Source organism: Hypanus sabinus, chromosome 2 (assembly GCF_030144855.1).
Source record: "Hypanus sabinus isolate sHypSab1 chromosome 2, sHypSab1.hap1, whole genome shotgun sequence".
NCBI classification, from domain to species: Eukaryota; Metazoa; Chordata; class Chondrichthyes; order Myliobatiformes; family Dasyatidae; genus Hypanus; species Hypanus sabinus.
This window is the reverse complement of record NC_082707.1, coordinates 168,578,330-168,650,418: the sequence shown is the minus strand read 5'-3', so window position 1 is coordinate 168,650,418 and position 72,089 is coordinate 168,578,330. Positions and strand designations below refer to the sequence as shown.

Genomic DNA, 72,089 nt, shown 5'->3' with positions numbered 1-72,089 from the left:
CAATGGTGTGGCTCTGTTGGTAAGAGATGGAATTACATCTTTAAAAGAGGTGACATAGGGTCAGAGAATGTTGAATCTTTGTGGGTAGAGTGATGCACCATCAATAACTCTCGGAGATGTGAGGCAAGAGACAGGCTTTTATTAGCTGGAAGAGAGAGCACTATCAGCAGCAAGAGACCATCACACAACATCCTGGAGACTGAGGGAGGAGCAGTGCCTCCAATCACCTTTATACAACAGAGGTCTGTGGGAAGAGCCCACAGGAGCAGTCAGCTGGGGGGGGGGGGGCGTGTCCAGACAGGTATATGTAGTTCACCACATTGAGTTAAGAAACAGCAAAGGTAAAAAATAAACCGTTGTGGGGATCATATATAGGCTTCCAAATAGTATCCAAGCTGTGGGGTTGAGATTGCAAAGCAAGCTGGAAAATGCATGTAATAAGGGTAATGTCACAATTGTAATGGGGGACTTCAATGTGCAAGGGTATAGAGGAAATCAGGTTGGTGTCAGATCACAAGAGAGGGAATTTATTGAATGGCTATGAGATGGCTTTTTAGAGCAGTTTGTGTTTGAGCCTAGAAAGGCTATCTTAGATTTGGTGTTAATAACCTAGATCTTATTAGGAACTTTAATGTAAAGGAACCCTTAGGAGGCAGTGATTGTAATATGATTGAATTCATTCTGTAATTTGAGAGGGAGAAGCACAAGTCACATGTATCTGTATCACAATGGAATAAAGTGAATTACAGAGGCATGAGAGGAGCTTGCCCAGGTGAATTGGAGGAGGATACGGGTGGGGATGATGGCAGAACAGAGTTGGCTGAAGTTTCTGGGAATAGCTCACAAGGTGCAGGATAGATATGTCCCACAGAAGAAGTTGTTCTCAAATGGCAATGGTAGGTAACCGAGGCTGACAAGTGAAGTTAAGGACTGAATAAGAGCCAAGGAAAGGGCATATAAGGTAGCCAAGGTGAGTGGGAAGTTGGATAATTTTAAAATCTGACAAAAGGCCATTAAGAAAGCTATAAGAACAGAAAAGATGAAATATAAGGGCAAATTAGCCAATAATATAAAGCAGGATACTAAAAGTTTTTTCAATTATATAAAGAGTAAAAGGGAGGTGAGAGTTGATATTGGACCACTGGAAAATGATGCTGTTGAAGGAGTAATGGGGGTCCAAGAAATGGCAGATGAGCTTAATGAGTACTTTGCATCATTCTTCACTGAGGAAGACACTAACAGTGTGCCAGAGGTCTATGAGTGTCACAGAGTGAGTGCCATTGCTATTACAAAGGAAAAAGTGCAAGGCAAATCCAAAGGTCTTAAGGTGCATAAGTGGAATAAGACCATCCCAGAGTCCTGAAAGAGGTTACTGAAGAGATAACGGATGCATTGGTCATGATCTTTCAAGAATCACTTGATTCTGGCATGGTCTGGGGGACTGGAAGATTTGAAAATGTCACTCCACTCTTTAAGAAGATATGAAGGCAAAAAAAAAGAGGAAATTATAGGCCAGTTAGCCTAACCTTGGTGGTTGGGAATGTATTGGAATCCATTATTAAGGATGAGGTTTTCGGGTACTTGGAGACTAATGGTAGAATAAGTCAAAGACAGTATGGTTTCCTGTGAAGGGAAATCTTGCCCGACAAATCTGTTAGAGCTCTTTGAAGAAGTAACAAGCAGGGTCAACAAAGGAGAGGTAGTGGATGTCATTTACTTGAATTTTCAGGAGGCATTTGATAAGGTCCCATGAGGCTGGTGAATAAGATAAAATCCTATGGTGTTACAGGAAAGATACTGGCATGGCTGAGGAATGTCTGACAGGCAGGAGACAGCATGTGGGAGTAAAAGGGCCGTTTCTGGTTGGCTGCCAATGACTAGTGGTGTTCCTCAGGGGTCTGTACTGGGATCGCTGAGTTTCACATTGTTTTTCAAGGATTTGGATAATGGAATTGATGCTTTGTGGCAATGTTTGCAGATGATACAAAGAGAGCTGGGGGGGTAGGTAGTGCTGGGGAAGTAATGTGATTGCAGCAGGACTTAGACAAATTGGAAGAATGAGCAAGAAAGTGGCAGATTGAATGCAGTGTGGGGAAATGTATGACAATGCATTTTAGTAAAAGGAACAATAGTGTGGACTATTATCTAAATAGGGAGAAAGTTGAAACATCAGAGGTGCAGAGGGACTTAGGAGTCCCCGTGCAAGACTCCCAGGAGATTAATTCACAGGTTGAGTCTGTGGTAAAGAAGGCAAATGCAATGTTGGTATTTATTTCAAGGAAAATAGAATATAAAACCAAGGAGATAGCACTGAGCCTTTATAAGATGCTAGTCAGGCTGCACTTGGAATATTGTCAACAACTTTGGGCCCCATATCTTAGAAAGTATATGTTGTCATTGGAGAGAGTCCAGAGGGGGTTCACAAGGATGCTTCTGGAAGTGAAGGGGTTAACATACGTTTGGCAGCTTTGAGCCTGTACTCACTGGAATTTAGAAGAATGCATGGGGATCTCATTGAATCCTACCAAATTGTTGAAAGGACTAGGTAAGGTAGATGAGGAGAAGATGTTTCCTGTGGTGGGGGTATCCAGAACTAAAGGGCACAGCCTCAAAATTGAGGGGTGACCCTTCAGAACAGAGGAAAGGAGGAATATTTTTAACCAGAGAGTAGTAAATCTGTGGAATACTCTGCCACAGACTGCAGTGGAGGCAAAGTCCATGGGTATATTTAAGGCGGAAGCTGATAATTTCCTGGTCAATCAGGGCATCAAAGGATATGGCGAGAAGGCAGGTGTATGGGGTTGAGTGTTATCTGGGATCGGCCACGATGGAATGACGGAGCAGACTCGATGGGCTGAATGGCCTAATTCTACTCCTATGTCTCATGGTCTTATACCTGTTCTAGAGCCTCTCCAATGTCTCCACATCCTTCCTATAAGGGGCAATCAGAACTGAATGGAGTACTCCAGACGTGACCTAACTGGAGTTTAAAATGCTGTAACACAACATCTTGACTCTTGCACTCAACTTCTCAACCAATAAAAGCAAGCATGCGATATGCCTTTACCACCCTTGTTCGGCCAGTTTCAGGGAGCTCTGGGCTTGGATCCAAAGATTCCTCTTCACGTTATTGCATTACATGTGTACTGTTCCTTTATCTTCCTGGCCACTTCACACTTGCTGAGATTCAACTCCCTCTGCAACTGATCCATATCCTGCTGTATCTTTCATGTTTGGTAATTTCAAGACTTTAATTCAAAGAAGGATTCTGAAATGTGAGTCTATTCTGGGTTTGCTGTAATCAAGGCACGCTCATATCACATGGTAACATGATGACATATGCAATCAACATATTTTACATATAACCCACAATGAATTATTTAAATGAACAAGAGTGCTTAATCAAACTACATATAATATATATAGGACTAGTCAAATAATATTGAAATATTAAATACACAACACTATACACTATAGTTTGGTAATCTTCGATGCCATACACAATACCATCAGTCAATGTGTCATCACAAACTTACTAACCCATCCATCCATATTTTCTCTGGTCTTTCATTTCCAGAACTATTCCAATTTCTCTCCTTGAACAATGGATCAACATTAGCTCCTCACTAGTCCTCTGGGACCTCACTTGTGTCTTTGTGTTTAGCTCTTTATGGGTTGTAATCTGGTGCTATATTTCCCTTAGTTGCATAAACCATATCTTTTATTAATATAATGATACCTTCTCAAATGTCTTCCTGAATTCCAGCTGCACGGAAGCTGTTCCATCCATTAGTCATTGCGGCTGTTGCTATCACAATGAATACTAGTTAATTTATCAGATAAGATTGTCTGGTTTAACCCCTTGTTGGACTGAGTCTTTTTAACTCCCCCTTCTTAAAATTGAATACTTTATTAGGCATTCTCAGGGTTCTCGCACTTGACTGCACAGAAAGTTTTTTTTTACTGGGGAGGGGGTGGTCTCTGAAATCATATTGCTATGCTCCAACAGATTCTGGGTATTAGTCTTTTTTTTCTTTTAGCCTAACTAGCTTTAAATGCTTAATAGAAGGCACTTAAGGTGAGAAAATTCAAAGGAGATGTGAGGGACAAGTTCTTTTTAGGAGGATGATTAGAGAGTGCTGCTAGGGAGCTGTTGAAGGCATGACAGAGGATGGTGCTAAATGGCAACTCCTTTGCTTGCATCTTTGGAAACAGTTCTATTTCCATCTTTAATATCTTTATTTTTCCCTTTCAGGGTTCTTTTGAAGACCCTGACCTGGAGTGACATGCTGACTTTGGTTCTTTGCGGAAATGGGACCAGCTCTCGGGGTGTCATGACTGGCTGTTATCTGACATGCCAAGGACGCAGCCTAAGAGTTCGACTCGCCTTTGGAGGCCTAGGGTCTCGGGGCTCTGGAGAGCAGCGGGTCAAAGGTCGGTGGCCCAATAGACTGGTGCGTAGTGGGAGCCGGAAGATCTCTGGCTGTGTCCGGAGACCTGAGATCTTTGGGCACAGAGCTGGAAAAAAGTGACGCAGTGGACTTTTAAAACCATAAACCAGCAAGTTGTTTGTTATGTCTCCCCTCTCACTGTGAAACGGAGACACCTATTTCTCGTGTGTGTGTGTGAGTGAGTGAGAGAGAGAGAGAGAGAGAGAGAGAGAGATAGATGTCGAATACCGGGTGAAATGCAAAGTCTTTGGGGTAACTGCAAGTTTGTGCCTTTGCTGTTGCTTTGCTCACGCTTCAGTGCTTGGTGGTGGGTGCCAATGCTTTTTTTGCTGGTGGGGAGGGGGTATTGTTCTCATTGCCACTTACGCGCACGACGGGGAGCTGGGGGGGGGGCTTTGGGGTTCTAACATTTAACTATCATTCATTCTTTGGGGCACTTATCTGTTTTTGTGGATGGTTGTGCAGAAAAAGTATTTCAGGATGTATATTTCTCCGATATTAAATGTGCCTTTGACGCCTTTGAAGGCATTTAAGGGGCTGTTAGGTAGGCACATTAATAGGTAGAGGAAGGAGGGATATGGATTAGGTGCCAGGTCTAGAGATCCTGAGTTCTCAGGAGAGATTGGCTAGGCCAGGATATTATTCCTTGGATAATAGAAAAACGGACAAACTTATAGAAATATTTAAAATCATGATAGAGATAAGGTGGATGGAGACGGTCTTTTCCCCAAGCTGGGTGGACCAAAACTAAGGGGCATAGATGTAGGGTGAGAGGAGAAAGATTTAAAAAGGACCTGGGTGGGGTAACTGATAGGCAGAAAACTTGCACATAGTAGTGGATACAGACAGGTGAATATTTGGAATGAGCTGCCAGAGGAAGTGGTTGAGGCAGGTGCAACAGCATCATTGAAGAAGAGTTTGGATAGGTAGGTACATGGAGTGGTGGAGCTTGCAGGGATATGGGTCGAATGAAGAAAATCGGGACTATTTGGGTGGGCATCGGGACTGGTCGGGCTGAATTGCTCTATGACTGTACTTCTAGCTAAACAATTGTCCAATTGTTCAAAAAACACAAAGGAAAATAAGATAAAAAAACTTGCCAGACTAAGAAATGATGCTTGTGGTGGAGAATTAAGTAATGACAACAATAAGTACATTCTCAGTTTTAACAAATGAATTAGTCATTGGGATCATAGAGCCTCATATTGTGGGTGGTTCTAAGAGAAGGTTGTCTGCAAAATTGCTATCACATTTCCCAGTTATAGTGACTACACTTCAAAACTCCTTCATTGGCCTGATAGAACTTTGGAATATCCAAGCTTACTAAAAGTGTAATTGCAAGTCAAGTCTTAAATATCTTAATCAAAAATAAATTGTTGCAAATAAATTAGCCAAATTACAGACTACTAATAGCTTACACCTGTGATCAGAGAAATACATCTGGGAAGTTTTCTAAAATGATGTGGAGAGAAAGTATCTTTTTAGAAGATTAGAAAGGGTTTACACAAGCTCTATTTCAATATATAAAAAAGAATATTTCAGGAACTTGTATCCCAGTTGGAATTCGGGTGGTCAGTAAACATCCAGCATATATGGTATAATATAGAGATGCCATTTCTAATTCCTCTAGAAATATAATTAAAATCTGGGGATATTTCCAAAGCACATTGTGATAAACAAGGTTTTTACATGTGCGTGTTATATAATTTTAAATTCTGCATTGATGGTCAGAACCTACAGGGCTTCTATTGGTTTCAGATATTTGTTTCAGCAAGTTATAGGAATAACCACCATATTTTGACAGGCTGAAGGCAATTAATCTGTGTGTGAACTTTGCTCGCTGTCAGGCAGGAATAAATTTAATATGATAATATTGATTGAATGTGGAGTCATTGATGTTGCTCTGCCAAAAGTGACCTAGTTAGCTGGTTGGAGATTATGTTAATTCCCAGACATCATAGTAATTCAAAGTACAGACAAATAAATCAAGCAAGCTCAGTCAACACCAAGTGTCTTAATTGATCTGTCTTTCCCCTATAGTAATTTTCAAAGAGACATGAAAATGCACACAGGGATACATTCAGACCACTGAATTTATGTTAAATATTTTGAAGTGCATCTCACTTCTTCATTCTCCATTGTCTGCAATGTTTTCTCCTTTGTGTATTTCTTCATTTTCTCTTTGAAGCCACCATTGTCTGTATCCACTACTAGGTGTAAATTTTTCTGCCTATCAGATTTGATTCTTTTATTAGTCACTTCAAAGCTCTGCCTTTCGCTTATCAGTCACTCAGCCATTGAAAGTAATTTAAGGAAGAGATTTATCATTGGTCAGAAGCCTTAAACATATACAAGATTATTGGCCTCACCCTCAAAAGAAACAGAGACAACCGGATACCAATACTTTTGCATGAATTTAGCACTACGAACCAAAAACAAATATCTCCAAATGACTCTTTGCTTACTTTACCTAAGCCTTTCATAATTCTAACCACCACGAGACACTAGGGTTGCATTTTTATAATGGGCAGCATAAGTGAAGGTGTTAAAGATTCATCTGGTGCTGTTCGTTGATATTGCGAGATAGATTGTGGCATCACTGCTCTTTAAAGAATAAATCAGAAAAGATTCAAAGATTCAAAGTACATTTATGATCAAAGAATGGTAAACCATTATATTTGTTTGCTATTAAGGGATTGAAGTCTGGGCATTTTTCACTGGAGCTGAGAGGCTGGAGGTGACCTCTCTGAGATCTACAACATTGTGATATTTGTCATAAGGTAAATATTGTTTCGTTACCAGCAAGGTGGTAATGAAACTATAAACCAGTTAATCCTACATTCAACAGAATGATTAAAGAATATTTTCTTATGCAGAGGTTATAGAACTGACCAACCTTAATGCAGTGTTTTCACATACACTTGCAAAAAGCTATTTTGCCGAAACAAACTAGTGAAACTTTGAATGAGCCTGGGATTAAATTTGGTAATGAACGTCAAAAACACCAATATCAATTGGAAAGAATAATGGTCTACCATTGTACAATTGTAAATGGTGGACAACTGTTTGTTTCCTAATAGATCGCTAGTCTGTCAGAAAGGAGAACTGACTGAAGTAACAGAGTTGCTGTTCTTAAAATATTGTGGCAACAAATTCATTTCAAGATAAATTAAGCACTATAATTGTTTAATTTACAAGAAAATGTTGTCAACAGGTTGGTAACGTGTGATTCTCACACTAAACTCATTCTTAGATCAGAATCAGAATCAGGTTTAATATCATTGGCGTATGTTGTGAAACAAAAATTGGACCCATAGAGTCAGACAAGTTCTGCAACAGGACCCCTGGCTCAGCATGGCCATGACAACCATCAAGTACTCATCTACATTCTGAATTACTGAGAATTACTGAGCTTTGGCATTCAAGTGCTCATCCAGATACTTAAGATTCTGCCTTCACCACCGTCTCATGGGATGTGCTCCAAATTACAAACACTCTCTGAGTGGTTTCAGATGTAATTGATTTATTATTGTCAAATGTACCAAGACACAGTGAAAGGCTTTGTTTTGCAGTTTATTTGATACAAAAGTACATTGAGGTAGAACAAAAGGAAAGACAGTAACGGAATGCTGAATATTGTGTTACAGCTACAAAGGAAGTGAAATGCAGGTCAACAAATATGGTGCAGCGGCTTGAGAGGCCGTTTGAGAGATCAAGAGTCATCTCTCAAACCAACAAGTGGTTTGTTCTCGAGCTTTATAAAGGAAGCTGTCCTTGAGCCCTGTGGAGTGTGTTCTCAGGCTTTATATCTTCCGTCTGATGGATGAGGGAGAAGAGAGAATGACCCAGGTGGTTTGGGTCCTTGAGAATGTTGGCTACTTCTCCTGGCAGTGGGAAGTGCCACTGAAGGGGAGGCCGGTTTTCACGTTGGACTGGGCTACGTTCACAACTCTCTGCAAATTCTTGCAGTCTTGGGCAGAGTATTTACCATATCAAACTGTGATCTGTCCATATAAGGTAATTCCCATGGTGCAGATATCAAATAGATGACATGCCAAATTTTCGTAGCCTTCTGAGAAAGAGGAGGCATTTGTGTGCTTTCTTGGCTATCGCAACGTGGTTGGAGCAGGACAAATGGATAGAACTTACACGCACAACTTGTTCTCAGCCACCTTCAAGTCAAGTCAAGTTACGTCACTTTTTCTTGTCATTTCAACCATAACTGCTAGTACAGTACACAGTAAAAAATAGACAACATTTTTCAGGACCATGGTGCTACATGAAACAGTACAAAAACTACACTGAACTATGTGAAAACAACACAGAAAAAAAACTACACTAGACTACAGACCTACCCAGGACTGCATAAAGTGCACAAAACAGTGCAGGCATCACAATAAATAATAAACAAGACAATAGGCACAGTAGAGGTCAGTAAGCTGGTGTCAGTCCAGACTCTGGGTATTGAGGAGTCTGATAGCTTGAGGGAAGAAACTGTTACATAGTCTGGTCGTGAGAGCCCGAATGCTCTGGTGCCTTTTCCCAGATGGCAGGAGGGAAAAGAGCTTGTATGAGGGGTGCGTGGGGTCCTTCATAATGCTGTTTGCTTTGCGAATGCAGCATGGAGTGTAAATGTCTGTAATGACGGGAAGAGAAACCCAGATGATCTTCTCAGCTGACTTCACTATCTGCTGCAGGGTCTTGCGATCTGAGGTGATGCAATTTCTGTACCAGGCAGCTGCTCAGGATGCTGTCAATACAACCCCTGTAGAATGTGATGAGGATGGGGTATGGGAGATGGACTTTCCTCAGCCTTCGCAAAAAGTAGAGACGCTGCTGGGCTTTCTTTGCTATGGAGCTGGTTGAGAGACCAGGTGAGATTCTCCATCAGGTGAACACCAAGAAATCTGGTGCTCTTTACGATCTCTACCGAGGAGCCGTCAATGTTCAGCAGGGAGTGGTCACTCCGTGCCCTCCTGAAGTCAACAACCATCTGTTTTGTTTTGTTCACATTCAGAGATAGGTTGTTGGCTCTGCATGAGTCTGTTAGCTGCTGCACCTCCTCTCTGTATGCTGAGTCATTGTTCTTGCTGATGAGACCCTCCACGGTGATGCAGAGAGGGGTACGTATTCCACCCAGCTTGCTGAAATCAATGACCAGCATTCTTGTATTGCATTACAATAGATGCAATTTATTTTCCCAATCCTGCCACTTTTACTCTGCCTGATGGATTATTCTCATGAAAACTGGGGGAAGTAAATGGCAAAAATAGTAGAAAGAGAACATAGTATTATAAAAACAAAGTTGGAACATAATGTGTCAGTGACCATATCTTAAAATATGAGAATAAAAATATTAGTAAATCAGAAAAGTTAGCCAGCATACGTTAATGGGCTTTACTAACCTTCTCCATTTATCTTCCTTGTTGAAAGGACTTACCTCTCTAGATACCAAATTAAAACACTGAAATGTACTGAATCATTAAGAAACTATAACAATAACAATAGGCATGTCCTTTAGTGCAATCCCTATTGCAGAATAAATACCAGAATATTCCCATAACTAGGTCTAAAGCCTCATTTTCATGAATGAAAGGCAGCTCAACTGGCCATTTGGCACCAATGATAGAGTTGGCACAACTATATACCCGTGCCTCCCACTGTAAAGGGAAATTACCAGAGGAACAAGACTCCAACTGGTGTACAGCACACAGCTAAGCTAAATTGCTTGCTGGGGTAGCGTCAACATATGATATTTGATGTAGGGATGTGATGCAGTTTCCTGCTCCTCTTGGCTACACATGTACTGGCCAAGGCCGGTTAATTGGAAATCGAGTCTAGCTATAATATAGATAAGTGCTGTAAAACTGTCACAATAGATTTTCTTTTCATGCTGTCTGTGTATATATGTGGAGAGTGGATTTATAGCAGCAGTAAAATGCACTCTTGCATTCTAAATCATAGAACAGTTAAATTAACTGGATCATTCTGACAGCTATTCTTTCAGGCCATCAATCAGTGTGATTTATTACTGTGAAGAAAATGGCAACTTTTATTCCATCCTCTCCTGAGCAGTAACCCTACTGATTGATATAGGATAGCCTCGCAGGATTAATGTTATTAAGTGATCTGATAGGTGGTCAAACTGTACCCTTGCTAATTTGTTCACCTTCACAATACAAGCTTCTTAAGGATTATTTTCAAATAGATCCATTGATTTGCTCTAAAGCAGATGGATCTTTATCGTGGAAATTCAATGAGATTTACCTTCCATTTACGTTAGTGCTCTGGCAATCTTCTAATGGTGAGATGAATTGTGAGTGAATGCTTGGGTTAAAGTGGTTTCAATTGTAGAATTACAAGTAGTTTAATTTACATTCTGAAAGAGAAATGTCTTGGTAATAAATTGCTTAAATAAATGCTTTGAGTATTTTCTCTTCTGCAATCTTTATTTCATAACTTTATGAGTGTCCATTGATAAGACAAAGGTATCACAGTTGAATATAAGCTTTTTATTAGACAATTTAAATTTGAATTCAGACATTACATGAACAGCACTAGCTGAGCTCGGTAAGATAAGACAGTTCAAAGAAATGCTCGAGAGTCTGAAACACACTTCCTTGTGAATCACACAGCATGAATGGAAACTGCTTTGAAATACCATTTATGTTCTGATGGGTTTTGTGGTGACAGTGAGAGTAATATAAAACAGAATGCCTAATAACTGCTCATCAAAAAGCCTGTTACTCTGCATTGCTGTTCTTTGTATAACTGATATCGTTATGTACCCAATATTTATTTTTACTTTGAGATACAGCATGGTGACAGGTCTTCCTGTCCCAACGAGTCTGTGCTGCCCAATTATTCCCATGAGACAAATTAATCTATTTATCAGTACATCTTTGGAATGTGGGAGGGAACTGGATCACCCTGAGGAAACCCACACAGTCAAGGAAAGGATGTATGAACTCCTTACAGACAGCATTAGAATTGTTGCTGGTGCCCTGATAGTGTTATGCTAGCCACTATGCTACTGTGCTGCCCCGATATGTTATATTTTCAGAAAGCAAAATAAAAGACATGAAGATAAGATTAAGCTGTGAAAAAAATCTCTACAAATACTGTCCAAATGAATGCAAATAAAAAAAATTCTATCTATATTTTACTAACAACACATTAGCTATAGTTTCACAGATTGAAATAGCAATTTGCGGACACCATTTTCTAAAAGTAAAGATTCAATAATTTTATAAATAGGCCAAAAAACAGTCTGTCATTTTCTACCAAATTAATGAGTTAGAATTCCTTATGTTCTTTAATAACCTGATAGTTTTTCACCCCATCTTCATGTCTATGACCTGCCAATGTTCAAAGTAAATTTATTGTCAATGTACATTTATGTCACTGTGTACAACCCTGAGATTCATTTTCTTGCAGACAATCACGATAAATACAAGAAACACAATGGAATCAAAGAAGGACAACATCCAACTGGACGGACAACAGCCAATGTTCAAAAAAGAAACACCAAACTGTGCAAATACAAAACGAAAAAGACAAAAGAAGAAATAATAATGAATCAGCAATAAACATTGAGGACATGAGATGAAGTGTCCTTGAAGGTGAGCCCACTTCAGTTCAGTGGGAACAGATGTAGAAGATTAGGATTCAGTTTGGAATTCATTGACCTTGGATCTCATGCACTTAATTCCAATATTACCACTGACTGAGCGTGATGTTTTGGATCCCTAGTAAAACTGGCATGAATGGGCATCAAAGTGGAAACACTCAAATAACTGGAGTTGTTACTCACATAAACTAAGGAGGGTGCAGAAACCATTCACAAGTATGTTGTCTGAACTGGAGTGCTGAAGTTATAAGATGAGAGTGGATAGGCTGAGACTGTTTACTCTGGAGAAAAGGAGGTTGAGGAGAGATAGAAGTTTATAAAATTATGAGGGCACAGATAGGCTAGGTAGTCAGCCAGGCAGTTTAAAAATAACGGGCATATTTATGGTGAGAGTGGTAAGAATTAAAGGGGATCTGAGGGGCATATTTATTCCCACATACAGAGGTTAATTGGGATATGGAACAAGCTGCCAGGGAAAGTGTGAGAGGTGGGTAAAACTACAATGTTTAAAAGAGATTTTGATAAATACCTGAATAGGAAAGGTTTAAAGCAGGGGTTCCCAGCCTGGGGTCCACAGACCCCTTGTTTAATGGTCCATGGTCTTATAAAGATTGGGAATCCCTGGTTTAGAGGGATAGTGTCCAAATGCAGGCTAATGGGAGTGGTTGAGACTGATACCTTGGTCCACGTGGGTCAGTTGGGCCAAAGAGCTTGTTCCCATGTTGTTTAATTCCATGAATCTAAGGAATCTGAAGATAGTTGTGGTTGTGAGATCAGGCAACCTCACTCCAGAAACATCACTACAGGAATCCAACTATTTTGAGCTGCTTCATCAAAGACCTTCCTTCCACCAGAAGTTGAGAAGCAGTGATGTTTGTTGACAACATACAGTGCTGTTCATAACTCTTGAGAAACTCAGTTTCTCATTTCGTTGAAGTTAAACGGAACTATCATTTATTTGTTGTGCATAGATAATTCATTAATTTTACATCTGCTTCATAAAGAACTATAAATGAAACTTGGAAGCTGTAGTATATTATGAATGTGCATAGTATTGGTGAATCAATGGGTGGTAAATATTTATGGTAAGAATCTAGATTGGAGATGAAGGTCAGTTAACACTCACCACATCGCTGGAAATATAGGTCATATAATGCTGAATGCAAGTACTTAACCACTTGACAACTCTAATATTATTCTTTACTAACATTATATTATTTGCAAATTTTACAAATAAATTTGATTCTAATTAGTTCCTTAAGGTTGTTATAGCAGAGGGTAGTAATGGGGACAAACTCGCACTACCTTTACCCCACCTCTGGCGTTAATACACAACAGAATGCATGTAGAACTCACTGGCAGTAGCCTTCCTGTCAAAAAAAAGCCCACTCTCTCCTTACTACCAAGCCAATTTTGCATCCAATTTGCCATTCTCCCTTGGATCACATGACTAATGCTTTTTTTTGTCCAGTTTGCTGTATGGAACTTTGTCAAAAGCTCTGCTGAAATCAAGGTAAACCACATCAAAATCTTCCCGTCCTCAATTCACAAGATCTCCAGCTTCAAATGGCTTGTTTTCACATCCAACTAAATTGCCATGTCTGTTTCAATCTTTTGAGACTGCGAAACTTGGAAGCATTTTATTATCAAAGGAGGCAATTCCTGAACTGATTCGTTTTCTCATGCCCCACTATGAACCTACAGAAATACAATTAGCTCATTCTCGTGGACCCAACTTTACCGAACATGCCCAGGTCATCCTTACATTCCATGCACAACCAGGAGTTAAAATTCCATCTCCTGTATCTTACCTGCAGATTTCTTGGCAGTTTATATTTTAATTATTCCATAATCAGTTCATCTGCCAAACTCTCATAAAAGGCAGGCAAAGACCTCGTAAGCACTTGTGTCCCAGCCTGATGAAATCATCAGCATCATAAAGTAAAATTACATAGTGTTAGAGGACTGATGTGTTCTCAGGACTGGCTACAGATGTAGGAAGGGGGACTGCCCCTAACTAAGGATTGGCTTCTTTCAGCTGTTCAAAGGCATCTCTCAGCCTTTCCCTTTCTCTTCCTGACACCCATCCTGCTGGAAGTCCCTCAACTCTCCAATCACCTGTAAAACTGTCTCTACAGGTCCACTGGTAATATTAACTGGTCAATAAATACTTACTCCTAACCACTAAATTACTCTTCTTGCCTACTGACCTGGCAATTAATCTGGAGGAACTCAAGCAGGTCGGGCAGCATCTATGGAAAAGGGTAAACAGTTGACATTTTGGGCCAAGATCTTTCGTCAGGATGTGAAGATGGGGTTCGGCTGGAAATGTTGACTGTTTATTCGTCTTCATTGATCCTGCCTGATCTGCTGACTTCCTTTAGGATTTTGTGTGTGTTACCGTGGATTTCCAGCAGGTGCAGAATCTCTAGTGTTTGGGATTTAATTTGATTGAGATAGTTAAATGAGGATTTTCTTGGTTTGCTCTGCATTTCCTAGCTCTCGCGGTAATATTGGGGCCTGTGACTCTAATACATCTTGCTCTTGTTTCTTCTTTTCATTCTTTGGCCTAAAAGATTGATATTGAAGTCAAGCAACATTTCATGATGTATCATGTAAACATATCAAAAGGTTTGCACTTTGACATCTGCAATATGTCAAGTAAGGTGTCTCAAAGTCAGTACTGGAATAAGAATCAGATTTAATATCACAGGCATACGTCATGAAATATGTTAAGTGGCAGCAGTACATTGCAATATAAAATAATAAAAAACTCTAAATTATAAAAAGAAATATAAATATAAATTGAATAAATAATGCGAAGAAATCAAAACAAAATATATGCAAGGTAGTGCTTATTGGTTCATTGTCCATTCATAAATCTGACGGAGGAGGGCAAGAATGTTCCTGAGGCATTGAGTGTGGATCTTCAGGCTCCTGTATCTCCTCCTTGATGGTAGCAATGAGAAGTGGGCATGCCCTGGGTGATGGGGTCCTTAATGATGGATGCTGCCTTTCTGAAGCATTGTCTTTTGAGGGTGTCCTCAATGCTGAGAAGCTCAGTGCCCATGATGGAGCTGGCTGAGTTTACCACTTTCTGCAGTTTTTTCCCCGATCCTGTGCAGTGGCCCCTCCATACCAGACAGTGATGCAACCAGTTAGAATGCTCTCCACAGTACATCTGTAGAAATTTGTGAGAGTCTTTGGTGACATGTCGAGTCTCCCCAGACTCCCAATGAAATATAGCTGCTGTCATGCTGTCTTTTTTTAACATTCGTGAAGCATCACTGACGCCATGGTTACCCATCAGTCAGACCTGAATCCTGGGGTTCCTCTACATCTAGTTGACTAATCTTTCTGACTCCAGTCAACTAACTGCTGGTCAAGAGTTTAATTTGGTATAAGGCAATATTACAACAAAGAAAAGACTGCACCTACCTTGTATCAGAGCAGACAGCTTTTTCGGTTCAATGATTGCTTTCCTCTGATATCGGTGAAACCACTAGGTTACAAATATGACAAAATGCTGCTATGTGGAATAAGCCACATGCTCACCAATGATAACAGATAAAAGGGAAACACAATTATGAACCTGTTTTTAAAAAGCCATGGAAATCTGTGCTATTTGTGATAAGAAATTAGTGGAATACACTCTTGTATTTATGTTCTCGATCATGATTACTAATTCTGATTTTCATCTATATTTACTTAGTTAACAGTATGTAAATTTTTCAGTTCCATAGTGCAATGAGAATTCCCATGTCTCATTCAGTAGTAGGGTTCTTTGGAATACTAATATAATCATCAGAACTCTAACTTTTAAATTTAATTTTCTGCTTGTGAGAAATATATTCCTTACTATTTTCAAAAGCAATATAGCTTACAGCTCTTCAGTGACATTCTATATTGACTTTCATTCCAGAAGTCAAGTTGGCATTTTAAAAATAGAAAGGCAGAATTTACAGAGAGTGTGGATTCAATGGGATCAAAAAAGTCATCTTGACATTAGCCCACACAAAATCACAAGACACCAGCACATCTTATAACCATTAAGGTCCAATATTAGGTGATAAACAATCATGTCAGCCTCTCTCCAGGCCCAGAATTGAGATCAGACCATTAGTACATAGGGGAGACCATGAGACATACAACATAGGAACAGAATTAGGCCATTCAGCCCATCGAGACTGCTGCACAGACTGGAAGGAAATTGGAAAGACAGCTAATTATCATAAAATAGTTGCCAGTATTAGTTCTTTTGATTGGAAATTTGGCTACTCTTGAAAACCTGCTACAAAACTAGACAATTCTGGAAATACTCAGTGGGATGGACTGCATCTGTGTGAAGAGAAACAGGGTCAACATTTTTAGGTGGAAGATCCTCTGTCAGAACTGAAAGGGAGACAACAGAAGCTGGCGAAGCTGCTGGGAGGATGGGGATGGCAGATGCTTCTGAAAGAGGAACGTGGTGACGAGGCGGTAAACAAGGTCAATGAGTGAATGAGTGTTAATATTATTTTCTGACCGTATGTGTTCGATCATAATTATATGTGCAGTGAGTGACTATATACTGTGTGTGACTGTATGGGCTGTGTGTGACAGTACGTACTGTGTGTGTCCGTGTATGGTGTGTAACTGCACGGACTGTGTGTGACTGTGTTTTGCACCGTGTCCCCGAGATACAATGTTTTATTTAGTTGTATACTTGTGTATGGTTGCTTTGCAATAAAGTTGAACTTGAGGACAGATGGTACAAAAGAACCCAGAAATAAAGAACTGTGAGGATGTTCTTAGCCGAAAACCTGATGTTACTTATAAGCAGACTGCATCCTGTTTCAGCTTCAAGCAGGCAACATGGAATATAGCAGGAAAAGCCCTTTCAAGGCTATGGTTGAGATTAAAAACCTAGAAGTAGATAGCTACCCTGCTCACTGGTGTGAGACAGCAACATCATCAGGAACAAACAGCAAATCCAGCTGATTCAGGATAGAAACATCTAAAAATCAGCTAAAAATACCCTCCAGCTCTGCATTTCACAATTCCCACTTTATTTATTTCTGGGTTCTTTTGTCTATGTTCTCACTCACCGTCTATACTCAAGTTCAACTTTATTGATAATCAACCATACGCAAGTATACAAATAAGTAAAACACTGTATCTCGGGGGCACGATGCAAATCACAGCCCATATCTATCGCTTCCCTCACATCACTTCATGATTAACCCTGCACTGCCTGAAGTCACAGCACTAATCACACTTTCCTATGCTGAATACCATTTAACTCCTGCTACTGATTCCACAATCTCTATTGTCTGCACTCCTCACTTCAGTTCTGCGCACCAACGAGTCTGTCTGACCTCACGTGCTCTTCATTCAGCAACAAGCCTTCTGCTCAGCAGTTCAAGCAGCATCTGTGGGGAGAAAGGAAATGATGTTTCAGGTTAACTGTATTCCAGCATCTGCAACCTCTTGTAATTCCACTTTACACTTGTCATAAGACAATAAAACATAGGAGCAGAAGTAATCCGTTTGCCCCATTGAGTCTGCTCCACCATTCTTCATGGCTGGTCCATTTCCCTCTTAGCTCCAATCTCCTGCCTTTTTCCCATATTCCTTCATGCCCTGACTAATCAAGAATCTGTCAACCTCTGACTTAAATATACCCAATGACTTGACCTCCACAGCTGCCTATGGCAATGAATTCTATAGATTCACCACCCCCTGGTGAAAGAAATTCCTCCTCATTTTTGTTCTAAAAGGCCATCCCTCTATTTTGAGTCTTTGTCCTCTGGTCTTAGACTCCCCCACCCAGGAAACATTTTCTCCACATCCACTCTATCGAAGCCTTCAACACTTGATAGGTTTCAATGAGACCTCCCCCCCTCAATTCTTTTGAATTCCAGTGAGTACAGGCCCAGGGCTTACAAACGCTCCTCATATGATAAGCCTTTCAATTTCAGAATCATTTTTGTGAACGTCCTTTTGAACCCTCTCCAATGTCAGTAGATCCTTTCTTAGATAAGGGGTCCAAAACTGCTCACAATACTCCAGTGAGGCCTCACCAGTGCCCTATAAAGCCTCAACATGACATCCTTGCTTTTATATTCTAGTCCTCTCAAAATGAATGCTAACATTGCATTTGACTTCCTCACCACTGGCTCAACCTGCAAATCTACCTTTATGGAATCCTGCATGAGGACTCCCAAGTCCCCTTGCACTCCAATTTCTGAATTTTCTCTCCACTTAGAAAATAGTCTGCACTTTTATTTCTTATACTAAAGTGCATAATCATACACTTTCAGACACGATATTCCATCTGCCACTTCTTTGTCTATTCTCCTAATCTGTATAAGTACTTCTGTAGCTTCTCTGTTTCCTCAATGCCACCTGCTCCTCCACCTATCTTCGTATTGTTTACAAACTTGGCCAAATAGAACATCAATTCCCTCATCCAATTCATTGATAGACAACATAAAAGGAAGCAGTTGCAACACAGACCCATGAGGAACACCACTAGTCACTGGCAGCCAGCCAGAAAAGTCTCCCTTTATTCCCACTCTTTGCCTCCTGCCTATCAGCCAATGCTCTATCCACATTGGCATCTCTCTTTTAATACCATGGGTTCTTAACTAGTTAATCAGCCTCATGTGTGGCACCTTGTCAAAGGCTTTCTGAAAATCCAAGTACACAACATCCACTAATTCTCCTCTGTCTATCCTGCTTGTTATTTCTTCAAGGAATTCCAACAGATTTGTCAGGCAAGATTTTCCTTTGAGGAAACCATGCTGACTACGACCTCTTTTATCATATGCCTCCAAAACCTCATCCTTAACAATAGGCTCCAACATCATCCCAACCATCAGGGGTGCAGTGCTAATTTTTTAGGTGCCACAGCTGACAAAACGCTTGCCATTTCCTATATCCTCTCTATAGATATGTCACACTCAATTTGTGTACCTGCTCATTTCATGTACTGGGCAACTTCCTTGCCCCATTCATGTAATGAGCAGGTACACAAATTGGGTGTGACATATATACATATACATACATATATGTATGAATAGGGCTTCTTATGATGTCAAGCACTAAACCAAGATGAAAGAAATATATGAATTCCAGAGCTCCACAGAAATATAGTGATAGTTAAGACATTAACAAGATTATAGCCTATCACTACGTTTCAGTGTATAAATGGTACAATAAAACATATAATACCTGTATTTAATAATATGACAATGTATTGCACAGTAGCACTCACTAATTATCATAAAATATAATTATCAAGTAAGTAAAGAAAAAGACGGTAATCATGTATTGTACCAATTTAAAAGTAATTACCTATTTATCAAATGCCACCAATGAGAAGTTTCATAATAATTTCCACAAAGGGTCAGGTGTAATATGTGTTCAGGGGTCTAAAACAACCCTTGTCCTGGTGTCATCTGCTTATCTGTGGTACTGCAGCCATGATGTGACAGACGGCTCAGGATTCCACTGAACTCGAGGAGGTCCGTGTAGTTTAACAAACATAAGTGATGATACATGATTTATGAGAATTCCTGAGCATGTTGTTGTTGTTATCAAGTTCATGTGACTGAATCCTCTCTCACACTCAGCAGTACTAATAGGAATAACTTATGAACAGCTCAGTAATGGGTAAAAATCTTGGGAGATGCAGCGTCCACGAACCTCCACATAATCTCTGAAGGCATTTATTACAGAGGAAGAAGAAAGCTTGAACCTCTTACAGAGAGATGATATTGCAGCTTCTCCATAATTAGGCGATATTTCAGCAGGCCAGTTATCTTTATGAAGCAGGGATTCATTTAGCAGGGATTTACACATACTTTGAGGTTTGAGAACCTTTCAAGGATGTTGCCTTGAACATACGGTGCTGCAAATTGTTTATGACTAATAAGAAACTGTAGATAATTAATGGAGACAATTTTGTTGTTGCTTGTTAAGGTAATTTTTCCAAACTTCCCCTTTTCAATGCTCTTGACCTTCTAGTTTTTGTATCAGGTTGCTCTTTCAGTCCATGCAGTGATCTTATGCTCCGTTGGATCAGTTTGTCTGCATAAGCAATCGTAGCAGTGCATTTCTGTCAACACTCTGACAGTAAACCAAGTTCATGCAACATGTCATACAGTAGAGCTAAGTCCAATAGAAACTGTTCTGAAGAGAGTCTTTTCAACAGGTTTCTCTGTCTCTCCCAGATCTTGTTTCACCCTTCATTGCTTTTTCAAAATGAAAACACAGTGCTTCATAATTTTGCCACACTGCTGAAACTGTTCGAAACGAGCTAACTACCCACCTGGTGCCCAGAGCATGGCCTATTCTGCAAATTTGTTGTTCTAGTTGAGAGGCATATTCAGACAGTTCCTTTTGATTTAGAGGTGATCTACTGCAAACAGAGTACAATTTGTCCATAAGTGATTGAAAATGATTTATTCCATGAATTTCTCTCACTGAATCACCTACTGCAAGTTCTAAACTGTGATTAAGACAGTACCAAGTTATCACATCAGGGTAATGTTCCTTGAGAATTGTAGCAACACCAGATTTGACACCAAGCATTACGCTCGCCCCATCACTAGCAAATGCTACAAGGTTCTGTTTCAAGTGACAGTCATCAAACCCATGGTTATTGAGACAGTTCAATAGATGCTCAGCAATCGTTGCAGCTTTCTCATCAGGCAGTTCCATTAGATCTAAAAACATAAAATGCGGCTCACCTTCCTTATCACTTTCACATTTCAGATAAACTATTAGGGTGGTCTTAATGCTCAGGCTTGTTGATCCATCAATGAGAACAGAAAATCTACCATTTATCTGCTTGATATGCTGGCAAATTTTCTTTTTCATATTAATGGCTATGTGATTAATTATCTCTGTAGCACTAATGCGGGAATGCAGTCCAATTCCAACGTCAATGCCTTTTTTTTGAAATTCCAATAAGCCGAAGAGATCAGAGTATGGTCTGTCATTCTGAGCTAAATAATATGCAGAACGAAAAATTGAACAAGTTGCCTTCAGATGCGAAGCATTCATGGTGTCACATAATTTTCCAAGAGCATCTTCACCAGCTATATTTTCAACACTTACAGCAGCAGTGTGAGCTTTTGATAGTTCGTGATCAACAGCTTTTTTTCTGAGAGACTTCAAGCGTGTACTTCGATCGACTCTGTAACAGGATACTTGGTACATCTGCCATGCCGATTCTCCCGTGATCTTTAAGTTCTTGAGGCTGTAGCACTTTACATAGCTAGCCAGCCATCCCTTACTAGCCTTAAGCTCCTTCCTTTCACTCTCATCAAACCCTCACAGTACTGCTCATAGAGGCTAAGTGCTTTTCACGCATAATTTTGCCATCAACAGGGATATGTTTCTGTGACATGTCCTCTAGCCACACACTTACTGTAATGCTTTCTCATTCTTTGCAAGCACTTTATCACGAACCAGAGAGACCATTTTTGCTGTTGTAGGGTTAGCACTAACACTTCCACGAATTTCAGCTTCTTTCTGCTTTACTGTGCAAATGCTCGATTTGTTCCTACCGACCTTACGGCCCACTTTGGCAAGCGAAATGCCACTTTTCAGAAGATCTAAGATTTTTATTTTCTCGGCGAACAATGCTCAAACAACGAGTGCTGGAGAGAGACTGAAGATCTGTGAAATGGTGGGAGACTACAGCAGGGTATGCTGGGACAATGGGTCGAGCGAGGAGGAATTTCACAAATACCTAAATATAAAACTGTCACAGCTCCAGGATTTCACCAAAAACTATCAAATATCATAAGACCATAAGACAAAGGAGCAGAAGTCAGCCATTTGGCCCATTGACTCTGCTCCCCATTTTATCATGAGCTGATCCATTCTCCCATTTAGTCCCACTCCCTCGCCTTCTCACCATAACCTTTGAAGCCCTGGCTACTCAGATACCTATCAATCTCTGCCTTAAATACACCCATTGACCTGACCTCCACTGCCGCCCGTGGCAACAAATTTCTTCGCATCTCTGTTCTGAATGGGTGCCCTTCAATCCTTAAGTCATGTCCTCTGGTACTACACTCCCCCACCATGGGAAACAACTTTGCCACATCCACTCTTTCCACGCCTTTCAACATTCAAATATCCTAATGTTATTAGTGGTATTTTCTCCACCAGCCACCAACCCCCTCACCCCAACCCCCGCTTCCGTAAAAGTCCCTCTATTTAATATGCGGCAGCTGTTAAATTCCCTGGATGTTTATTTTGAGTTCTTTTTACAGAGGTGCTGGGGCAGTGCTCCGGTGAGCTCCAGCAGCACTGCACCCCTGCCAACCACTGAGGTAAGACTGACTGGCCTTTAAAAGTAACTCAAAAGCTGAAAGCAAACACTTGCCGTCTTTACTGCAGCTGAACTAGTGAACTGTAAGGATGGACAAACAATGATTCAGACTCTCCCTCTCTCTCTCTCTTCAAGTACGAAGTTGCTGGACTATTCTGGAATCTTTTCACAGGGATACTCCTAAATACCCAATATGAATTATTTAGGAATCATTACCCCTTCAAAAATAAGTACAATTTTCCCTTGATTAAATTTTATACATTTAATTTATTTTCACTTCATCACCTTTCCCATAAAGTTCTCTGAGAATTGTGAAATATTTCTTTAACTATTGTCATTTCTTCCCTACCATCATACCTTTAACTAAATTTCCCAATCTCCATTGGTCCAACTCATCCTTTAGTTCTTCTTAATTGCCATTCTCTTAGTTTGAAACTCCAGTTTCAAAGCCAAGTCTGTGACTTTCTAATCAAATATGACATTCTATCACATTATGATCTCTATTCCACAGTGATTACCTACTAAATTACTGATTAATCAATGTACAGACAATATCTAAAATAGCTTGTTTCCAGCATTTACTTGATAATGTTAACTTTGTTGATGTTAGGAACAATAACTTCTGCATTATCATATTTCCCTATTATTTGAAATCATCCTTTCTTTCCCCACCAGCCCCATCCCATAAGAACATAAGACATAAGAGCAGAATTAGGCCATTCAGCCCATCGAGTCAGCTCTATCATTCCAACATGGCTGATTCTGGATCCCACTTAATTCCATACGGAAACTCCCACAGACAGCATTCCTCATGTTGCTAATTTAGGAGCAGAAAAACAGCTTTCTAAAGCATGAAAAAATTGATTTTTACCACAATTAACGTTTCCACATCTGCAGAACAAAATCAGTTTTAAATGCAGGCGACGGCTCATCTCCTTGCTCTTCCCACCAAGCAGGCTCACCATTACTTTGATTTGCATGAAATTATTATCACATTTTATTATTCTTTGGCTATACCACACAGCTGGAAATTTTTATAATTCATGAAGCTGGGTGCTCTGGTGAGAATTTAGGTTTTATTTATTCTTGATGCGGTGGAGCCAGATTTAATCCTGTGAATATAATTGATGTTAACATGTAAATTTCCTGCTACAATAATCTCTGCAATATGAGGAACAACTTGCCCACTTCTTGTTTAACTTAATATCACACTTTTTTTTCGAACACACACAAATTGTCTCACTATCCTGTCCAGCAATGAATTTGATTGAATGACAGTGCTGGATAATTGAATGAGACCCATATGCATTCCCATGTACCTCACATATAAAATAAATGACCCAGAACATTGCTTGGCACAATTAATTTGTTTTTGTATAACAATAAAGCAGTTGACATCAGCATGTACAGGAAAGATCAGAATATTCATGCCTCAATGCCCACATTAGACACTGCAATGGAATCATCAGCTTATTACATAACACCAGCCTTCAAAATATATTGAATTTTACATTTCAAAGAAACTCTGTGCAATAAAATGCATCACATGAATTATTGCTGAACAGTGACTGCCTTCACTAATAGCTGCTTTCCGTTTAATGTCAAGCAAATTGTCAAGTTCAGACTTTATATCAGGAACAGATTTCTTGACATTGTGAACTGATTTTTCATAGACTTTTGGTTTTATCTTTCATGAGAATGCTATGACCTGAAATTCCATTTCCACATCTTTGTAGCTCATACTGGAAGTTAAAAGCATTAGAAAAGATAATTCAGATTGGCCATACCTCAGTGCTCAAAAGTCTACTTCTCCATTATATCTTGTAGACTAACTATTAGTTCCTGTCATACTCTCTCTCACTGACACTTAAACTCTGTCTCGTTGAAAACACCAGTCCAGAGATTCATAATCCTCTGCGTAATAGTTTATAGTTTTTACCGTCCATTTCTAAGCTTCATCCCAGGCCCACTCACGATTATCTCAAATACATTGATGAACACCCTGGGCTTTATATGTAGGGGTGCTTAAGGATTTTCATGGCACACAACACATTTTATTAATCTTCTCTTGCCTACATGAATGTTCCATAATATACTATAGTAGTACAAAGACACAGGAGATGGCAGATGCCGGGGTGAGTCCAAATGCAAATTAAAGGAACAGCATCTTATATTATAGTCTACAATCCAATGGCATGACCATTGACTTATCATTGACTTTACCAACTTAGAGGAGTACACAGCATCAGTGACCAGCTACATCAGCAAGTGCATTGATGATGTTACTCTGTCCAAGACCATCACTATACGTGCCAACCAGAAGCCATGGATGACCGCAGAGGTGCGTGCGCTGCTGAGGTCCCGCGACTCCGCCTTCAGGGCAGGCGACAAGGCAGCTCTAACAACAGCAAGGGCCAAACTGTCCCGGGCCATCAGAGGGGCAAAGCGTGCACATGCCCAGCTAATCCACAGTCACTTCCAGGACAGCGGTGACACGTGGCGCATGTGGAAGGGCATCCAGGACATCACCAATTACAGGACAACATCATCTGACTGTGCAGGTGATGCCTCCCTCCCAGATGCGCTGAATAACTTCTACGCCCGGTTTGAGGTGGAAAATGACATGGCGGTGAGGAAGTCCACCCCTACAAATGGCCAGGTTCTGTGTCTCTCTGTGGTTGACGTGAGAAGAACCCTGTGCAGGGTCAGACCACGGAAGGCTGCTGGACCGGACAACATCCCTGGTAGAGTGCTCAGAGGATGTACAGACCAGCTAGCAGATGTTCTCACTGACATCTTCAACATCTCCCTGAGCAGCGCCACTGTTCCAACGTGCTTCAAGGCCGCCACCATCGTCCCCATGCTGAAGAAGTCTTCAGTGTCCTGCCTAAATGACTACCGTCCCATTGCACTTACATCCATCATCATGAAGTGTTTCGAGAGGCTTGTCATGAGGGACATCAAGACCCTGATGCCCCCTTCACTGGACCCCCTGCAGTTTGCGTACCGTCCCAACCACTTAACAGATGACACCATCGACATCACCCTCCACCTGGCCCTAACCCACCTGGACAAAAAAGACACATATGTTCAGATGCTGTTGATAGACTTCAGTTCAGCATTCAACACAATCATCCCTCAGAAACTGACTGGAAAGCTGAGCCTACTGGGCCTGAACACCTCCCTCTGCAACTGGATCCTAGACTTCCTGACTGGGAGACCTCAGTCAGTCCGGATCGGGAGCAGCATCTCCAACAGCATCACACTGAACAGGGCTGCGTGCTCAGTCCACTGCTGTTCACTCTGCTGACCCACGACTGTGCTGCAATACACAGCTCGAACCACATCATCAAGTTCGCCGATGACATGACCGTGGTGGGTCTCATCAGCAAGAACGACGAGTCAGCTTTCAGAAAGGAGGTGCAGTGACTAACAGACTGGTGCAGAGCCAACAACCTGTCTCTTAATGTGAACAAAACAAAAGAGATGATTGTTGACTTCAGGAGGGCACGGAGTGACCACTCCCCACTGAACATTGACGGCTCCTCGGTAGAGATCATTAAGAGCACCAAATTTCTTGGTGCTCACCTGGTGGAGAATCTCACCTGGTCTCTCAACACCAGCTCCATAGCAAAGAAAGCCCAGCAATGTCTCTACTTTCTGCGAAGACTGAGGAAAGTCAATCTCCCACCCCACAACCTCATCACATTCTACAGGGGTTGTATTGAGAGCATCCTGAGCAGCTGCATCACTGCCTGGTTTGGAAATTGCACCATCTCAGATCGCAAGGCCCTGCAGCAGATAGTGAGGTCAGCTGAGAAGATCATCGGGGTCTCTCTTCCTGCCATCACGGACATTTACACTACACGCTGCATCCGCAAAGGAAACAGCATTATGAAGGACCCCATGCACCTCTCATACAATCTCTTCTCCCTCCTGCCGTCTGGGAAAAAGGCTCCGAAGCATTCGGGCTCTCATGACCAGACTATGTAACAGTTTCTTCCCTCAAGCTGTCAGACTCCTCAATACCCAGAGCCTGGACTGACACCTTGCCCTACTGTCCTGTTTATTATTTATTGTAATGCCTGCACTGTTTTTGTGCACTTTATGCAGTCCTGTGTAGCTTTCTCTGTGTTGTTTTTTTCTTATTATGTAGTTCAGTCTAGTTTTTTGTACTGTGTCATGTAACACCATGGTCCTGAAAAACGTTGTCTCATTTTTGCTATGCACTGTACCAGCAGTTATAGACGAAAAGACAATAAAAGTTGACTTGACTTGAAATTTCAGGAAACCCACACCGTGTCTGTTTCTTTCTCTGCTCGATCTAATCTGGTCTTCTTGCACATCCCCTTCTTTCCAAAACCACTCCGCTACAGCCCTCCGTTTTTCCGTTTCTTTCCCCTCCACCTGGTCTGTCAAAAACGCACACCACCCACTTAGCCTTATCCCCTCCCTTGCCCTTACTGCTCCCCTTTACCCAGCATCCCTTGGTTAACAGGTTCCATTCACCATCTGCCTTTCTCATCAGATTCTATTATCTGAAGCTCTGCGTTGTCTCCATCAATCACCTCCCAGCTTCCTTCATCATCTCAACCCCTCCTTCCCCCCATCTGACTTCATCTGCACATCAACCTCTCCTTACCCAGATCTAGCTATCACTTACACAAAATGCTGGTGGAACACAGCAGGCCCGTCCTGACAAAGGGTCTCGGCCCGAAACGTCAACAGTACTTCTTCCTATAGATACTGCCTGGCCTGCTGCGTTCCACCAGCATTTTGTGTGTGTTGCTTGAATTTCCAGCATCTGCAGATTTCCTCGTGTTTGCTCTAGCTATCACTTGCCAGCTGCTGCCTCACTCCAGGCCCCCATTTCTTCATACTGGCTGTTGGCCTTTACAATCTGAGTCCTGATGCAGAACTGTCAATCGGAAATGTCGATTATCCCTTTGCCTCTACAGATATTGCCTGACTCAGCAAGTTCCTCTACCAGTTTGCTTTTTATATTTATTTATTAAGATACAGCACCGTGTAGGCCCTTCCGGCCCATCGAGACGTGCCATGCAGCAATCCCCAATTTAATCTGAGCCTAATCATGGGAGAATTTACAATGGCCAGGTAACCTATGTGATGGGATCTGAAGTTTCATTTGTTATGGACTATGCCTTTAAGGAGAGAGAGAGTGAGGGGAAGGGGGAGAGAGAGAGTGAGGGGAAGGGGGGGGGAGAGAGAGAGTGAGGGGAAGGGGGAGGGAGAGAGAGAGAGAGAGGCTGAATACAGTGTTATGAAAAGCGGCTGTCTTCCGCTGCTGACTGAGTCGCTATAGAAAGAGAGGAGGAGTTACATGATTGTCAGCTGGTGGTCAGCGTGTGTGGATTTAAATAAGGTCAGCTGTCTTTTTTACAGACACAACAGAGGAGACGCACAGAGGCCGGTGATGAAAGAGTCACTGAATGAACTCTCTGAGTGCCCACGGGTGGGTTGAGGATCGATCAAGAGGGATCAATCAGTGGCTGTCACAGTGCGTGTAAGGGTGACCCTGTGGGAACTACTGGTGTGTCTAACCCTCTCCTGGGTTAGTAGTTTTACCACTTGAAGATGGTACTCTTAGTGGAGTCACATTTGGCTAACGTGAAGGATTCGGAGGACAACGGGGGAGATCGACGACACCTGTTTATTCAGATTACAAATACCTCTCTCTCATCTCAATTCTGTGGATTGAACTGAACTTTCTTACATACCATCGTAAGACTGTGAGTCTCGCCACCTGAGCTTGAATGAGTTTGGGAACTTTATCTACACGCCTATATATACATAACACGGCTAACTTTTGATTTCAATATTTGGTAGTTACTAACAAAATAGTGATTTGTTAACAGCAAAACTAGACTCCAGGTGTGTTCTATTGCTGCCGGTACCTTTACAGGGTCGCGTGTACGTAACACCTACCAACCAGCCTTTGGACTGTGGGAGGAAAATGGAGCAGCTGGAAGAAGGCTACACCGTCACAAAGAGAACAGACAAACCCCTAACAGACAGCGGCAGGGATTGAACCCAGCTCACTGGTATTGTAAAGCATTCAGCTAACCTCTACAACACTGTGCTGCCCCAATTGCAGTACCTGGGTTAAAACTCCAGACCAGCAGCCTAAAGAACAACACAGCAAGGACCAAAATGTAATGCAATAAATTTGGGACCACAATGGAGAAGTGGGGATCCATGTTGCAAGCTGTACACTTTAACGCCTAGGAAATATAGTTCTGGTTTTGCCCTCAGATTTAGATGATCTGCAGGGTGCAGGAGTCCTGGGCAATCAAAGGCAGAAAATATAACACAAGCTTTAACTTATAATAACCATCCCCCATCACTCAGAATTTTTTTATATAGTGATCTGGACATGCTGGTGGTTGCTTCCACCAGTAAATTCTGGTCTCAGATCTCTGAAGCACAGCTGAAGGCTCGAAGGTGTCAGCAATTATATTTTCTACCATGCTGTCAGCAATTACTCTCCTGTGATGCCTATGAATGTATTAGTAACCATAGCAGAATATCCTAGCACTACTGAGCCTGAGCAGTGACAGTGTGACAGGTGTACTACTCCACTGTGACACTTGGGCAGAGAAAGCCAGAAGAAATACTTCAAATTTATAGCATAACTTGCATGTAAGTTATCAGGTAATCCCTGTAAAATGCACCGCTCCTTGAGGGTGTCTTGGGTACTATGGAGGCCAGTACCCAAGATGGAGCTGACTAATTTTACAACTTTCTGTAGCTTCCTTCGGTCCTGAGCAGTAACCCCCCACCTCCAGACCAGACAGTGATGCAGCCTGCCAGAATGCTCTTCATGGTACATCCATAGAAGATTTCAAGTATTCTAGGTGACAAACCAAATCTCCTCAAACTTCTAATAAAATATAAGTTCTGTATATTTCATTAGCCTTCTTTATAGCTGCATCTATATGTTCTGGACATTTTGGATGCTGAATTCAGTATTTGCTCACAAACTTGTGATAATTAATGCCATATCGATGACACCATTCAGCTGCAAATATCGTTTGGCCAACATTCAACAGACCAGCGCATTTTACTGGTCATGATACCTTCATTCTGCAGCAATCAGCTGTGGATTCAGGATTGTTTGATGCAATTTCCAGTACACAAGTGGACAGCGAATGAAATGATTGTTACTCTGGATCCAATGCAGCATAATAAAAAAACAATAAGCATACAAAACATAATAAATATAAAAGCAATCCAATTAAACACGATGCACAAGTAACTGCTGAGTGTGGCCATATATGCTGTACATAGGATTAGAGACTGATGGTAGGTACATTAAGTGGTGCAGGATGCTGGGGTGGGTTAATCGGTGAGGTGCTGATCAGCCTGACGGCTTGGGGGAGGAAATAGTTGGTTTTGAGTCTAGTGGTTCTGGCATGGATGCTGCTGGACTCTTCCCTGATGGAAGTGGGACAAACAGTCCATGAGCACCTTCATGATATTGCTGACCTTTATCCAGCACCTTTCTGTATATATGAGCTTGTTTTTCGTGCAGGTGGCTCTGCACCTGAGCTACCCATACAGCCAAAATATAGACTACTAGGTGACCAGGGTGTAAGCAAAGAGTTAAAAGTGATTCTTCCTTGGTACATGCCAAAATAAATCCTGGAATATGCATCCTGGAATGTGGTAGTGACCTGTTTTCACCCTTATTGAGCAATGATTTGTCTCTATTTTGAATGCACATCTGCACATCGTTAAGATTAAGTACAGTGGAAGAATGTTTTCTCACCTTACACACTTGCCATCTCTATTTTTGAGTTGTTGTGTCTAGGCAAGGGTTGCGAGAGATAAAAAGAGAGATCTTAAAGGGTATAAAAGGGACAATTCCTTTCAGCAAGGGGGGCAATCGTCTCTTAGGCTAGCTCACAAGTACTAGTCCGAGGAATTGGAAATAGGGTCTCTTATGTTTTATAACACCAAAACATAAAAAATAATTGCTGGAAAAAGATGGAGCCAGGAAATAACTCCTGACCATTTGTTTTAACTTTAAGTGAGGCGCGTGCATATCACATAGTGACGTAATGACGTTTACCATTTATGTACTTCTACATTTGACCAACAATGCATTATGTAAACAACAAAGAGCGCTTAATCAAACAGTACGTTTACAATTATTACTCAAATATTAAATACACAACACTACTCCCAACTCAATATAAAATGCACTTGAACTATATACACTGTATACGATATAATACAACTACTATATACATATACTTTACTTTATTGTCACCAAACAATTGATACTAGAGTGTACAATGATCACAACGATATTTGATTCTGTGCTTCATGCTCCCTGAAGTACAAATCAAAGTAAATATAATAAAAATTTAAATTATAAATCATAACTAGAAAATAGAAAAATGGAAGTAAGGTAGTGCAAGTCAGATCTGGATATTTGGAAGGTACGTCCCAGATCCGGGTCAGGATCTGTTCAGCAGTCTTATCACAGTTGGAAAGAAGCTGTTCCCAAATCTGGCCGTACAAATCTTCATGCTCCTGAACCTTCTCCCAGAGGGAAGAGGGACAAAAAGTCTGTTGGCTGGGTGGGTCGTGTCCTTGATTATCCTGGCAGCACTGCTCCGACAGCGTGCGGTGTAAAGTGAGTACAAGGATGGAAGATTGGTTTGTGTGATGTGCTGGGCTATGTTCCTGATCTTCTGCTGAATAAATACATATCTACAGCATTGTAAATTTTAAATTGTTCCGTTCAGGCCTAAAGATTTAAATGCTGTGGAGGATTTCTTACTTTTGTGGGATAACCTCTTTCCTGACAAGGGTGATCTCTCTGCCTGTCAGGTGAGAATTGTGGGAGTTGTGGCTGTGAAACAATCTCAGGATCTGCAGCCTCCACTGTGATGGTTGTAGGAGTTGACTCTGGGACTGCAGGAACTGGTTCTGACAGCTCTGGCCAGGTTTCTTCCAGACATGTTGGTAACCTGAACAGTGTATGGCAAGGTGGTAGACCTGCTGATCTATCTCAGGCAAAGCTTCAAGCCAACACTTTAATTTTGACCATGCCTAGATGCATGTAACTCCTCCAACACTTTAACTCTCAGCTTGGATCGTACAACAGCACTCAATCCCCACTTTAGGGAACCTCTATCAAAGACGAGTTCATCCTGGTGCTGATAAAACTGGGGGAACTGCTGCACATTCCAGCCATTTTTGGTGGTCATGTAGACCTGAGACAGTGTGGGGTCTTTTTTGCTTTCCCTTTCGATCATCTCAACCGTAATAAAGAGAATTTGATTTATGTTAGGGAGAACATATCCTGAAGAATGTCCTCCTTTGTAAATTTTTCAGCTGTTTGTTTTCCCAAGGGTAGACGGGACAATCTATCAGCATTTCAATGATTAGCCGTACGCTTGAATTCAATCTTGTAATTGTGTCCTCCAAGAAAGAGCCCATCTCTGCATTCATGCTGTTGCTGTCAGTGAAACACCCTTCAGTGATTCAAAATTGACACAAGAGATTGATGATCAGTAATGAGGGTAAACTCTCTCCCATACAAGTACTGGTTAAACGCCTACTTGAGGCCTCTCTGTGGATAATTTTTCTCTGCAGCGGTAAGGGAATGTGATGCAAAATGGTGTTCACTTCCATCACTCATAACGTGTGACATGACTACACCTGTAACATCAGGCGAGGTGTCACAGGCAAGCTTCACTGGATGATGTGGATCATAATGTGTGAGCGTAGTGTCTGACATCACCATTGCATTTACTATTTTAAAAGCCACCTCACACTGCTTTGTCTATTGCCATTTGTTCCTGATCTCTAGTAATGAGTTCAAAGAGTGGAGTACAGTAGTGTGAGAGGAACCTGTTACAGTAATTGACCGCAACTGTGATACATCCTTGGGCCTTGGGCATCCACACCTGCTTGGATTTTCTCAGCACACTTGTGTAATTCTTGTGCATTAATGGTGTGACCACAATAAATGGTTTAAAGAATTCACACTCATTGCATCATGCTCTGAGCCCATAATCTTCTAATATTTTAACACTGTCATGAGATTTTGGAGATGTTCCTTGTCAACCTTACTGGTAACAATGATGTCATCCAGGTAACACTGAGTGCCTAGAGAGCCCTACAGTACCTGCTCTATAGCTTTTTGCCAGAGTGCAGGTGCAGATGCTACTCCAAAAATAAGCCCATTATAGTGCTAAAGCACTTTGTGTGTGTTAATGGTGAGAAACGTTTTGGACTTCTTCCACCTCCACCTGATAAGTCTCAGCTAAGTCCACTTTGCTGAAGTGTTTTCCTCCAGAAAGGTTTGCAAAAATATCCTTTATCCTGAACAGAGGGGTATTGGTTGACTTTCAGTACTGCGTTGATGGTGACCTTAAAATCATGATGGATCCTGACAGACCCATTCTTGCCTACTGTGACTACTGATGTTGCCCATGGGTTCCACTCTACCTTGAAAAGAATTTCTTCAGCCTCCATGCGATATGGTTCATTGGCTACTTTATCACAGATGATTTAAGGAACTGGACAGGCTTTTGAAAACTTGGTCATACCAGTTTCATATAATGCTATTATATCCTTGATCTGTTTGAGTTTTCAATGCCGTCCTTGAATACTGCAGTGCCTTTCATAATTCACTTTCAGTCAGCTCTTTTACAGGGGAAGTGGCATGCAAATGGTGGATGAATCTCTAATCAAGTTGTAGTTCTCTCAGCCAATCCCAGCCCCACAACGCTGGACAGCTCAGTGTGGCTTGATGGCTTGACATTTCACTGTTATGAATGTCATTCTCACAGGAGTTATCATTCCTCCAGTTTAAGTTCTTAGTTGGATATCTGCAGGCTTCAGTTCAGCATCTTTGAAATGCTGTTCAAACACTTTTTGTGGAATGAATGAAACAGCAGAGCCTGTTTCCATTTCTTCTGGTTTGTTAGGAGCAGTTAAACAGTGAAAGCAAACTGCTTGCCTTTAAACCCAAGACACTCAGCAAAACTGGAAGTAGCCTCCCATTCATTAACTATTTTATTTGCTTCAAAATACTGCTCAATTCATTCCATATACAGCGTTAGTTATCTTTTGTGTAATTGAATGCATCTATCTACCTATGAAGCCAGACATTTCTGCTTTTTTAAAAATTTACAATAATTATCACCTAGTGCTCACTGTTTATGAATGTGTGAACTTATCCATTTCCTGGCTTTTGCAAAGAAAGCATACTGTGCTTTATTTTTAAACTCAACCGTTTCTTGCTACAATTTCACAACTTTATTTTAACTCAAATGTCTCACTGCAATTCAACAGGTAGGTAGTTATCTCGGGTTTGTTTAAAACTTCACCATCTCCACTGTTATGTTTTGTGACTCAAAAACATTAAAACTAATTGCAAGAAAAAGATGGAGCCAAGAAGTAATTCTGGTACGTTTGTTTTTACTTTAAGCGAGGTATGCACATATCATGTGGTGGGTAATGACGTATGCCATTTATATACTTTTACATATAACTCACAACGCATTATGTAAACAACAACGAATGCCTAATCAAACAATACTGTATATTTAAAATAAAAACAAGGAATTCAGCACCCGCTGGAAATTCAAAGCAGCATATACAAAACGGAAGAACTGAGCACGTCTGGGAGCATCTACGGAAATGAATAAACAGTCAACGTTTCCGATGAAGGATTTTCTTCAGGACTGGAAAAGAAGGGAGGAGATATCAGAATTAAAAGATGGAAGAGGGGATGGAGGATAGCTAGAAGTTGATAGGTGAAGCAAGGTGGGCAGGAAAGGTAGAAGGCTGGAGAGGAAGGAATCTGATAAGAGAGGAGAGTGGACCATGGAAGAAAAAGAAGGAGTTGAGGTAATAGTGGCAGGTGAGACGAGGTAAGAGGCCAGAGTGGGGGATAGAAGAAGAGAGGGGGATGGAAATTTTTTTATGCTGGAAGGAAAAATCAACATTCATGCCATCAGGTTGGAGACTGCCCAGATGGAATATAAGGTATTGCTCCTCTACCCTGAAAGTGGCCTCATCATGACAGAAGAGGTAGCCGTGGACCAACAATTTGGAATGGAAATGGTAATCAGAATTAAAACGTTGGGCTACTGGGAAGTTCTGCTTTTGGTCAATGGAGCCGAGGTGCTTGGCGGTGCCCAATTTACGACGGGTCTCACCAATGTGGAGGAGGCTGCATCAGGAGCACTGGATACAATAGATGACTCCAGCCAATCTGCAGGTGAAGAGTTCCCTCATCTGGAAGCACTGTTAGAGCCCTGAATGGAGGTGAAAGGGCTGGTGTAGTACTTTGGCTGCTTTCAGGGATAACACTGGGAGGGAGGTTAGTGGGGACGGATGTGTGGACAAATAAAATATATTTACAATTGTACTCAAATATTAAATACACAACAAGGTCAAGGACATCAAGAGAGAAGGAGGGGGAGAGAGGGGCAGGGGGTAGAAGGGGAAGAGAGGGTGAGAGGGAGGAAGGAAAGGGGAGAGAGGGAAAGAAAGGGGAGGGGGAAGAGATAGATACATCAATAGATAAATGGATAGATAGATAGATAGATAGATAGATAGATAGATAGATAGATAGATAGATAGATAGATAGATAGACGGGTATGAGTTTGTTGGATCTGTGGTTCTCTCCGGCATTGTTCAGATCAGCTCATTAAGTGGATGATAAGTATTATTTTGCTTTCTGTACTACTACTTGAGTTATTATTTGTTTTTCTTTTTGTTTTGCACTTATGCTAATTCTAATAAGTAGTTTCATGTGGCCTTCATCACATGAACAGTGCCTCGCTTTGTTTGGGAATACATACGCAAATGCACTTAGCTGAATTGGAAAAGAACACAGAATGAATTTTAGAGTAATTTTCTTTACTCAGGGCTATCTGTGCATCGATTCTGGACCACAACCCATGCACGCAAGATCAATTTGTGAAACTAAGTTTTGTTTTTATAAAAATATGATCATAACTATCACAGCTGTGCTGAAGCACTATCACCACCTTGGTCTAGCCTATCGGGCCCCTATGGCACTTGGTACAGCAAACATTAAGATTTCACAATTTCACCCTCAGGAAAATTTAAAAGATACCTATTATATAAATAGTGCAGAACTCTGAGATGAATAGGAATTTGAGTGATTTGGTGCATTATTTGAAAAAATCTAGTTTTCAGATACAGCAAGTAACGATCCAACAAAATGCAGATTGCTAGGGACATTTATTACAGAAGAATGGAGGGTTTTAAAGGTGAAGGAGGTGGATTAATTCATCGTGGTGCACAAATGTGGCACTTCTGTCTCAGTCCTGCTCACCTGACCTAAGACACCTAGTGGTCAAATGACGCTCAGTTTATCTTCTGAGAGTTTGCTGCCACCATCCTGGAAGGAACTGAGCAACATAATCAGCAGGCATGAAACAACGCACCCGATGCCTTCCGATCACTGAGGGAGATTTCAAACAGGCCAGCTTGAAGAAGTCTCTGAACAACTTCCACCAACATATACCTGTGGAACCAGAGGAACCAACATACTTGATGACTGTTATACCACCATCAAGAACATGCCATCCCATGCCACGCTTTGGAACATCCAATCATCTGGCTGTGCTTCTACTCCCAGCAGAGACTAAGGACTACAGCATCAGTGGTGAGACCAAGAAGGTAGGGCTAAGGGAGGGGAAGATCACTCACAGGACTGCTTTGAGCTGATAGACTGGACACTATTCAGGGATTCATCTTTGAGCCTGAATGAATGTGCCAGAGTTGTCACTGACTTCATCAAGACCTGTGTGGATGAGTGCCTAGAGAACATACCAGGCGTACCCAAACCAAAAGCCATGGATGAACCAGGACACTCATAATCTGCTGAGGGCTAAATCTGTGGCACCGAGACCAGTGATCCTGAAATATACAAGAGTTCCAGGTAAGGCCTACAGAAGGCTATTTTAAAGCAGAAAAAAATTCCGATTGAAGTTAGAGACAGAATCGGACGCACATCAGCTCTGGCAGGGTTTGCAGGCCATTACAGCCTTCAAACTGAAACCTAACATCATGAATCACTGTGATATTTCATTCCCAGATCAGCTCATGCTTTGAAAGGGAGAATAAAACTACACCTGTGCAAATCCCTGCAGCATCTGGTGACCCTGTGATCTCTGTTTCAAAGGCTGGCATCAGAACATCTTTCAAGAGAATGAATCTGCGCAAAGCATCGGGCCCTGATGGTTTACCTGTGCCAGCCAACTGATGGGAGTGTTCAAGGACATCTCCAATCTCTCACACTGCTACAATCGGCGGTTCCCACCTGCTTCAGAAGGATGACAATCATACCAGGTGAGCTGCTTCAATGACTATCGCCCAGTGACACTCATATCTACTGTGATGAAGTGCTTTGAGAGGTTGGTAATGGTTAGAATCAACTCCTGCCTCAGAAAGGACTTGGACAGGATGCAATTTTCCTGTCACTACAATAGGTCTATAGTGGGTGCAGTCTCACTCTCCACTCAGCCTTGGATCACCCAGACAATAATAATACCTACATCAAGCTGCCCTTTATTGATTACCACTCAGCGTTCAACACAATCATACCCTCTCTTCTAATCAACAAGCTCCTAAACCTGGGCCTCTGTACATTTTTGTCCAGGTCATTTATATGTCTCGCAAACAGCAAAGGTCCCAGTACAGATCCCTCTGGAAAACTACTAGTTACAAGTCTCCAGTCAGAATAAGTCTCATCTTGACCCAGATGAGTATCCTCTGTACCCAGTGAAATGCGATGGTCTCTCCCACGTTGGAAGCAACCCCTGGCGCCAGGCTCTACACCGGTCAAGCATTATGACTTATAGCCAGTAACTGCTGCTTCCCGTGTTTGTCCGGTGCTATAAAGCGAAGCTGGAGTGGCCTCTCCAGGGCGCAAGCCAGGGCAGAGTTGATGTGGAGATCCATCTGTTGCCCATGCAGTGGGACCCCCCTCTCCATGCTGATGACAGGTCCAAAGGAACGACGGAAGTCAGTACAGTTTGGTGGCAGCAGCATCGCAGGAGTTGCCGTGCCAGTGCTGGGTACAGCGGTCAGCCGCCTTCCGGACTCCGACTCCGGATTTTTCCTTGGGGTTTACACCCAAAGCCTTTCCTGTGAGTGGGTATAGCCGCAAGGCAGTGGAGGTTTGTAATCAGAGTTTCACTCTCCTAGATGAGCTACCATCCATGGTTAACAAGCCCCATCTGCCCGGACCAACTGGTTTTAAGGCGCCAGTGGCCCGCCTTTGCCCTTTCTCCTGTCAGTGAGAACAGCTCCGCCGGGCATAAGAACTATGCCACACATGAAGGCCAGGAGTTGGACTTGGTTGTCAGAGGCTGTTTGAGATGCACGCCATGAAGAGCATTTGTTTAGCAGTGGGAGCTCGTCCCCACTACCACCCTTTGGCTATGACTACCTTAGGAACATTATGATTATGTGCCATATCGTATGTCATGGGCAATCCTAATCTTTTGACCATGACTATTTTTGGCAAATTGTTCTACAGAGGTGGTTTGCCATTGTCTTCTTCTGGGCAGTGTCTTCACAAGACGGCCGACCCTAGCCACTATCAATACTCTTCAGAGATTGTCTGCCTGGCGTCAGGGTCTCATAACCAGGACGTGATATGCACCAGCTGCTCATACGACCATCCACCACCCACTCTCATGGCTTCATGTGACCCTGACTGGGGCACTAAGCAGCTGCTACACCTTGCCCAAAGGTGATTGTAGGCTAGTGAAGGGAAGAAGTGCATTATGCTTCCTTTGTAGAGATATATCTTCACCCCACCACGTGGAGCTATTGGGTAGCTTGTAGTATTGTCCCACCAGAGTGATTACACCTTTCTTATTTTTGAATTCTTTCCATATAGACTCGGTAGATGACCCTTCATTATGTCCTCTCTCAGTGCAGCTGTGATATTGACCCTGATTAATAGTGCAACTTCCCCCACCCCTCCTTCCTTTTTTTTAAACATTTAAATCCTGGAACGTTAAGCATCGATTCCTGTCCCTCTCTCTGTTATGATCACAACATCATAGTTCCATGCACTATCCTGTTCATCATCCTTACCCATAATACTCCTAGCATGAAAATACACAAACTTCAACACATCCAGCCCATTGTGTCTATTATTTTGCTCCTGCCTGTTCTTATTGGTCATGACATCTACTCTCCTCTCATCCCCTTTGCAACCAAGTGCTCTGGTTCCCATCTGACTAACAGAGGTGGTTAGAAGATGAGTAATTAGGTTGTGCTGCGTATCATGTGGAAGATGGATCTTTACTGTGTAAAAGATAATTGAATGTTTTACAATGGTATATCAAAGCCTTTTACAACTCTATTCCTAGCTGTGACCAATAAAGTTACTTCCTTCCTCTGTTTTTCATAAGGTGTGTTTGGCAGATCACCTGTTTCTCTGAAGATAGACTGCATCTTGCCACTCTGACATGAGGGATTCTTTGATAGCAGATTTTGTTGTATGATGACCTCCACCATTCATTGCAGCCAAATGCATTTCACTTTTCAGAGACGTAGGCATGCTTCAGGTAGCACAGGACAGTTTTAAGAGCTTCCAGCCACTCATAATATTGACAAGTTGCTGACGTCTACAGACTTGTCCAACTGCCATTGGCCTCACAGAAGAATTGTACAATGAGCTCACTTTTCCATGTGTGGTCTGAACAATCTTCACCAAACCTCTGTATCACCTTGGGGGCTTTTGAACTTAACTGCAGCAGCTTCTATAAAATTATATTTCAATAAACAAGTGTGTCTTGAAAGTACATTTCATATTGCACTGATTTTGTGAATAGTTAAAATTACTAGATCTTGGTTTAAAAAGAACTGAAGGCAGACAATGCTGAGATAGATTGGTATACCCACTCCAATCAGAGTTAATTAAATAATTTTCTCCTATATTGGACAGTGAACCATGTGTTTGGTCTCCTACATCTCACAGCAAGCAGAATAATCTAATGTATTACAGAATACTAAAGGATGCTGACTTTGTAACCTTGTCTCGCGGTTAAATGCAATTATATGTGGGGAAGCAATGGGGTTTGAAATGGATAGGCATTCATTGTAACCACAGGGATACAAATTATCTTTGTACAAAATTCTCATGGGTTGAATAAATATTCATGATTTCCCAAGGCAATGATTAAAAATGATTTTAACGCAACTGTCTTTGAGGAATGTTGAGTGGAAGTAATTTGTAGAAAACTTGTAGAATAATTACTCTTTGGCCATCAAATAACATGCTAAAAATTCATGTAAATAAAAAGTTTTTTCATTTATTATATAAAAGCAGATTCATTGTTTCCTCTGAGTAAAATGATAAAAATATAGAATTTTAAACTAAACCACAATTGTAATCAAACTAGCATTTTCTGTTTTTGTTTTATGATTTGATGTATTCTTTGTGAAACAACATAATTATCTTCTCCCTGACATCTCTCTAAAGCTAAGTGCCAATTTGTATTGAAAAGAGGTCTTGAGGGTCACAACTTCCCAAGTGTTCGGTTAGCAGGATTGAAAAGAATTCATCTGGAACCCGATCCCAGATTTCCTCCACACTTCGTACTCCCCAACTTCATGAAGTCATTAGTCCTGTGTGTTGGGCTGTTCCAGAAGCCCCTGTGGTTCTAAGCATGTACTGTACCTGATTATCGTTCGAGCCACAGTTTTTTGGGAGTTCACAATTAGTAACAGAAAGAACTGACAGTGAGATTTCAGAACTGATTGCTCATTTCATTTGTACTCTCAGGATATTTTGTTGAATGAGATTTAGTCTCTTGTTCTGCAAAGGAAGGCTAATGGCTTTTAGATAGCTTTTTAATTAAACTGTGAAGAGTTCAGATCAACCCCACAGATTTCCTGTCACAAGCGATGAGAATACACAAAGTAGACCATGAAGATCTATAATTCCAAATTTAAACAGTGACAAATATCTTATTCTTTCAGGTTCAACATTAGCTCTACCAGAATATCATGACCTTTTAAAATCAATTTCATGTGAAATATCTGCATCGATTTCCCAGTGTCCTCAAAAATTGGTGAGATTTTTTAATGCATCAGCCATATGTGCTAATTGTGTTAAGTAATTTGCTTTTCATATTGATGTTTCTTTTAGATTTTTGTTTTTGGCCTGAGTGGAATTGCATCAAATTTAGGCCACAGATTAAAATAACATATTTTAAATCTTTTATTGCACCCCCTAGAATACCAAGTCAATGCAGCGCATGGACATCAAATTATTCAGCTACTAAACTTCAATATGTGATTATACAAAAGCTGAATTGATTCTGGTAGTATGCCTTAAAACAAGAATCGATTCCAGTGATGACCAATCAGATGTTATTGTCTTAAAATGCTCAGTAACTGGAGCAGTCTCATAAGGGCAGAATTACCCTGCACTTGTTCAGACAAACCAAAGACAACAGAGTGGAAGCAGTCGGCTATTGATTGTGTTGTTTCCTGCTAGTCTCTGTTCTCGGACAGAGGCAGAAACAGTTATCGCTGCAAATTTGTGCTCCCTCGCAGTAAGAGGCTAATACTCAAAACATGACGTTCATGTGCTGTTGACGCTGCCTGATTGGATTGATTAAAATGCTTCTATTTTTAATTAAGTGCAGTTTACAGAAGGAAAAAGCTAAGGACAGAAGAAGGTAGAAATGCTCAAGACCAACGATTTAGCCTAATCAGATTTGAGTGTCATCAGTCAGTGTTCTTGTTAGAGCAGTGGACAGCTGATATTCTCCTCACTTCCTGACCAACGCACAGTCTGAGTTTAGGGTCTTAAAAACCCTAAAATATTTTGAGTTCTAAAACCCAAAGGTACAGAACTGCTTTCAGCCAGTATATTTTCAATTAAGTGCCGCAGATTCAAAAAATCCCTAGTCAAATGTACCACGTGGGAAAAGCCCCGCTAGATACAGACATAGACAGCACTAAGAGTGAAGGCACTGAAGAAAGGATCGGCACAGATGACGCAGTTCAACAGGACAACCACCCTTATGTGAACAAGGAAAATTCTAGAAGAACTAGGCCACTGATTCCCATGCCAGTGATGTCAACTCCAAGTAAAAGTTTATTGAAATGCAGATCGCCATCTATATCCAGAAATATTAACATGGTAAGTTTAAAATCTCAGTTATAATTTACATTTCAGTATTTTGCATTGCTCTAAGTATTACTGTGCTGGTAATGTCTTGAAACAGATCCAATGAGCCTGCCAGTTTTAATACCTAACAGTTACTTCTATAGGCACTAATACTCATTTCAAGGTAATATGCCAATTTTAGTATCCAAATTCAAGTTCTTTGGCACCCATAGCACCACAACTGCAACTTTATTGAAGAACCTGATGGGATTGTAACCATAATTGCAACTTCCCTTACTCCATCCCTTAGGAACAAGCAACATGCTGGGTCTGATTAATGAGGCCTGACCAGCATGCAGTACCAGAGCTAAAACTGACCAAAGGCTCAAAATGGACATTGATACGATGGCAAACAGGCACAGAGCAAATCTGTACTTATTACCCAATCCTTCCCACTTAGCTTACTACTGCCTAGATATTGGATGAATTCCAATTAAAGTAAGTATGTTAGTTTGAAATTATCATTAAATATATTGTATTTAGAAACAGAGTATTTTACCATGCTGAAGGGTTCAGCCCGAAGTGTTGTCTGTACCTTTTTCCATAGATGCTGCCTGGCCTGCTGAGTTCATCCAGCATTTTGTGTGTTGCTCGGATTTCCAGCACCTGCAGATCTTCTTTTGTTTTTGGAATTTTACCACATCCCAGTTGCATCCGATGATAGTTCAATTTTCCTGCTTTTCCTCCAATTTAAAATAAAGTTTTCAATTTTATTTGCACCCAGCTGTATTTGAAAGTATAAATTTCTAATGACACATGATCAATGGCTCTAGCCTTACTTTGCAAATTAATGTTGCTTTATTTGATTCTGTTGCTGCTGTAGAATCGGTAAATAAACTGTGTTGCTGTAAACTTTTCAACTTGTGTGCATATATAAAGCTGTTAACTGGAATTGGTTTGTTATTGCCACATGTAGCAATCAGTTTGTCTTGCATACTATTCATTCAGACCAAATCATTATACAGTGCATTGAATCAGAACAGAGTAAAACTATAACCAAATGCAGAATAAAGTGTTATAGTTACAGACAAAGGGCAATGCAGGTAAATATTAAGTGCAAGATGATAGTGAGATAGATTGTGAAGTTAAGACTCCTTATTGTACTAGGGAACCATTCAATAGTCTTATATCAGTAGTTCTTGAACTACTTGTGCTTTGGGCTTCTGTATCTTTTGCCTTCTGGAAGAGGGGAGAAGATAGAATGTCTGAGATGGGTGGGGTCATTTCTGAGGCAGCAAGAAGACCACAAGGGGAGACTGGTCCCCATGATGTGCTCAACTGTGTTCACAAGTCTTGCCAGTTTCTTGCGGTCACATGCAGAGCAGCTGTCTTGTCAAGCCATTATGTATCCAGACAGAAGGCTTTCTGTGGTGCATCGATTCAAATAGGTAAGATTCAAAGAGGACATGTTGAATTTCTTTAGCCTCCTGAGGAAGCAGAGGCACCATGAGCTTTTCTGGCTGTGACATCAACGTGGTTGGAGCAGGACAGGCTATTGGTGACATTCAACTCAAGGAACTTAAAGCTGTTGATGTAGAAATAAGCATGTCCACAACCCTTCTCTCCCCTTCCCATTTTTGTTGACATTGAGGGAAAAGTTGTTGTCATGACACTTTCTGTCTCCTTCCTGAACCCTGGCTCATTGTCATTTGAGATGCGACTCACCACGGTGGGATCACCTACAAACTAGCAGATGGAGCTGGAGCAGAATCTGGTCTTATAGTCAGTGAGTAGAGTAGGGGGTTGAGGACACAACCTCGTGGAGTGCTAGTGTACTGTGGATGGATTTATTAAGATTTTGGAAATACATATTTTAAACTACCTTTACAAATAGTGTAAAAATATTAAGAATTTTTTTAACATTTATTAAATTAATTTCCATTCAGGTCACAGCCGACAAAATGGAAAAAATAAGGTATGTTATATTATTTACATCAAAGCAGAGAAAATCAATTTTGATATGAGATGTCAATTTATTTCAAGTGTAGTTTTAGTATTTAAGGTATATGATGTAAACAAGTAAAATTTAATGTTTAGGGTTTCTTTCATGGCTATCTACAGAATGTAGTCACATACTTTCATTTTCCAGCTACAAATGAAATTACAAATTTAGGATACCATAAGTACCCATGGCCACATGATACTGCATAAGTTACTTAATTCCAGGTTTAAAAATATTTCTAAAAATACCTAACATGAAGAATATTCCTTCTGTGATAATATCAATAGGAATTGGTATTAAACAATTCTTTAGAGAAGAGGAGCACAGTGCTCCCAAATTTTAAAAAAAGCAATGGATAAATTATATCAGCAATTTCTTAAACATGGTATGAAGACTTCATAATTGAACTTAATATGAGTATGCCTAATGGATGATGTAGAGGAAGTAAATAATTTATTTAGAAACATGAGTGAATTTGCAGATGCTGGAAATAAACACAAAACACAAAATGCTGGCAGAAATCAGCAGGCCAAATAGCATCTATGGGAGGAGGTAGTGACGACATTTTGGGCTGAAACCCTTCATCAGGAGTGTCGTCACTACCTCCTCCCATAGATGCTATTTGGCCTGCTGAGTTCTGCCAGCATTTTGTGTTTTGAATTTATTTAGAAATATTATTTAAGTTCAACTAAATTGTAGCACCAAATCTATTCAATCCAAATTTTCAAATGATATAATTGCTCTAGCAATTATAGATCAATGTTATCTGTTAGTTATGCATTTCACCCAGTTTTTATGTTTTAAGATCCCTATAATACAAATGCACCGAGGCTCAGAAGATAATTAAAATACTAGAAGCTTCTTGAAAAACTGTCTTTCTTCACAATTTGTTATTATCTGTACATTACAAAATTTGTGCAATCCCTATTTTGGGATTCTGCATTTTGGGAAGAACATAAAACAGTACAGCACAGGAACAAAATGTTGACTATTCCTCAATGGAACTAGGTTAGAAAATTCACTTCACAACTTGTAACTAATGGAAACTCACACGTTATTGTCTCTGCATAAACAACGATGTTACTATGTTGAGCCCAGGAGATCAACTTAACCATGAATTCTACTGTTTCCGCTGTACCAATACTCACTTGGACAACTTGTCCAATTTACATCACCAGAATAGCGGATCTCCATTGGCCAGACAATTCACTCTTCCTTCTCCCAACCCTTGGCGTGCAGGTTCTTCCTTGCGATGGTGATTCTCTGGAGTTATTGCTGATAGTGCAATCAAAGTCTCCACTTTTATATTCATTTCTTATCAATTCAAATATAGCATTCCAGTGTCATTGGCTGTAGGTCATGCGACTGACTTTTATCACCTTTTTATTGGCTCTACTTCAAGCCAGCATCAATTTATTGCCCTGCTCCCCAGCAAGTGGCTCTTTGTTCTCAATCAGCAATGAGCTCTCAACCAGTAATCACTCCAGGTAGACACCAACCCCAACGTTCACAAACCTGCATGTTATCTACAACCAAAGAGCATCTCTCAAATTACTTCTTATTTGGAAATGATCTCTAGTCCCACAGATTACCTTAAGAATCATTGTGTCTCAATTTCTCACACAAAATGGAGGGCATAAAATAGTTCCAGAAAATGCAGCCTCCATCTCCAAGCACATGGCAGGAACAAAGATAATCAATCTGTTTGCTTCCACTGCCCTTGAATTCAGCGTTTTCTTCCATATTTCAAATCCACTGTGGCCAACAAAATGCTGTTGTAGGAAAGCAGCATCCATCACCAGAGATGCCCTCCACCCAGGCCATGCTCTCTTCTTGCTGCTGCCATCAGGGAGGAGATACAAGGTCTTCAGGACCCACACCACTAGGTTCAAGAACAGCTACTACCCCACAAACATCAGGGGATAACTAAACTCACTTGCCCCATCATTGAGATGTTTCCCACAACCAATGATTTCACTTTAAGGACTCTTTATCTCTATTTCATGTTCTTGTTATTTATTGCTATTTATTTTTAATTGCATTTGCACAGTTTATTGTCTTCTGCACTCGATTCTGTTATAGATACTATTCTATAGATTTGCTGAGAATGCCCACAGGAAAATAAATCTCAAATTTGTATATGGTAACATATATGTACATTGATAATAAAATTTACTTTGAACTTTAAACTAATCCCTTCGGCCTGTTCAATGTCCATCTATTCATGTATCTAATTGCATAGGCCTCCGTTAGTCTCGATAGACCATGGCACCTCTGTTAGTCTTGACAGAAAGTTTCCAGGGCACAAGCCTGGGCAAGGTTTTCTTTAATGGAAGACCGGCAGTTGCCCAAGCTGCAAGTCTCCCCTCTCCACGCCACCGACGTTGTCCAAGGGAAGGGCATTAGGACCCACACAGCTTGGCACTGGTGTCATCGCAGAGCAATGCATGGTTAATTGCCTTACTCAAGGACACACACACAGCCTCAGTCAAGGCTCGAACTAGCAACCTTCAGATCACTAGACAAATGCCTTAACCACTTGGCCATGCACCAACGCACCTAATTAAATTCCTTTTAAATGCCACTATCATAATTGCCTCTGCTACACCTCTGGGAGCACATTCCAGACATCATCCACTCTCTGTGATTAAACAAAACTTTTTTGCATATCTCCTTTGAACTTAACCTCTCTCACCTTAAATGCATATTCTCTAGTATTAGATATTTCTCTCCTGGGAAAATTATACCAGCTATCTACTCTAACTATGCTCTCATAATCATATAAACTTCTATTAGAGCTCACCTTAGCCTCTGCCACTCAAGAGAAAATTCAAGTCTGGCCAACCTCTGCTTATTGCATGTGCCCTGTTATCGAGTCATTATTTTGGCAAACCTCTTCTACAGTAATACAACATTCTATCTTATTATAAAATATTTATACGTTCCTGGTCTTCTGCTGCTGCAGCCCACCACTTCAAGGTTTGACGTGTTGTGTGTTCAGAGACGCTCTTCTGCACACCACTGTTGTAACATGTGGTTATTTGAGTTACTGTAACCTTCCTGTCAGCTTGAGCCAATCTGGCCATTCTCCTCTGACCTCTCTCATTAACAAGGTGCTTTCACGCACAGAATTGCCACCTACTGAATGTTTTTTGTTTCCTCGCACTACTCTCTAAAACTGTAGAGACTGTTATATGTGAAAATATCAGGAACTGCAGTTTCTGAGATACTCAAACCACCCTGTCTGGCACAAACAATCATTTGATTGTGAAAGTCAGTTCCACCCCATTTTGATGTTTGGTCTGAACAACAACTGAACCTCTTGACCATGGCTGCATGCTTTTAGGCACTGAGTTGCTGCCACATGATTAGCTGATTAACTATTTGCATTAACACACTCAGTGGCTGCTTTATTAGTACACCTGTACACCTGTTTGTTAATAAAAATATTCAATAATTGTCCTGTGGTTGAACTAGGTGGGTTGCTGGGCAACACGGCAGAATGGCCTGGTCTGTGCTGTATCTCTAAATAAAATTAAAGAAAAACATTTGTACATTGCTTTCAATAATATTAATTCAGACTTCATTAATGAACCATCAGTTGTTTATTATTTTTAATGCACATGAAGACACTTATTATAGGGCAACCTAATGGAAATAATTACTTAAGAATTTCTTAAAAATTCATCTTAATTCACACCAAACTCTTTGAAGACTGCTGTCATGTACAATTTTATGGAACTGTTTTTTCTCAATATTTTCCCTCAAGCTGAACTCCTTCCTGACTATCCAGAAAAGCAGTCTTGTATTTTGTGATACCAATAGGATTTAACTCTCTTGGTGGTAATAGGGAGAGAGAGTGGGGAGAGGATTGTTGAAAGATTAGTGGGATAAATCCTGTGAATCTGTAACAGGAGTGACGAGGAAATATCTGTGCCAAAACTGACAATGAAAATATTTATGTCATCACAGCATTTAAAGATAAAGATCTAAAAATACTGGATTAAAATTTCCAGATATGTTTGGGAATGGTGAGAATATTAATTGCAGCACTGATTTCTGGGTTGGGCATTGTAACTGCATTGCAGGCAGAGTTGATGAGATGCAATGCCATTTTCAATATCAGTACAACTAGATTTGTATGCATTTGTGAAATTACTGCATATTTCCAACTATAGGTCTGACGTCAAAGGCTTCAGGCAGAAACTTTAAGAGCAAAGCTAAATTTTTGCTCCATTGAATTGGGTACTATATAATTTTTAGAGAATGAAGAAACAATTTTGAGGAAATGGTGAGAAATGATGAGAGTTGGCCATTGCAAATCAGGAGGATTACAAACAGCAGGCTCTTAAGCTTTTTCTCCCAATTCAATGAAATATTGAAATACATAGATAGTTTGGAAAATTGGCCAATGATATGGGCTGGTGACATTCAATGAAAAATGATTTAAGCCAATGTCTAGGAGACAGTCATCGGCTGCTCTGGGGCATTCCTAGTTCTATTCATCATGCACCCAGATTGCTTCTGCTGCTGCTGGAATTTAAAAACAACCTTAACCTGCACTTACTCCTGATCTACATCTGACCCTTCAAGTTGGGCCAACAGACTGCTAGTCTCTGCAACAATCTGACCCTCAGCTAGCCCTAACAGAGCCAAAAAGATGCCTCTGCACCATGAGGGTCCCCATTCCATCAATCAGGCGCACATTTCAAGGGAAAAGGGGACAGCCCCTGGGCCGTTAAAGGTATTGTTAGTATCAATGGCAGGCTGCGTTGCCATATCACGGATCATCTGGGGGAGTGGGGTGGGAGGGAGGCTTCCAGGGATGAGGAGATGCATCTCAATCCAAAGGAGCAAGGTAGCAAGCATGGACAGCTTGTACTGTATGACCACTGCCCACAGGGCACGTTCAGCTCCAAACGCAATTCAGCCAGGACCGATGGGTCTGTTGCTAATCACCCTAGCTGAATCAATTTGTGCACGTTTAACAAAAACAGTTGGGAGGGTCCTAAATCCCATAGACAGGGGTGAGGTAGCTGGGCGAAGATTCCCTGGATGCTGACACACACTAGGCTAAATGCTGTAATTTGGTGGTGGTGTAGTTAACGATGGTGGTCTCAGTGGTAATAGGGCAGGTGCCGCCACTTGATTTTGTTCATCAGCATTTCTGCGTTCCTCTCTAACTTGTACATGTCTCAATTATGTACATTACCATCATCCCCATCTGAATCATGATCATACCAGATATCCCCTCTCTCCTCTCTTTTTCTCTTTATATATCTGAAAAAGTTTTGGTATACATTTTTAATATTATTTGCTAGCTTACCTTCCTATTTCATCTTTTCTCTCCTTTTGGCTTTTTTTAGTTGCCTTCAGTTAGTTTTTAAAAGCTTCGCAATCCTCTGACTTTGCACTAGTTTTTGCTATAATATATGCCTTCTTTTTAACTTTTATGTTGTCTTTTACTTCCCTTGCCAACCATCATTGCATCATCCTCCCTTTAGAATATTTCTTCAACTTTGGCATGCATCTATCCTGCAGCTTCCAAATTGTTCCAGAAATTTCAACGATTGGTATTCTGCAATCATCCCTGCTAGTGTCCCCTTCCAAACACCTTTGCCCAGCTTTTCTCTCATGCCTCTGTAATTCCCTTTACTCCACTGTTAATCTAGCACTTCTGACTTTAGTTTCTCTCTCTCAATCTACAGGATTAATTCTGTCATATTATGATCACTGGCTCCTAAGGGTTCCCTTACCTTAAGCTCCCTAATCAAATCTGCTTCATTGCACAATACCCAGTCTAGAATTTCCTTTCCAATAGTAGGCTCAGCCACAAGCTGCTCTAAAAAGCCAACTTCAGAGACATTCTATAAATTCCATCTCTTGGGATCCAGTGCCAACCTGAACTTCCCAATCTGTTTGCATATTGAAATCCCTCTTAACTTTTGTAACATTGTCTTTTTTGCATGCTTTTTTTTATCACTCTTAACATTTATAGCCCACATCCTGGCGACTGTTCAGAGGTCTGTATGTATCTCCCATCAGGGTCTTTTTAACTTGCAATTTTTTAACTCTACCCACAAGGATTCTGTATCGTCCTATCCTATGTCAACTCTAAGGATTTGATTTCTTTTTTTTTACCAGCAGAGACACCTCATCCCCCCTGTTTACCTTCCTGCCCTTTCAACACAATGTATACAGTATCTTTGAATGTTAAGCTCCCAACTATGAACTTCTTGCAGTCGTGTCAGTGATGCCCACAACATCATACCTGTGCTACAAGATCATCTACCTTATCCTGTATACAACCTACATTCAAATATAACACATTCAGTCCTGAATTCATCATCCTTTTCAATTTTGCCCCCATGTTATACTCCAGCTCATCCCACTATCATCTGCTTGTCCTTCCTCACAGTCTCACTATGCACTGTGTTGACTTGTATACCAACTGCACCATTCGCTGCCCTATCGCTCTATTTCCATTCCCCTGTCAAATTAGTTTAAACCCTCCCCAGCGTGGGTATTGGTCCCACTCGGGTTCAGGTGTAACACATCCTATTTGTACAGGTCATATCTTCCCCAGAAGAGATCCCAATGATGAATATTTGGCAAAAACAGCTATTAAAATATATTAGAAAAGAAGTGGGAGGTCCAGAAATGGCACAATAGATGAGATTTATATTTTATTGTATATTAAAATTGTTCTGAAATCATACATCAAGCCATTTCTAAATACTGAATCCAAACTATACTATGAATGTCAGGTTCACATGCCAATGTCTGGAGTGGACTGGAATGATCACTTAACTTGATTTATTAAGGATAAAATATAATTAGCAATGGGGCTGCCTACAGCAAAAAAGAAGTTTGTGAACTAAATCTAAATGAATATCTTGACTGGGTCACATTGCATATTGTAGCTAGGAATTGTGAACAGTGAAAGAGTATTTCTGAGAGTATTCTAATCAGTTCTTTTATAAAGCAGTACTCGTTCCAACTAACACATATTCAGAGCCTTCTCGGTTGCAAGATTTCCTTATGCCAAGATTCCCAAGTGTAATTTACCCTATCAATAACTCAGCTGCCAATCCCAAGTGTACTGTATCTGGATTTCAGCAAGGCATTTGATAAGGTACTCCATGCAAGGCTTATTGAGAAAGTAAGGAGGCATGGGATCCAAGGGGACATTGCTTTGTGGATCCAGAATTGGCTTGCCCACAGAAGGCAAAGAGTAGTTGTAGACAGGTCATATTCTGCATGGAGGTCGGTCGCCAGTGGAGTGCCACAGGGATCTGTTCTGGGATCCTTACTGTTCATGATTTTTATAAATGACCTGGATGAGGAAGTGGAGGGATGGGTTAGTAAGTCTGCTGATGACACAAAGGTTGGAGGTGTTGTGGATAGTGTGGAGGGCTGTCAGAGCTTACAGCGGGACATAAATAGGATGCAAAACTGGGCTGAGAAGTGGCAGATGGAGTTCAACCCAGATAAGTGTGAAATGGTTCATTTTGGTAGGTCAAATATGATGGCAGAACATACTATTAATGGTAAGACTCTTGGCAGTGTGGAGGATCAGAGGGATCTTGGGATCCGAGTCCATAGGACACTCAAAGCAGCTGCGCAGGTTGACTCTGTGGTTAAGAAGGCGTATGATGTATTGGCCCTTATCATCGCGGAATTGAATTTAGGAGCTGAGAGGTAATGTTGTAGCTATATAAGACCCTGGTCAGACCCCACTTGGAGTACTGTGCTCAGTTCTGGTCACCTTACTACAGGAAGGATGTGGAAGGCATAGAAAGGGTTCAGAGGAGATTTACAAGGATGTTGTCTGGATTGGGGAGCATGCCTTATGAGAACAGGTTGAGTGAACTCAGTCTTTTCTCCTTGGACTGAAGGAGGATGAGAGGTGACCTGATAGAGTTGTATAAGATGATGAGAGGTATTGATCATGTGGATAGTCAGAGGCTTTTTCCCAGGGCTGAAATGGTTGCCACAAGAAGACACAGGTTTAAGGTGCTGGGGAGTATACGTAGGGTTAAGTTTTTTACTCAGAGAGTGGTGAGTGTGTGGAATGGGCTGCTGGCAATGGTGGTGGAGGTGAATACGATAGGGTCTTTTAAGAGACTTTTGGATAGGTACATGGAGCTTAGAAAAATAGAGGGCTACAGCTAAGCCAAGTAATTTCTAAGGTAGGGACATGTTTGGCACAATTTTGTGGGCTGAAGGGCTTGTATTGTGCTGTAGGTTTTCTATGTTTCTATTTAGCATCATATTAATGAAAAGATTATGACCTACCAGCTTCTGTTAGGAAGTTAAAGAAGCCCTTAAATGTTTCTGATATTCACTGTTGCTGCAATCATATAATAGCAGTAACCTCTCTGGAGATTACTTTCATATCTCTGATGTTGAAAGATGAGAGTAATTTCTCAAGAGAGCACAACCTACTCAAAACAGTGCATGTTGCATTCAAACAACAATTAGGGGATGTAAGAAATTTCACTACAAGACAGAAGCACAAATGCACCTAACTGCTGAAAGAATTTATAAAAAAAAATAGTTCAGTTCCTTTTGTGTAACTGGTAGGTGACTAAAAATTGTTTTTGAGATAGGCAAAAATCTGTGCTAAAATGCGTAGGAAAATGTCCCTATTCAGGAGATAGAGAGTTTACAATTTAACTAAAACATTGCTTTAATTTGCAAATATTTCTGTATTATTACAAACTGTAAATATTAGTGATCCAGAATCCATGCAAATCTTGTGCACTAATGGGAAATTTCCAAGAAAACATACTGTACGTGCCAGGTGCAGATTTTGTGCCGAGTCTCCCACGTGCCTCAGAAAGGCACTGTTGCTGCAACCATGTAATGTCAGTAATCTCTCACAGACCTTTTATTTGTCTTGTACCTTCTGTAGCCTCAGAGCACCATAAAGTGTTTTCTCTGCAGCAAACCGTTTCGGAAGGGAATCAAGCCACAGCACGACCTGACTGCTGATGTGAATATGCACCATTTTACTTGGTATGACGCAAAATCTCACTTCCAAATGAGAAACAATCCCTAAACCATGCTGTCAAAGTTTAGAATAAGAGACACTACTGAAATTTGATGTTGAGGATCAGCACCACACTAGTATTAGTAGCAAGCACAATTCCACCTAAACAAGACACCAATCTCTCAATATAGAATTAAATTCCTCAAGATATTCTTGAACTGGGAACATTCTGTATGTATGAGAGGAACTTCACAAGATTTTAATTGATATTACATGTGAAATAACATTGCTTGCACTATGTTACCATTTGATAATGCAAAAGAATGCAAGTGCCTGCTACTGCACTGACAACTAATAATTATTACAAGAAAAACTTGCATGAAAAGGTAAACTGGTATATGACATGCTAACAGCAGATTCTTTCAAGTGGTAGACAATTGTACCTAATTTTCAAAGCTAACCTATTCCTTGATTTGAAAGAAATTTCTAAATGTTTAAGATTTAAAATTTCTTTGAAGGTCATTCTGATTGTAGGTTGACATCTGATTCAGCAGATAACAGAATTAGAATGTTCTAACATATAGTACTTACCGCTGCAGATCAGGATGTGCATCAGCAGATTCAAAAGTACAGGAATTGTGGAAGGATTCAGCAGATCATGCACCACTTGTGGAAAGATTTCAGCCTAATGAACTTTCATCAGATCTACACCCTAAGTACACATTATATTGGAGCAAATAAATCTTCAATATCCTCCTTGATCCTGATGCAAATCACATGTGTTCCACTACCTCCTAAGCTTCAAAATATAGTTCACTGTGTAAATATTAATAGAGATTGAAATCTGATGTTAATAATACAGTAGAAAACGATAATATGTTCTCATTCTCGGATTTAATTTTGTGGGGTAGTTTATTCCTATGTGCTAATAAATGTCTAACTCTGATATGGAAGAGAAATGTGAAACACAATAATAAAATAAATTGTCATTTCAGTTCTTCACAAAAACAAAACGACCAGCTTCAGGAACATCGACTGGAGCAGCAGGAGTCCAATTCTGACACAACTTGCACATACCTGGAGAAAGAATTGCAGTGTGCACAGGAGGAGCTGAAAAAGCTGGCAGGAAAATTACGCAGGTTTATCTTCAGAGATCAAAATTATCTATTTATGTAAAACTCATTTGATTTGTCATTGTTATGTATATGTGTATATATAAATTATATATATATAAAAATATGTGTGTAGATATATGTATGTATATACGAGGGGTGATCGATAAGCTCATGGCCTAGGGCAGAAGGAGATGAGTTATACAGCTTTCGTTACATGCACATGCAGGTCAGCTCTTCAAGTGATTATGCAGGAAGTTTCAAGTTAATAACTGATCTGTTAATAACTCATCAGGGGTGATTGATAAGTCTGTGGCCTAAGGTGGAAGGAGTTGAGTTATTAACTTCAAACTTTCTGCATAATCACTCAAAGAGTTGTCCTGTATGTGCATGTAACGAGAGCTGTATAACTCATCTCCTTTTACCTTAGGCCACAAACTTATCAGTGTGTATATATATATAAATATATATATATACATACACACACACAAACGTGGTGGGATAGATGCGTAAGTTAGCAGATGACATGAAGATCAGTGGCATTATGGTTTGCATAAAAGATTAGAAGATTGCCAAAGGATACAGCAGGTTACGGATCAGTGTCAGACAGAGGTGAAGCTGAGGTAGACAGGGTTTAAGGTAAAAGGTGCTGCGCTTTGGGAGATCCAACATATAGACAGAGTAGGCAACTAGTGGCAGGACCTTTACATATGGATGAACAAAGGGATCTTAATTTCTAGGTTTTGGGCTCCCGAAAAGCGGCTGTACACATTGATAGGGTGGTAAAGACAGCATATGACATGCTTGCTTTGATTAGTTGAGTCACTGACTTCAGGGGCAAGGAAATATATAAGTTAAGATTTATAAAACTCTGGTTAGGCCACATTTAGAGTACAGTAAATCCAGTTAATTGGTCCATTGCTTAAGAGCAACAGCTGCTTATTTGGGACAACTTGTAAAGAACAAAAACTAATTGAGAAAATAGCCAGGATTGCCTTTGTTTATTTGGGATACTATGCCGCTTAGTTGGGACAGGACACTTTTGCTGAACAGTGTCAGTCACTTGAACTTGTGTGGCCATTAGAACACTACACCGTGCTTAGAGCAGACAGTTATTAAATAGTGTCAGTAGCGTGTGTTTGTGTTCAAAGAGCAGTGATTTTTGTCACTGATAGTTGGTGAGAAATATGCAGTAAGAATATTGAGAACTATGTTGCCAACTGCTGTTTCAAGCATTCAGGCTTGGAGATGTCAGAAACAGCAAGAGGTGAAAATGAGACAACTTCATTACTTCAACAAGTTAGGAACTATGAAAACTTTGAAGATATCAACAATCATCTTGAATGTTACGATGAAAATGAAGATTTGGAGGATGCAATCGTCCAAATCATTCTTCGATGGAAGTCCATTATCTGCATTATCTGCTTGTCCTAATTTTGTTCACTTATAGTCAATCAAAGGAACATGGCAGTATCGACAATGAATAACCTGTGTGGGAGAATTTTTAAAAAGGAAAAGCTGTTGCACGAGGACAGTTCCATTCCTTTAATCTTGGAAATCCAGGTGCAGTGGTACAAGCAGTCTTCAGAAACCGGACTGCTGCTTGGTCGCAGTGGATGACCATCACTTCTGTGCCTTATCATGTCTTTTGCTCTCCATGAAGCATTTCAGAACCACCTTCTTGGCCATTGGATCTCACTGCTGATCCCATCCGCCCAGTATGTTGCAGACTACTTCATTGGGATATGAGGCCCGACAGCTACCTTCACCCAGTTTAGCTTGCCTGCTGAAGTAGTTTACCAGGGTGTGACTGCTGTTGCAGTAAACAGCTAGTTCCAGCCACAGGTGAGAGCTGACTGCCCAGTGGAGACCAGAGGTGAGTGAGCTGCCCCAGAATGGAGACAACAAGCTCCTTCATCAGAGCTGCTACTCTGCCCCGGACACAGCAATGCACACTGGATGAATTGCTCCATTGTTAACAATTAAAACTATTAGGAACTAATACACAGTTTTATAATACTTTAATAGCATTGGTAGTATTCTAACTTGTTCTGCATTTCAGTTAAATATATAATCTGTTACTCAGTTAAATGGTAGTTGTTTTTTTATATACCTTTTTGACTATTTCTGTGTAACTTCAGTTAATTGAGGCAGCCAGTTAATTGGGTCAAAATGTATTGATTCCAATGTGTCCCAATTAACCAGAATTCACTGTATTGCATTCAAATCTTCGGAAGTCTGAAGAAGATGGCGCCAGTGAACAACGGCGACGTCCTTCAGACAGTTCACAAAACTACTTCTTTTTTCAAATATATTTATACTACTGAGCTAAGTGCGATTGGAACCTGTGATTTACATTTTGATGGGGTGTTTTCGGATCGATTGAACAAGTGGCACTTTGCTGTCTCTGCGGGTTCCCGGAGGCTTGGAGCAAAGTGTGCAGCCTGTAGGCCAAGAAACCTGGTGCAAGCCCATGATCAACTCGATTTCTCTCCAATCTCACCGATTAAAGCGTCGAGCAAGATTGAAATCAACGAGGATGAAAGCGGAAGGTGAGTGGGTGTTCAGCGCTGACTGCCAGCATGTGACTGATCTATCTGTCTCCCCCCTCCCTCCACAGCAGGAAGGTGCCTGCATTTGATCAGTCTCTCTTTCTCTCTCCCTCTCCCTTTCACTCGCTGCTGCCAGAGGCAGGTGTCAGAGTCTTGGACCTTGGGCAAAGTTAAATTGACATGGTTTGTGGTGCACTCTGCAGTTCATGTTTGTATTTCTGATTTCTGGTTACTCTTTTTATTACTATTTTGTGTGATTTTCATCAGGGCAGACTGGCTCTGCAGCCTGCTGCCAATGAATGAACAGCTAAATTTAACTGAACTGAACTAAACTGAGCATTTCTAGACTGCTTCAATGACTCTACAGTTTGGTGTTTTATATTCTGTGCGTTTCTCACATTTTTTCCCAATTTGCACAATTTGTTCTTTTTTTGCGTGTTGGGTGTTTGATGTTTTCCTTGAACGGGTTCCATTGTGTTTCTTTGTTTCGTGGCTGTCTGTGCGAAGAATCTCAGGGTTGTATATTACATAAATACTTCAATAAAAAATGTATTTTCAGCTTTGAATTCTGATCACCTCACAATAAAAGTATGTGGAAGTTTTGGAAAGGGTTGGAGACGTTCTAGTAGATGATTTGCAAGATTTGTGATGAGGGGAGCCTGGACAAGCTGGGGCTGTTTTCTCTGGAGCAGTGGAGGCTAAAGGGAGGTTTCTTTTAGAAATCTACAAAAATATGTGAGGCACAGATAGAAAGCTAGTATCTATTTTTCCAGGAGTGAAATGCCTCGTATCAGAGAGCACGTACTTAAAGTGTGAGTGGAAAGTACAAAGGAGATTGTGAAGCAAGACTTTTTTTAAAAACAGAGTGGTGGGGGCCTGGAACACATGGCCAGGAGTGACGGTAGAGGAAGAGACATTTAAGAGACTCTTAGATAGGCACATTAATATTCAGAAAAGGGTAAATAACATCAATGTGTGGGGAACAGGAATTAGACTTAATAGGAGTCATTGATTTAATTTGGCACTGTAGCAAAAATGGCTAATCTATTCAAATGAACTTGATGGCCATTATGAATTTCAAGTCAGTCATATGCATATACTATACAGTCCTCTCTCTTCTCAGTTATAGTTGAGTGCAGATATGCCCCTTCTCAAGCATATTCACACTCCACACCAACTCCAAATCAGGAATAAAAATTGCCTTCCAAGCACTACTGACTCCAAAGTGAAATACAATACGAACATTTCCAATGGCTGGTTGACCTCAGTATGATTTTCCCCTCCGCTCTCCATCTCTTGTTCAGTAGTGAGGAGAATGTTCATTTGGCAGGTCTTCTAATTCAGACTTGGATCTGATGTGGCCTTCAGACTACTGTAACACAGTAACTGATACAAAGCAACATCATTTCCACTAAATTTAAAGTAGGAATATAAATCTATTCTCATTTGACATATGGCCCTGGGAAAGATCATTATATTTTAAAGTATTCAAAAGGGAAAGAATAATGTTAACCATTCCATGAAAATTGTTCGATGGTCTAATGTTTGTTTATTTTAGGACACAAAACCATCAGACAGCACTGCAAAAAGTTAACCAGGACCTTGAGAATAAACTGCACAGGATGGTAAGTGAAAACACAGCTAGTTATAATAACATTCAATTCTGGGACATTTGTTAACATTGGGTACAATTATCTCTGTCAAGGCTAGTGAAAAATTCTTTGGGCAAGAATACTAACAATTTCCTCTGTCTGCCTCAATCTTCACGGTTGTCACTTTATCATTATGCTTAATACAATAAAGAAGAGGCTGTTTGACCAATTGTGTCCAAAGAGGCTCAGTCCCATATGTTCCAAACCTTTCTCCTTATTTCCCTGTACCCTTGCAAGTTATTCTTAATGACATATGCCTATCAAACCTTTCTTCATTCTTTTTGCCAATGGCAGATGTTAAAACCGCCAATTAATCTGGAACTAGGTACTGATTTTGAATGGTCATCCGTGATCACATTAAATGGCAGAGTGTCTCACTTCGTGGAAATTCTGCTTTCACCATAAAATGTAATTACATTTAATTATTAAGAGTTTTAATGTTATATAAGATTTGCTATAAATCATATAGTAAATGTATATGTATATATACATACACACACATATACACACACACACACACATATGTTAGATCTGGTATAAATGTGTGAGAGAAGTACATGTTTCATTCAGACAGGATCCTTTCATCTGTGGGATCTGTGACTAAGTTCATTGAACCCTTGAGAAAGGGTTTGATGAAGAACCAGAGAATCTGATGAACTATATTGAAGAATGGCATTGGAAAGGTATGCAATGTTATTGTTACTACTGCACTGAGGTTGATAAGTCCTTGATTAGTAAGAGTGTCAAAGGTTACGGGAAGAAGGTAAGATAATTGGATTGAGAAGGATAATAATTTAGCCATGATGTGGCTGAACATTATAATGAAGTGACAATAAATTATATTTTTTCCTTCAAGTGAGGCAAGCATCACATGTCTCATAAATGCAAGAAGGTAAATTGTAAGTTAGGGGGAAAGCTTGCCACAGGTTTAAATTGCATCTTGCTCAACCTCCTAAGGACGTTCATCACTTTGGAGTATTAGTTAACAAAGAACGGTTATAGGGTTTTGTTAACTTCATTTACAGACTGCTCATAGGGAAGAGCCAAGGAGAGAAACAGGCAAGAGTTAAAAGCTGCCTCTGGTGCAGCAGGAGTGCATTGCTTTTGATGGCCAAGGGCAAATTAATATTTTTGTCTTCAAGAGGAAAGAAGCTTAACATTTTCTCAAAAAAATGGATAAACTGAGATATTATTTTACTGTCACAATACAGAAAGCAAAATATTACTTTAAGAATTTCTTGCTTGCTTTGTTTAAACTGGTACATATGTCAACAGAATATAATTCAATTTGCTGCACTGTTATATTAAATTCAATTTTTATATAATAAATGGAACCTATTCTGGATAATACTTAGATAAATTGATTTGAAAGTTAATGTCTTGACAAGTCTTGAGATTTCATCATAATGAAAGCAATGAATAATACACAATATATCGATTAATTTGATATTATAAAAATTCTGTGTACAAAATAGCAAACTAATTTCCTTTCATGCAGCAATTGATTGTGCCCATTTTATATACACAGGTACAACTGCACGAAAAGGAAAAGAGGAATCTGAAACATGAAGTAAAGATTTTAAGCAGCCACCTTATGGAAGCCAAGATAACCATAGAACAATTAACAGGGAGGAATGTAAGTCCAGATAAACAAACACTTCATTGAGATTTCACTTTTACTAAAGTAATGCAACATTGATTTTAATTATCATCTGAAATGCATATTTTATCCAGGAATATCACGTCTTGAGGCCTCAATTTTTTAAATCTATTTACTTCTTTCTATCAATACTGCATATCAAACACTTTCAGGTCAATTCTCACCTTTTAATTTAGAACATTGTTTAGAACTTTATTGATGTTAGAATCACAAAATAACTGAGCACCAGCTATTTGAATTACAACCTTTGAATTACAAGCTTATAAGGTTACAAGTCTGGTGCTGGTAAATGACTTAGTATAGATGGGGTGGCATGGGCAGAGTGGGCTGAAGGGCCTGTTTCTGGGCCTTATGACTCTGTCCTTAGTTTCATAAGAACTCCAGGCCTCTTGTCCACTGTTACATCTTCACCAATCACTCCCCTTTTAACAGCAAGTTTCTTTGCAGGTGTGACTTTTATCTGTTTACCTTTTCCCTTCACCATTCAGGGAACAATTTTTTTTAAATTAAAATTTATTCAAAAATAAAATTATATACAATAAACCATTCAATGACTTTCAATCCTTTACAACTGTTTCCATTACTGTCTTCACATTTTCATACTCTTCGCCACCCACGTGGCACTCTGTTACAGGGAACAAATTAAGTCTTCCTAACTACTGTATTTCCTGCCTACAATATGATCGTAAAGTCAAAGTGGAGTGTATTGTCATATGCACTAGCTCACAGATGTATTATATGATATCACAATCTCATCATGTCACACGTATGAAAAACCGGTTGGATCAAGCTTCATCGGCACATATCATCAGATATACAACATTCACAAAAATTAACTCTGGAAAGGTAAATTGCATATAAACAAAATGTTAATTAACTCACCTACACGTGAGAAATGCAATACAGATTGGCTGACCACTTTGCAGTCTGTAAGGGCAATACTGAGCTTTCAGGCTGTCTGTCACCCCTCAAATCCCACCCCCTTCCTTTTCATCACAAATGGTGTCTGTACCTTTCTGCTTCAATATGTTTTGATATAATTTTGGTTTGATTGCTTAACTGTAATGTAATTACAGTATGAGCATCTTTGGATATTTCCTGAGCTCTCTTCATTCCTGCCCTCTCTGCAACAACTTCTCACGTCTTCTCACGTTTGTCTGAAGTGTAGATTTTGCCTTTCACTGCACTGATGCTGTCTAAGCCAGCATCCTCGTGATTTTGCTGAGGCAGAGAAGAAGATTCTATGGTCCCCAACTCCCTCCAGGTCTGTAAGCTGTACTTTATTACAGAAGATGAGGCAACCTCTCAATTATTTTGGCAAGTTGGCACGGAACTGTGGTCTCTGTTGAGGCTGTGGCTGACTTCCTTTTTTAAATCCATAGGGATGGTTTTGGAGACAAAAAGGGGAGCTAGAGGTCAGGTTAGAGTTTAGGGAAACTCTAGTTGTGGAGAATTTAGAGGTCAAATTAGGGTTTAGGGAACAGGGATATGGATAGTTAGAACTCAGGCCTCCACTCCGCATTCAAGGTCCAATGACATGGGCGAGTGACAGAGTATCCGTAGTCCAGACCTCCAGTCCATGCTCGAAAGCCAAGGCTGGCCAGTCGGCATGGTAGGAGTTCAAGCCTGGAGTTCGTCTGGCATTCCAAGTCCTATCATCATGGATGGTATAAGGAACCCCACAGGCTTTGTAAATCTTGGGTGTGGCATTTTCATTTAGAACTATTTTACCCCTAATAAGTTTGAGTTTTCCAATGCCATCCTCAATTCCACTGTTACGTTCCATAACTCCCAAATGTTAAACTAAATGAAAGGAAAACAAGGGAGCCCGGAGATAACTGCATATGTTGAGCTTTACTGTAGGCAAGGTGTGCATGTATCACGTGTCAGCATCATGCAATTCACGTATCTTTACATATAACTTGTAATGAACTACTTAAATGAACTAGAATGCTTAATCAAACAATATATTTATATTACTCTAATATTATTGAAATATTAAATACACAGCCTCCATAGTGTCTGTGTCAAAGAGTTCAACAGATTCACCACTGCCTGGCTAAAGAAGTTCAACCTCATCTCTGTTCTAAAGGGACTTTCTGATATTCTGTGGCTGTTCCCTCTGGTTCTAGACTCCCTCACTATAGGAAACATCTTCTGTACATCCACTCTATCGAGTAGATTTCCACTCCCACCCTCCAACTCATTCATCCAAAATCCATTGAGTATAGGTCCAGAGCCATCAAATGCTCCTCATACATTAACCCTTTCATTCCCAGGATCATTATCATGAGCATCCTCTCTACCCTGCTTTCTTGGATAAATGGCCCAAAACTGCTCAATACTCGGTGTGGTCTGACAAAAGCCTTATAGAGTCTCAGCATCACATCCTTGCTCGTATATTCTATTCCTCTCAAAATAAGTGCTAACATCGTGCTTGCCTTCCTTAATATCTTCTCAACCTGCAAGTTAACCTTTAGGTAATCCTGCACTAGTACCCCCAAGTCCCCTTGCACCTCTGTTTTCTGAAATTGCTCCCCATTTAGAAAATAGCCTACATCTTTATTCCTTCTACCAAAGTGCATGACTATATGCTTCTCCTACACTGTATCCCAACTGCCACTTCACTCGTTCTTCTAATGTGTCCAGGTTCTTCTGCAAACTTGGTCACAAAACCATCAATTCCTTCAGTTAGGCATTAAAATGTCATGCAAAAAGTAGAGGAATCAACATTGACCCATTTGTCAGCAACAGACAACTCGAAAAGGCCCCATTTATTCCCACATTCCAGGCCGTGCTCTCTTCTCACTGCTGCCATCAGGAAGGAGGTACAAGAGACTCAAGTCCCATACCATCAGGCTCAGGAACAATTATTACCAAATAACTATAGGGCTCTTGAACAAGAGGGGATAACTTCACTCATCTCAAAACTGAACTGATTCTATAATCCATGGCCTCACTCTTAAGGACCCTACTACTTGTCTTCTCGATATTTATTGCCTATTTATTTCTTTTTCCTTTTTTGTATTTGCAGTTTGTTGTCTTTTAGAGCATAAAATATAGGAGCAGAATTAGGCCATGGGCCCAACAAGAGGGGATAACTTCACTCATCTCAAAACTGAACTGATTCTATAATCCATGGCCTCACTCTTAAGGACCCTACAACTTGTCTAATCGATATTTATTGCCTATTTATTTCTTTTTCCTTTTTTGTATTTGCAGTTTGTTGTCTTTTAGAGCATAAAATACAGGAGCAGAATTAGGCCATGGGCCCAACAAGAGGGGATAACTTCACTCATCTCAAAACTGAACTGATTCTATAATCCATGGCCTCACTCTTAAGGACCCTACAACTTGTCTTCTCGATATTTATTGCCTATTTATTTCTTTTTCCTTTTTTGTATTTGCAGTTTGTTGTCTTTTAGAGCATAAAATACAGGAGCAGAATTAGGCCATGGGCCCATCAAGTCCGCTCTGCCATTTCATCATGGCTGGACCATTTCCTTCTCAGACCCAATCTTCACCTTCTCCCCATAACCCTTCATGCTCTGACCAATCAAGAATCTCTCAACCTTTGCCTTAAACATACTCAGTGACTTGGCCTTCATAGCACCCTCCTGCAACGAATTCCACAGTTTCACCGCTCTGGCTAAAGAAATTCCTCCTCATCTCCATTCTAAATGGACGTCCCTCTATTCTGAGGTTGTGCTCTCTGGGCCTAAACTCCCCCATCATAGGAAATATCCTCTCCACATCCACTCTTTCAACATTCAATAGGTTTCAATGAGATCCCACTACCCCTCCCCCACCATTTTAAAAAATAACAGCAACTACAGGCCCAGAGCCATCAAACACTCTTTGTACAACAACCTTTTCATTGCCAGAATCATTCTCATGAACCTCCTCTGAACCCTCTCCAATGTCAGCAGATCCTTTCTTAGATAAGGGGCCCAAAACTGCTCACAATACTCCAAGTGTGACCATACCAGTGCCCTATAATGCCTTAAAATTGCATCCTTGTCTTTATATTCTAGTCCTCTGGAAATGAATGCCAACATTGCATTTGCCTTCCTCACCACTGACTCAGCCTGCAAATTAACCTTTAGGGAATCCTGTAGGAGGATTCACTCAAACTTGCAACTCAAATTTTTGAATTTTCTCTCCATTTAGAAAATTTGTTTTAATTTCTTCTACCAAAATACATGAGAATAAACTTGGCCACAAAGCCACCAATTCGATCACTGACATTGTTGGCATATAACCAATGAAGAATATTGAATTGTGTAAGGTAAGGAAAAAAAGTAGGGAAGTTATGGAAACTATGACGATTAAAGAGGAGGAAGCACTGGCGCTTTTAAGGAATGCAAAAGTGGATATATCTCCAGGTCCTAACAGGATATTCCCTCGGACCTTGAGGGAAGTTAGTGTAGAAATATCAGGGGTTCTGACAGAAATATTTCAAATTTCTTTAGAAATGGGGATGGTGCCAGAGGATTGGCATATTGCTCATGTGGTTCCATTGTTTAAAAAGGATTCTAAGAGTAAACCTAGCAATTATGCCTGTCAGTTTGATGTCAGTGGTGGGTAAATTAATGGAAAGTATTCTTAGAGATGGTATATATAATTATCTGGATAGACAGGGTCTGATTAGGAACAATCAACATGGATTTGTGTGTGGAAGGTCATGTTTGACAAAACTTATTGAATTTTTTGAAGAGGTTACGAGGAAAGTTGACGAGGGTAAAGCAGTGGATGTTGTCTATATGGACTTCAGTAAGGCCTTTGACAAGGTTCCACACGAAAGGTTAGTTAGGAAGGTTCAATCGTTAGGTATTAATATTGAAGTAGTAAAATGGATTCAACAGTGGCTGGATGGGAGATGCCAGAGAGTAGTGGTGGATAACTATTTGTCAGGTTGGAGGCCGGTAGCTAGTGGTGTGCCTCAGGGATCTGTACTGGGTCCAATGTTGTTTGTCATGTACATTAATGATCTGGATGATGGGGTGGTAAATTGGTTTGGTAAGTATGCAGATGATACTAAGGTAGGTGGTGGTGTGGATAATGAAATAGGTTTTCAAAGCTTGCAGAGAGATTTAGGCCAGTTAGAAGAGTGGGCTGAATGATGGCAGATGGAGTTTAATGCTGATAAGTGTGAAGTGCTACATTTTGGTTGGAATAATCCAAATAGGACATACATAGTAAATGGTAGGGCATTGAAGAATGCAACAGAACAGAGTGATCTAGGAATAATGGTGCATAGTTCCCTGAAGGTGGAATCTCATGTGGATAGGGTGGTGAAGAAAGCTTTTGGTATGCTGGCCTTTATAAATCAGAGCATTGAGTATAGGAGTTGGGATGTAATGTTAAAATTGTACAAGACATTGGTGAGGCCAAATTTGGAGTATTGTGTACAGTTCTGGTCACCGAAATATAGGAAAGATATCAACAAAATAGAGAGAGTAAAGAGAAGATTTACTAGAATGTTACCTGGGTTTCAGCACCTAAGTTACAGGGAAAGGTTGAACAAGTTAGGTCTTTATTCTTTGGAGCGTAGAAGGTTGAGGGGGGACTTGATAGAGGTATTTAAAATTATGAGGGGGATAGATCGAGTTGACGTGGATAGGCTTTTTCCATTGAGAATAGGGGAGATTCAAACTAGAGGACATGAGTTGAGAGTTAGGGGACAAAAGTTTAAGGGTAAAACGAGGGGGAATTTCTTTACTCAGAGAGCGGTAGCTGTGGGGGACGAGCTTCCAGTAGAAGTGGTACAGACAGGTACGGTATTGTCATTTAAAGTAAAATTGGATAGGTGTATGGACAGGAAAGGAATGGAGGGTTATGGGCTGAGTGTGGGTCAGTGGGACTAGGTGAGAGTAAGTGTTCGGCACGGGCTAAAAGGGCCGAGATGGCCTGTTTCCGTACTGCAATTGTTATATGGTAATAACGTAAATAAGTGATCCTAACCGTCCACTAGTCACCAGCAACCACTCTGCCTCCTGCCAATCAGCCAATGCTCTATCATTGCTAGCATCTTTCTTGTAATGCCATGGGCTCTTAATTTGTTAAGCACTCTCATGTGTGGTAACTTGTCAAAGGCCTTCTGAAAATCTAAGTACACAACATACACTTAATTTCCTTTGTCTATCCTGCTTGCTATTTCTTCAAAGAATTTCTACAGCTTTGTCAGGCAAGATATTCTATTAAGGAGACCATGCTGATTACACATTATTATATCATGTGCCTCCAGTAAGCCCAATCCACATCCTCAACAATCAACTCCAGCATTTTCCCAACCATTGAGGTCAGACTATCTAGTCTATAATTTTCTTTCTCCCTTCTTGAAGAGTGAAGTGACATTTGCAATTTTCCTGTTTTCCAGAACCATGCCAGCATCTATTGATTCTTGAAAGCTCATTACTAATGCCTCCTCAATTTCTACAGCTACCTCTTTCAGAATCCTAGGGTGTAAACAAACTGGTCCAGATGATTTATCTACCTTCAGTCCTTTTAATTTTCAAAGCTCCTTCTTTCTAGTATTGGCAACTTCACTCACTTCTGCACCCAGCACACTTGAACATCTGGCATGCTGCTAGTGTCTTTCACAGTGAAGACTGATGCAAAATACTTACTCAATTCATCCACCATTTCCTTGTCCCCCAATATTACCTCTCCAGCATCATTTTCACCAGTCTCATATCTACCCTTGCCTCTCTTTTACTCTGTATATCTGAAGAGACTTTTGGTATGTTCTTTAATATTATTGGCTAGCTCACCTTCATATTCCATCTTTTCCCTCTTCATGAATTTTTATAGTTGTTTTCTGTTGGTTTTTAAAAGCTTCCCCATCCTCTAACATCCCGCTAATTTTTCTCTTTTATATGCCCTCTCTTTGGGTTTTGTTTGCTTTGACTTCCCTTGTTAGCTACTGTGTATTATCCTGCCTTTAAACGACTTCTTTCGGATGTATCCATCCTGCATCTTCCAAATTGCTCCTAGAATTTCCATCTATTGCTGCTCTGTCATTATCCCTGCTGGTGTCCCTGCATATCGAAATCCCCGGCGACTGTAATATTGCCCTTTTGACATGCGGTTTCTATATCATGTTGTAATTTGTAGCCCACATCTTGCTACAAATATAAGCTACTGTTCAGAGGCCTGTATATAACTTCCATCAGGGTCTTCTTACCCTTGCAGTTTCTCTGCTCTACTCACAAAGGATTCCACTAGACCTTTCAATCCTATGTCACCTCCTTCTAAGGATTTGATTTAATTTTTTTTACCAATAGAGCTACCCACCCCCTCTGTCTACCTGCCTGTCCTTTCAATACAATGTGTACTCTTGGATGTTAAGCTCCCAACTATAGTCTTTTTCCAGTGATGCCCAGAACATGATACCTGCCAGTCTTTAACACTGCTACCTTATTCCCTATACAGTACTGGATGCATTCAAATATAACACCTTCAGTCCTGCATTCATCACCATTTTAAATATTTGTCCCCCTTTTACATTGCAACTCATCCTGGTCATTTTTGCCGTATCGTCAGCCTGTCCTTGGTAGCAGTCTCACTACACACTGCCTCTGTTTGTAAACCTACTGCCCCATCCTCAAGTCCTATCACTCCAGTTCCCATCCTCCTGCCAAATTAGTTTAACTTTGGCATGTTGATTGTTTGTCCATCTTTGTTGTGTGCAGTTTTCATTGATTCTATTGTGTTTCGTTGTATGTACTGTGAATTCCTGCAAGAAAATGAATCTCAGGATAGTATATGATGATATACATGTGCTTTGCTAATATATTTGAACTTCAGCTAGTCATGATTCCACGCTAATGCCATGATTCCATCATGTACACCTCCAAATGTCTCCTAAAATTGATAGAAAACTGCTTTTTATTGTATTACAAACAAAAGAAAATTTGCAGATGCTGGAAATGAAAGTAACACAAATAGAATGCTGGAGGAACTCAGCAGGCCAGGCAGCGTCTAGGTAAAATAGTTAACAGTCAACGCTTTGGGCTGAAACCCTTCATTAGGTCGGGGAAAAAGATGAGAAATCAGAGTAAGAAGGTGGGGGGGGGCTTTTTTTGTTCCTTACACTGTTTGAGGGGAAGAAATTAAGTGCAAGCTAATAAATTGCTTTTATATCAGTGAATGTATCATTATATGTAACTACAGTTTGTGTCATTGCTTAATTACTTGTTTATTAAGCACAGGTGCCAGCAGAAATTCAAGGAAGTCTTGGAGAATACACGGAGGATTTCGAACATGGCCTTATTGGAACTGTATGTGAGTCACCTGTCTCTGAGATGCAAACCCACATATTAGAAAACCCCGACTCAGTCTGTTTGCCAGGGTCCCCCAAACCAGTTTCACCCTCAAGACAGGACACACACAGACTTATGAGGGACACTGACAAACATGATCAATGTTCTCAATTCAAGGCTAATTTGTACTGTAGTGATACAGCTCTTTACTGTCCTGCAGAACAAAGGAAAGGTAGGGGTAAGGTTAGAGATACACCAGGTAGAAATCTTGGATTTTTTCGAACACAGAGCTTTACAGATAGCATTGTGGAAGCGGAGGACTTCAGTACAAGAGAGCCCCCTCCCAATTATTCCCCTGCAGTGTCAACTTTCTCCAACTACTTAAGCAGCAGCAGGACAAGCAAGAAGAAAGGAACTGCGCAAACCACTTTGAACCCTGCTCACAACTTTCAGTGTCTTGACAGCAGAGATGATGTTTATGAAAGAAAGTGCAGCCCTTCACAAGAATCCAGAAACAACAGATCTAGCCCTGTTCACGCTGGGCAGCTACAATTCAAAGATATGACACGTGACAGCACTCAGCACTCCTATGCAACTCTCACAAAATGCTTCAATGATTCACTGTGCTTTTCGAGGATGATGACTCTGCAGGACCAGACCTCAAAATTGCAGAGTGATCAAAAGGATACACACGAACCTGAAATAAACACAATGGGCCAAAGTCAGAAAATCAACATGCATTATTCACACAGGGCACCTGGAATGATTTCATCTAGTAGCTTTACTGAGCAGCAACCAGAGAATAATCTGATGAGAAGAACACCCATGCATGCTAACCAGTTGTTTTCTACTTCCAGGGAAGATAATTTTCTTGATGGACAGGACCCTGACCAGAATAACCTGACAGATTCAAATTTCAGAGCTATTTCAGAAGACAAATGCAATAATGTTCAGAAACGAGGTACATTTTCCGTGTCTAAGCAAAAAGATACTGAAAATGACCCAGAACCTTTGTCCAGTGGAAAGGAGACAAATCAAATGTGCATTGAAAATGCAAATGTTGGTAACATTAGAAAATACATTGATGTTGTTCCAGTGACTCCAGCAGATTCCTCACACCGACAGCCCATTACATTGTTTGTGGTCCATAATTTTCACATGGATAATGGGGTATCGAATAGTAATGAGAAATCCTCCAAAAAGGATGGCCTTTATAGGAAGGACAGCCTTACAAAGGCACAGATATATGGTAACTTGCTCAACTAAATGTTTAAATTCTATGCAAAATTAATGTTGAACACAATGCAAAAATGTAAATGCCTGCAAAACAATACTGTACTACTGAAAATTGCACATGAAGTTGCAGACCTTCAAACTATTTAAATGAAATATTACAAAAATGTTAACAAGCAATTCCAATGGATTTTAATTAGATTAGATCAAATCAGATGCTTTTGTTCTTGAACTACAGGGTTAAAATAATTCGTACCTGAATTATGTCTTATATACAGAGGGAAAATAGAAAAATGTATTGTAAGTTATCAATTAAGAAACTTTTGAGTCAAAATTGCAGCTGTTAATATACTTAAAGCACATTGTGTCAGCTGTGCTCTCTTTCATGCTCTTATTTTTCTGCATTTTATTTCCTAAGTTCATCTAATAGCATTCAAAGTTTTCTTTGATGTTACCCTTTTGGTATTTATCTCACCAAACATTGTTCTATAATACTTTATTCTATTGTAGCTGCTTACGTTTTATAAAATAGTTATGATTAATCTCAGTAGAAGATGTGAGCTAGATGTGAAAATTAAGAGATGCTACTTGTCCAAAACATAAGCCAGTACTTTAAAAAAAGAGAACATGGTACTGGAGGAACTCAACTGGTCAGGCAGCATCTATGGATAGAAATAAACAGTTAATATTGTGGTCAGAAACCTTCACCTGGACCAGCCAGATGAAGGGATTTAGCACAAGGTTCGTATGTGACAATGAACCTTCAATTCTCATACGTAAGGAATATGAGCTGTATTAGACCATTTGGCCCCTTGTGCTGCTCCACAATTCTATACAGCTTCAGCACCATTTTTTGGCTCAATCTCCATAACCCTCAAACACTCTATAGAGAAAAGTCCACTTTAGCTTTGAATCTATTCAATCATGCAATCACAATTACCCCTGGTTATGAATCCCAAAGAGTCACAACCTTGTGAGGAAGAAATCTTGTTACACAGTGACTTCTTACCTTGTCTCCATTTCAGTATTCCTTGAGATAAAGAATGCCACATACATTTTACTAAAGTGAGATAGAAACATTTTCTGATTGAATATGAGCTGATCTCAAATGATTATTTTTCAGTCCCTTCCACATGCAGTTTTAAGATGTTTCTGATTTAAATATAAAACTGGTCCATCTAAATGTTAACAAAAGAGTAGACTGTAGATGAATAACAATAGCTCATTAGAAGTATTCTATTTGCAATTCATGAATTATCCAAATTAGATTTTATACACAATAAAACTACACTTAAGAAAGAAATACACCAAAGTCTTTTATGTCTAAGAACCAAGAATCTTTTGTTATGCATAATGCAATTCCATACAAACCTACCTAAAAGAACCACCATCGCTAGGAATTTGCTTACATTAGTACAGTTTTCAAAAGGCTGGTCTGAATTTGATACATAACTTCACTGAACATTTACCAGATTTTATTTCTTGTCATTGCATTTTGATTTTTAATGGTGTCTGAAATACCTGACCCAAGCCTATGTACCTCTGATACTTTCTACAGGTGTTGAATGATGTGTTAAATGAATCAGTGCTCCACTTGAATTATAAACCATAAAAGAATCAATAAAAGGATATTGGAAAACACTATAGAAGAAAAATCCTTGGCTGCGTGTTGGCTATTATTTTTTTAATTACATTTTATACAGGCACCACTCTGACTATCATAATAGTTAATAATTCTTTATCAAAATATATTTTCACATGGACTATTCTCATAATCTTGAATTGAAATAAAAATGAAAGCTGTAAGGTTTACATTCCCTGGTAGTGACATCTAGATTTTTTTAAACAATAAGTTCTTCACAAAAAGTTAGAGGCTGCTCCCACATTATGCTAGGGCTGCATTCTAGAAAATGGCCGATGTCGTGATTTTCCATAAGGTGAATCTGCATCATCTGTGAATGTGTCAAGTAGTGAGAATTCAAAACAAAATACATTTTGTATTTATTTACTTTGTTTCCCTACAAATTAGAGCAATGTTTACACAGCATCTCAAAGTTTTGGATATTGATTTGTGAATTCTGTGAGGGTGAATTTTCATTACCCCAAACAGTTATAACACAAATCATCTGTTCTTAAATTCTTTCATGCTCCCAGTCCAATTTCAGACATTTGCAATTTCATTCTTCCAAGTTAATCAACAGTGTATTTGTATTTATATTTGACAGCACGTTAATGACGCACTTTTCCAGAATGCTTTGTTACCTGGAAAGTCTGGAAAAAGATGCAAGGGTGTCTGTAAAGGCTTCCCCAACAGGATTCTCTGCTGCATGGGTTGTTCCCCATTGACTGAGAAAAATATCATATCTGCTGGAAAATCTATATTGGGTGAAAAACTCCCTATGATCTGCCCAAAATTATTTGAATAGTCCATTATTAAGTGGTGAAAACTGGCATATTTTCAACTCCAGGCAAGGGGGAGAGCCAGTTTAAGGGCATCTTGCCAATGCACATAAAATGGTCAAAATGTGTTAAAACCCCAAAAACTATAAATATGTAAACCACAAAAATGCCATCTATAAATTTGCTGATGATACAACCATTGTTGGCAGAATCTCAGGTGGTGACAAGAGGACATACAGGAGCAGGTTATATCAGCTAGTTGAGTGGTGTCACAGCAACAACCTTGAACTCACCTTCAGTAAGACCAAAGAACTGATTGTGGACTTCAGAAAGGGTAAGACAAGGGAACACACATCAGTCCTCACAGAAGGTTCAAAAGTAGAAAGAGTGAGCAATTTGAAGTTCTTGGATGTCATTATTTCTGAGGACCTAACCTGGATCCAACATATTGATGCAGCTATAAAGAAGGCAACACAGTGGCTGTATTTCATTAGGAATTTGAAGAGATTTGGTATTTCACCAGAAACACATGCAAATTGCTACAGGTGTACCATGGAGAGCATTCTAACTGGCTGCATCACTGTCTGGTAAGTGTGGGTGGGGGGGGGGGGGGGGGGGTGGTATTGCACAGTATCAAAGTAAGATGCT

General features: G+C 40.3%; 1 protein-coding gene across 1 annotated transcript; it reads left to right on the top strand.

The window, feature by feature from the left end:
- The first annotated feature begins 41,373 nt into the window (after positions 1–41,373).
- LOC132404016 (brain-enriched guanylate kinase-associated protein) lies at positions 41,374–69,074 on the top strand. The gene is made up of 6 exons (XM_059987969.1): positions 41,374–41,604; positions 43,518–43,546; positions 53,564–53,707; positions 57,791–57,857; positions 59,413–59,520; positions 67,758–69,074. The coding sequence occupies exons 1-6, from the start codon at positions 41,374–41,376 to the stop codon at positions 69,072–69,074; spliced, it is 1,896 nt and encodes a 631-aa protein (XP_059843952.1).
- Positions 69,075–72,089: the final 3,015 nt, after the last annotated feature.

Excerpts from the sequence above, each read along its gene's own strand:
- LOC132404016 (XM_059987969.1), top strand. The coding sequence starts at position 41,374 with ATGTACCACGTGGGAAAAGCCCCGCTAGATACAGACATAGACAGCACT. Across the intron at positions 57,858-59,412 it reads AGAATAAACTGCACAGGATG|GTACAACTGCACGAAAAGGA; the intron begins GTAAGTGAAAAC and ends TTATATACACAG. Across the intron at positions 59,521-67,757 it reads AACAATTAACAGGGAGGAAT|GTGCCAGCAGAAATTCAAGG; the intron begins GTAAGTCCAGAT and ends TATTAAGCACAG.